This window comes from Lactuca sativa, unplaced genomic scaffold (genome assembly GCF_002870075.4).
Source record: "Lactuca sativa cultivar Salinas unplaced genomic scaffold, Lsat_Salinas_v11 Lsat_1_v11_unplaced_07, whole genome shotgun sequence".
In the NCBI taxonomy this organism is placed as follows: Eukaryota; Viridiplantae; Streptophyta; class Magnoliopsida; order Asterales; family Asteraceae; genus Lactuca; species Lactuca sativa.
The window spans coordinates 42,262-114,350 of record NW_026440199.1 but is presented as its reverse complement, the minus strand read 5'-3'; the positions used below and the strand labels follow the sequence as shown (position 1 = coordinate 114,350).

The 72,089-nt window shown below is 35.0% G+C and overlaps 1 protein-coding gene and 4 long non-coding RNA genes across 23 annotated transcripts in view; 4 read left to right on the top strand and 1 right to left on the bottom strand.

Annotated features, from left to right (window-relative positions):
- The window catches only part of LOC111901970 (putative ribosomal RNA-processing protein 12), a 7,114-nt gene extending 6,261 nt beyond the window's left edge, over positions 1 to 853 (bottom strand). Inside the window, exon 1 of one of the 3 annotated variants that reach the window (XM_052767981.1) lies at positions 654 to 853. The gene's annotated coding sequence lies outside the window, so the exon portion shown is untranslated. The remainder of the gene's footprint in view (positions 1 to 653) is intronic. The other 2 variants (XM_052767979.1, XM_052767980.1) reach the window with 2 other exon arrangements.
- Positions 854 to 26,494: 25,641 nt separating this feature from the next.
- LOC128129504 (uncharacterized) lies at positions 26,495 to 30,460 on the top strand. 15 transcript variants are annotated; one of them, XR_008227387.1, is made up of 11 exons: positions 26,495 to 26,683; positions 26,757 to 26,975; positions 27,061 to 27,191; positions 27,402 to 27,470; positions 27,572 to 27,635; positions 27,721 to 27,763; positions 27,935 to 28,028; positions 28,555 to 28,787; positions 28,879 to 29,076; positions 29,162 to 29,322; positions 29,865 to 30,460. It is a non-coding gene; the product is annotated as an uncharacterized LOC128129504 (long non-coding RNA). The 15 variants fall into 15 exon arrangements; XR_008227401.1 differs by lacking the exon at positions 27,721 to 27,763 and having other exon boundaries at positions 26,757 to 27,191; positions 28,672 to 28,787; XR_008227397.1 differs by lacking the exon at positions 27,721 to 27,763 and having other exon boundaries at positions 26,757 to 27,191.
- A 1,630-nt stretch (positions 30,461 to 32,090) lies between these two features.
- LOC111880085 (uncharacterized) lies at positions 32,091 to 34,054 on the top strand. Its single transcript, XR_002846337.3, has 3 exons — positions 32,091 to 32,369; positions 33,472 to 33,708; positions 33,798 to 34,054. It is a non-coding gene; the product is annotated as an uncharacterized LOC111880085 (long non-coding RNA).
- Positions 34,055 to 59,721: 25,667 nt separating this feature from the next.
- On the top strand, positions 59,722 to 63,677 carry LOC111880062 (uncharacterized). 3 transcript variants are annotated; one of them, XR_002846327.3, is made up of 6 exons: positions 59,722 to 61,024; positions 62,002 to 62,180; positions 62,297 to 62,358; positions 62,615 to 62,645; positions 62,933 to 63,023; positions 63,272 to 63,677. It is a non-coding gene; the product is annotated as an uncharacterized LOC111880062 (long non-coding RNA). The 3 variants fall into 3 exon arrangements; XR_006187465.2 differs by lacking the exon at positions 62,615 to 62,645; XR_006187463.2 differs by having other exon boundaries at positions 62,615 to 63,023.
- A 1,813-nt stretch (positions 63,678 to 65,490) lies between these two features.
- On the top strand, positions 65,491 to 69,378 carry LOC128129505 (uncharacterized). The gene is made up of 2 exons (XR_008227402.1): positions 65,491 to 66,180; positions 68,628 to 69,378. It is a non-coding gene; the product is annotated as an uncharacterized LOC128129505 (long non-coding RNA).
- The last annotated feature ends 2,711 nt before the right edge of the window (positions 69,379 to 72,089 follow it).

Here is a 72,089-nt window from a genome sequence, read left to right as displayed (position 1 = left end):
ATTCAAATACTTGTTTATATAAAAACCGAAACAATTTCTTAAATAATTATTAAAAAAACCTAAACATCATATAAAATCCAAATTGAACATACATCAAAATGAACACAAATCCAAATAAAACATAAATATTTTCAAATCCTAAAAATTATATTGAAATCCAAATAAACCCTACAAGCACATCAGCACATATGATATGAGCTGTGATTTTAGAAAAAAAAAATAAGCATCAGATCAGATTTTCGTGTCCATACATTACCAAATCAGATTTCAACATTAATACATCAAGAAAAGATATTTCAGGAAAAAAATGACCAAAACAGCCCTGATATTGCATTTGCCATCTCTACTCAAAGGATATGTAATCAAAATTCCTCAATTCCAAATTGAAATCATCAATCTTTATGTCAATTTAGTGTCACTTTAAATAAAAACATGCTTCCTGAAAACAATTTGAGTAAAACAGAACAGAGGAGCAATTTGTGTGAACGACACATTTGACAATGGAGATTTCAGCAAAAAAATAACCAAATGCCAGCAACAATTACAGATTCATTATCGATTTCAGCAAGAAAACATTGATTTCACCCGGAAATCGTCGATTTCATCGTATTTGGGGAGAGAGAAAAAAGGAAAAAATAAAAAACGATACATACGTGAAGCCGACCTCTGATGTGCGACAGTGGCGACGTATGCTTGGGAGAGTGGCGCCGGAGATCCGAAGGGCAGCGATGGCAGCGGCTGACGGAGGTGGAGCCTATGGCGGCAAAAGATTGCAGGTAATCGGAGTGTGTTGGGAGGGAAGAGGGGTCGGTCGTATGAAATAGAAAAGAGAAGAGGGTAGTCGCGTAGGGCAAAATTGGAAGACACGCCTCTTTTTCTTTTCAGATGGTAACAAACAGGGTCGGTCCTAGACAATTTGGGGCCCGGGGCCAAAGCAAAATTCGGGGCCCTCATAATGTTTTTTTTTAATAAAAAAAAGAAGGCGGCACCTCCAAAAATTTTATTAATTAAAAAAAATAATACAATTGAAGGCTGGGGACTCCCCACCTATGGAAAAAAAGACTTCGGGACAGGCCCCGTAAGCCAAACAACCTAACAACTATTAATACAAAACAATAAATAAAAAAAACCAAAACATGCTCTAAACCAAAATACATAAACATATCAAAGAAAAACTAAAGAAATTTACATTTACGAGCTTTTTTAGATGCAAAGTCATCAATTATAGAATCAAGTTCAATATTATCCAACAAATCTTTTTCAATGCATAACATAGCCAAACCATTTAATCTTTCTTGTGACATTGATGATCTCAAATAATTTTTTAATAATTTTAGTTTTGAAAAATTTCTTTCTGCTGATGCTACAGTAACTGGTACGGTTAATAAGATTCTATATGCAATACAAACATTTGGATAACAATCTTTACCTTTGACAAACTCTAAAATTTCAACCGATGACATAACAACATTTGGCAAAGTTTTTTGTAATACTTTAAGTTCCGTCAAAAATTCATTTAAATCCACATCACATAAGTTATTATGAGTAAACTTATTTACAAAAACAGCACAACTTTTTTTAAGTTCAATATCATCCAATGATTTTAACCTTTTTGAATCATATAAAAATCCAAAAATGTTTTCAAAGTTTGTTAATTGCTCAAATCTACTCTCTAATGATGCAATTGCCACATCAACAATATATATAAAATACTCGATTCTAAATGATTCTTCCGGTGATAGTAATTCATCTTCACAATTAATTTCATCAAATTGTTTTTTTCTAGTAACTTGGCGTTTTTTTGGGAATATAGGTTCAACTTCCATATCCAATGCAATGGCCTTAGCATTATCAATACTAATGGCATAACCTTCATTTCTATAATTTTTAAAAAATGTTATCATATTTTTTAATAGATCAATTGTGGCATCAATACATATAGTTTTGGTTTGCATTTTCTTACTAACTTTATTTATAGCAAATAAAATATCATACCAAATTACCATACCAAGTAAAAAGTCATAACTTTCAATAGCATTAACTAAACTTTCAGCTTCACTTTTAGACTTTGCATCATCACATGATGAACTTAATTCTATCAAGGCATCCCTTATATGAGGAGCTTGAAACCTAATGGCTTTTACACTTTTTATTCTACTCTCCCAACGTGTATTAGATAAAGATTTTACCGTTAAGTTAGGGACTTTATCAAGTAATATTGACCATCTTTTGGTTGAACTAGAAAATAATACAAAAATGCGTTGCAAAACTCCAAAAAAAGAAATCGCTTTGGCACAAGAATGAGCCATATCACTAACCGTGAGGGTAAGACTATGACAAGCACATGGCATAAACAATGCTTTTGGATTAATTTCAAGTAATCGTTTTTGAACACCTTGGTGTTTTCCTTTCATGTTAGAACCATTATCATAACCTTGTCCTCTTACATCATCAATATTAAGACCATAAGATTTAATTGCATTTAATAACTCATTAAATAGTCCTAAACCCGATGTATTTTCTACCTTTAAAAATTCTAAAAAAAATTCTTCAACTTTTATTTTATTATTAGACATGTTCACACATCGAATAACAAGAGTCATTTGTTCTTGATGGCTAACATCGGGGGTGCAATCAAGAATAACAGAAAAATATTTTGATTCTTTTATAATAGTAATTATAGAATTTCTAACATCATTAGCTAAAATAGAAATGATTTCATTTTGAATTTTGTGTCCTAAATAATGAAGATGAGTTTGATGATTTTCTATGTGTCTAACATGTTCTTGCATTATAACATCAAATTCTGCCATCATTTGAATTGCTCCCAAAAAATTACCATTAGATTCTTGAAAAAGTTTTTCGTTACAACCTCGAAAAGCCAAATTATATTTTGCCAAATATTTAATGACAGCAATTATTCTTTTTAAAACTTGTCTCCAACGTTCTTTTTCAGTTAAAACTATTTTGCAAATCTTTATCAATTGTTTTATTCTTATCAAATCTTGCTATTAGTTCATCCCAAGAATCCATACAAAAAAGATGTTGGGAACTATTTTCATGTTCTTTAAGTCTATCAAAAAGATGTTTCCAATCATTAAATCCATCATTTGCTAAAGAAATTTTATTAACATAATTATTAGGTTTAAACAATTTACAACAAAAACAAAACACTTTATCAACTTTTTTTGAGTAAATTAACCATTTTCGATCTATTGTGTCACCATTACTTAACTTTCTAGTATAAGAAGCATAAGAAAAATGTAGATAGATTATCTTTAGGATACACAAAATTTGATTCTCTTATTGGCCCTTTTTCAATCAAAATATCTCTTAAGTTATTATCAAGATTATCCCAATTACTAGGATCATATATATCTAAAGGTGGAATAAATTGTTCATTGTTATCATTCATGACATTTTCATTCTCATTCTCATTTGAAATGTTAACATTTTCATTATTGACATTAACATCTTCATTATTAATCTTTTCATCATCAAAATCAACATTTTCATTTGAAACTTTTTCTTGAGAAAAATTTTCATTCATAACATTATCTTGCTCATTAAAAATAGTTTCATGTGTGAGATTATCTTGTTCATTTACTTGTACATCAGCAGAACTATTTTTTTTTTAAAACCTGTGCATAGACCCATTTTGAGTTTTATTATCTTGTTCAATTTTTTGTTTTTTCTTTCTTTTTTCACTTCCAGACATATACTTTCTAGGATGCATATTCAATAGAGTGATAAGAGGCAATGATGCAAACAAACAACAAGCACACAATGACACAGATAACAAATAATAGAAGATTAGAGTTCGTGTTGTTTGTACCTACTGTTGACTGCTAATGTTGGTAAACTGTTGATGCTGTGAGCTTTTAAATAACCTCTAAGCAGCAACTGGAAGTGGTAAGCTGCTGATTCTCAATCCTCAGATTCTACATAGCATAAAATTATGAATATTAGATTCATAAAAAATTAGAAAATCATAGATAAATAAGAAATTTGAATGCTAGAAATTAGAACAATAGAACTTACAGATAAAATTGGACTTCAAAATCGAAAAATGAACTTCAAAATCGAACTTCAAAATCGAAAAATGAACTTCGTCTGTGAGGACTGAGGACTCACGACTCAGTCAATGGTCACAAGTCCGTGAATCTGTCACAGACTCACAGTCTCACAATTGAACTTCAAAATCGAAAAATGATCGGTAGAAATCGTGATTCGTGATTACCGAGAAAGAAGCGAAGGAGAAGAAGCACTGAATCGCCAAATTGGAAATTAGAAAAGTGAGAATTGGGGAATAAATAACAGATCGATCATCGATTCTAATCATTCAATTGAAATCGAAGAAGAAATATAAGAACCTGATTATTATTACGACCGTTGCAGCGATTGATTAACTTAGAATCCGGAGAAACGTTTCGATTCCATAGCCGATCTTAATTGCGCCTTGGAAGTCGGCATCTGTAGCAGTCTCGCTCTCAGCACAGTCGTTCCCCATTCCGCTTTCCTCTGATTCCTCCCGCTGTCGCGCTTTCAGCTTTCTTTTTGGACTTTTGTTGGCGCTGATAAGAATTAAGAAACATTGGGCTTCAACAATCAGAGTCCATTAAGCTTAAACCTAATGGGCTAATACTATACAATTAATATAAAACATATAAAATGGGGGCCCTATAGCATTTGGGGGCCCGGGGCGGTCGCCCAGCTAGCCCAGGCCCATGGGCCGGCCCTGATCCGGAGAAACGTTTCGATTCCATAGCCGATCTTAATTGCGCCTTGGAAGTCGGCATCTGTAGCAGTCTCGCTCTCAGCACAGTCGTTCCCCATTCCGCTTTCCTCTGATTCCTCCCGCTGTCGCGCTTTCAGCTTTCTTTTTGGACTTTTGTTGGCGCTGATAAGAATTAAGAAACATTGGGCTTCAACAATCAGAGTCCATTAAGCTTAAACCTAATGGGCTAATACTATACAATTAATATAAAACGTATAAAATGGGGGCCCTATAGCATTTGGGGGCCCGGGGCGGTCGCCCAGCTAGCCCAGGCCCATGGGCCGGCCCTGGTAACAAAACGGTCTCAATCTTACGGATCTACCAAAGTGGTATTAAAATGCAAACAAACCCAAGTTTGAATCCATACTGGAATATTATCTAGACTAATGGCCATGTTTATTATGAGATGAATGATCTTAACTATGACTACATCTCATGTTGAATCCACGCATCTAACTTTACATTTAGGACTTCGCAATCTAGCATTGCACTTACAATTCCCAAAGTCCCAACAAAGAGTCTTACATCATCTAACAAAATTAGTTAAGGTAACTAACTAAGGGGTTGTTTGATAGTTGCTAACTGGATTAGAGCTGACTGGGTTAGAAGTTCTGATTAAGTTAACTTCTGATTGAAACTTATTGTTTGATTCTACATCTTACTGACCGTGCTAAATGACTGTATTACCCTCAAACAATATTTTTATAATAATTCCTTTATAATTTACCATTTAATTAATAACATTACATTTTTTCTATAAAACATTCAACATGAGTAAAAAAAATAAAAAAATTAAAGATATATAATTTTTGTATGGACTATTGGCTTGATATACACATGCAATTTTATAATTGATCGAATGATTTCACCACAACAATTTTGCAGATCTGTACATAAATGATAATTTCATCCATTTTAGAATAACAAAAACACAACTATTCTATCACATATATATACAATGAGAATACGTATGTAATTGTGCAAATATGTAATTTAGAAAAAGTAAAAGTATAATGACGATAAAGTATTCAAACCACTAAAATATATATTAGACGGTTGAAAACCTTAGTGGACCAATAATTAATACCACATTCTAAAAAAGTCTTTGCTTTGATGCACAAGAGAATTACATGGACAAAAATAACAAAAAGTAAATAAATCAAAAGCAAAAAACATGAAGGGAATCACTCCTTGTCTGGGATCAACACAACCGAACCCGTTGGTTTTCAACTCTCAAGAGCAATGTGAGATTGGGTTGCTTGAGACAAAGGATACTTGTGATTAACATGAACCTTTAATACTCCCTTTTTAGCATTAGAATACAAGGCTTCAACAACTATAAGCAGATCTCGACTCAATTACCTGCGATGTATCCGACTCTAAAGCATGACATGCCTGAATGCAAAAATCAAAATGGTTTCAGATTTTACTAAGGATTACATAGCCTAAATATGACATAAAGAGGCAGTAATGATCCCATAGTACATGAATATCAAAATTGGCCATAAGTTATGCAAAGACTCAATTGGAAATTATCTGTACAATGCACTCAACTAACCAATTGGAATATATTTGCACAATACCGACTTTGAAATTATCTATACAATTCATCCAACTCATCAATACATCAATACTCTTGAGTATTCTTTGTTCAACTAGTCTTTTACTTCACAATAGGCAAGAAGTCAAAATCTTATACAAATTTCATGAATCTCGAATAATGCAAAGTTTATGAAACCATTTACTAAAATATGTGATGTTAATAGAAAAGAAGCATACCAAGAAGAATGTATATGAGAAATAACTAAAAAGGAAAGCAACCCTCTTGATATTCGACCTCCATTGATAGTACTTGTTCATGGATATATGTCATATTTCAGAAAATAATAATAATAATAATAATAATAATAAGATAAATTGATTTCATGTCCGATTTCAGATCATACAAGTGCAGCAAGATGCTAATTTCATATATGATTTCTTGTCAGATTTCATAGTCATATAATTTAAAAAAAAAAAAAAAAAAAAAAAAAAACTAAAAAAAAGAACGCAACTTACTATCGAGATGTAGAGGCTGGAAATCTGGCGATGATGAAGAGCATATAGAGCAAGCTGAAAAAAGAGGACGATGGAGGGTAGAGGCTTGGCAATTTTCCCTTTGAGCAATGAGAGACAGAGCAAGAGGATGGAGCAAAATGGAGGCGCGTTTTTTTCTAAGGGTTAGAAGCCGGATAAAGCATTAAATCTTCCGGTCAGCCTCTTCCTGACCGAATCAATATATTTGACCAGGTCAGATATAATTTTCCCTTTATCAAACAGGCTGACTGGACTGAGTCGGTCAAAAGAACTGACCAGACCCAGTCAGTTGTATATCAAAAACGCCCATAATTTCCCCTTTATCAAACAGGCTGACTGGACTGAGTCGGTCAAAAGAACTGACCAGACCTAGTCAGTTGTATATCAAACAGGCCCTAACTAATCACTTAACCAAACCATGGTTCTCACCAAACAAATATCTTAAATATGGTAACTAATAAACAAGAGACTAACGGAAACAGACGACACTAACGACTATTACATCAGGATCATGGAACACAATCTGCTTCTATACAACAAAAGACCCACGATACTTTCCACCAGAAATACATATGAAATATGGATTACAATGATACGTTTTTTGTAAATAAAAAATTCTAACATGATGTGGTAATGTACATAGGATTACGAGGCAACATGAAATACCCCTGTAAGAAGTGATACTGATGTCCCAAGTAAAACGAGCATAGAATCCCTTTGAGCAATGCCAATGGAGAGCTTAATGGAAGAATTCAGGGAAAATCATTCATTTGAAGGAAAGGATTCCAAGATTTTTCCTGCTACTACTACACGCCCACCATTGGCACAAATCAATTGAAAATTCCTATTTTTTCATGTACAAAATCTTGTTGTTTCTGTATATGATCAAAATATATCCCTGCTTGGGATTTAATGGGTTTTATATTAAAATCAAAGGTGGTAAGAAAATCCAGGAAAACTATGATGTAATTTAGGGATTTTTGTTGATTTGGGGAGAATATGTACTTTATTTTTTCTTATATTGTAATGTTATGGGGAAGAGTGTGGTAATGTTTACTATTGGATACATTTCTTATATCACGATTAATGTTTATGTTTGGTGTTTTAAAGATATGTACTATGTATGTATCTATACACTCATTGTTCCAAAATCATGTTTTGAGTGACAAGCAAATAGCCAAATAGATGATTTTTGGAAATGTTAAGATGTAATTGTAATTTAATTTTTACAATAAAAATTTCATTTTTAAACCAGGATAAACATCCAAAATCCAATTTGAAAACATAATATGTAAACCATTGTTTCAAAATGATCATAAGGTTAAAAGATGTTAATTAGAAAAAGCAACGCAAGTAAATAACAATAAAACATCGATGAGAATGTATAGCCACGCTGCACCCTTTCTTCAAACAATCTGAAAAATATTAAACTTAATAATGCAAGCATAAAGCATAGTGAGTTCTCTAGTATACAACATATTTCACCATACATACAATGCATACAAGCAAAAACTCTCGATTCAAAAGCCGATCCACCATCATCCCCATCCAAAATACAATTAACATACATAACAAAGATTGGCACCTTGCCATCAAATCATGCTGACTCTCAAACATCAATTATCACTGACTCTCAGCCGTCATACCTTCATCGACTCTTAGCCGACATACAACCATCGGCTCTCAATCAAGCCATAAATATACCGAGCCTATTACTAATACTGACGATTGCCTTGAAAATTCGTACTCATACGTAGTCGAGAAATAAGATAGACAATCGAACTAATAATCCTACCTGAGAACAACAAACAAGAACCATGCATAAATCCATATTAACAGTTCTCAACTATGAATTTTAAACTACATATCACCCTTATGGCATTCGCTCAACGATCGACCAATACTACTAATAACTCAACCAAACATGACACAAGTAGGAATGGAAAAAAAATCCCCATATCCGATGGGGAACCCGAAACCCTCACTCGCACCCGCTTTGACCGGGGAATCCCCAAGTTGACCTGGGGAGGATGGGAATGGGTAATCCCTAAATTAAAAAGCGGGGATGAGGATACCCCTAGTCCCCGACCCTATAGCCGTCCCCGGTAGATATTAATATATAAAAGTAATACAAAACATATATATTTGTAGTCAAATTTCAATATCTAATTTTTGATCCAACTAACCAAACTCATTAGTAATTACTTGGTTGAAATTATATTTTTCCTTACATGTTTATCTATTTTAACCTTGTGTGCGTGCGTGCGTGTGTGTGTGTGTGTGTGTGTGTATATATATATATATATATATAGGGTTAGGTTATATTGTTTCTAGTAACTATTGTGTGCCAGAATGCACAGATCTGGACCATCGGATGAAATATAATCAAAGGTCATGATCTGAGGGTCTATGATAGTAGAATAGGATAACATATACCATATAATCACACAAATTTCAACATAAGGGCATTTTAGTCAATTAACCTATATTAAAAAAGGAAATTTTCGGATTTTTAGGGATAATTAATTCCTTTATTTTTAAAAATCTGAATATTTTAAATTAATTCAAAATTAAAAATTCGATTTTATTCTGTCAGAATGTTAGAATGTTAACCATAAACTAGTAAATATATTTTTCGATTTTATTCTGTCAGAATGACATAATGCCAACTATAAACTAGTAAATACATTCTAAAAAGAATACACAAAATCAATTCTTGAACTAATAATATACCAAATAATTACATTGTATGATTGTGATTCATTGAATAATAACAACATTCTGAAAGAAAAAAGAAAAAAAAAACATCACAATCTAACAAAAACACTAATCTATTCTGATAGAATATTATTTTTTAGCAACATTTTATACATTGTAGCATAACACATTCTGGTATAATACACTCTCATTCTCTATGTTTTCTTCCTTCTCCACATTAATGTTAGCCTCTTCAAAACCTAAATCCACAAAGAAAACATAATCAAGATTCAAAAATTAAAAAATTCAATGCATTCTAAGAGAATAAAAACTATAAATTCTGATAGAATGTACTTGTTGTTGACAATTATTCTCAAACATTCTAACAGAATACATTTATATAAAATAAATTCTAATAGAATACATTACATAATTCAAGAATTGTGATTGTATACAGAATTCAATAGCTGTGATTGAGTCATCAACACACATATGCATTCATTCCCAGTCATGAATTCAAGAAACAAACACACATTTACATTATCGATTTAGAAATATGAACACCAATTTTGAGTTTTTCGAAACAAAATCCAACTTATGACTGTGAAGTGCAAGTTGTATCAGAATATTTCTTCAATCGAACAGAAATAAACCATTGAAGAAATCGAATTTAATAAGATGATGAACACAATCTCGATCTTGAAAAAAAATCGAGATAAAATCAATCTCGATTGAGGTAAATAATTTCCAGTTATATCCCCTAGTTGTTGGATTACCGGACCAAAGAAAGAAGAACAGGAGGATGCCGAAGGATACCTCCATCCAAGTACCTGCAATCGTCGGGATTTCCTGACCGTTTGCTCCTCGCTTCTCATTCGTGTTCATAGACCCCACAACAGCGCCACCGCTCCTCCGCATCCCCTTCTTCAGCCTCATCGACCCCAGAATCCATCATCGATTGCGAGACGAGAGTATGTGCTCCCTTTTGGATCTGTCGATTGTAGAAGAAGAAGTAAAATCGGTGATGGTGATGGTGTTGATGTCGATGATGAAGTGTTCGGCCGCAAACATATCTAGGTCAAATATATTTAGTTTAATTCCTTAATTGAATGACTAGTTTATTTCCTTAATTGAATGACTAGTTTATTTCCTTAATTGAATGCTTTCAATTAAATAATTTCCTTAAATAAAAGTACAAGAGATCCAAAATACCCTTTAATGATTTATTTAATTATTTATTATTTCTTGAATTCTCATTGGTGCATTTAGGCACACAATAGTTATTAAAAACATTTGAACCTAGCTATATATATATATATATATATATATATATATATATATATATATATATATATATATATATATATAAAACAAATTACTGAAATTGTCCTGTGATTTGATAAAAATTACGTGTTTGGTTCCTAACTTTCTTTTGCATTCGGACCGTCCCTATTATTTTGATTTGTTACGTTTTTCGTCTCTTACAGACATAAAAAGATTATATTACCCTTGATCATTTCTTCTTTGTAATTTATTTAATTTTAACCTATTAAAAAATATTATTAAAATTAAAAAACATGGGTCCCTCGCCCCATTATCTCTTCCCCCTAATCTACCAACACCCTCGTATGTCTCACATTAATCTCTCCATCCCATCTTCTCTCTTCTCACCGGAAAACACTTCTGCCTTTGGACCGTCGGTGAAGGCCACAATGACGACACCGGTAGCAAGTGAGTTTGATGAAGAAAATGAAGTATCCAAGAGCAAGCCTTCAATTTCCTGCCACAGCAAAGCTTAGATCTGGGTTTTCTCTAGAAACCATCCAGATTCCGACTGCCCTCCATCTAGAAACCTACAACACCCTCCATTGAAACTGATGACACCATCCCTCTGTAACCACAAATGTAAACTTGAATTTGAGCCACCACCACCATCCAGAAATTAGTGTAATTCTGAAATCGGTTCACCTCTTTACTCCACCCTCTCTCTAAAAGTGAATTGTTGCAAAAAAAATGGAGCTTGGGGGCTTTCTACGCTAAAGAAAGAGGTTGACAATAAACAAAGTTAGGGCTCGTTGTTGGATGGAAATCAAAAGAAAATTGTTGATTGTGGTCGTCAATGGCAGAAGTGGGTGGTGGTGGCTTTCAGGTTCCAGTAAGATTATTTGGAGTTAATTTGAGGTTTTAGGTGGTGTCTGGTGGTGGTTGTCAGCCACTGGAGGTGTCTGGTTGTGTTGATTTCAGGTTTCCGGTGGATGGTGGTGATTACTAGTTCTTTTTGTAGGGAAGGTGGTGGTGCTCGTCAACGATCTACTTGAGGAAGGTGTTGAGACCTAGTATAAGGAAAAGGAAGAGGAGGGTTTAGGATTGGTGGTGGGACCCAATGATTTTTAATTATAATTAAATATTTATTTTAATTATAAAAATATGAAAAAAAAATTACATGACAAGGGTAAAATGGTCTTTTTATATATGTTAGGGACCAAAAACGAAACAAAAATAAACCGTAGGAATGGTCCGAATGCAAAAAAATATTAGGGACTAAACACGTAATTTTAACCAAACCACAGGGACGGTTTTAGTAATTTGTTATATATATATATATATATATATATATATATATATATATATATATATATATATATATATATATATATATGTTCACATGAGACTTTTAGGTACAAAGTTCTTCATAGGGATGACTTTGTGAAGATTTGAGAAGACCTACTTGCACATGTGGGTTTGAAGCCTTATTACTTGTATGAGAGAGAGAGAGAGAGAGAGAGAGTGAGATCATTTGTAGAGTGTTCTTAAAGATGTAGTAGTTGAGATATTTATGTAGAGCTTGATAAGTTCATTTTTGTAACTCAACTAGTATCTTTTAGCACCCAAATACTCGAGTAAATTGTGTTCTGTACAATTCCACATGTCAAATGAAATGATTATAATTGTATCGAAGTTGGTCTTTGAAGATCGAAGTGATTTTTGAAGAAATTGTTTTCGATTTGACAACGTTCAACACAACATGATCGATTTATGGTGAGTTTCTCTTATCTCTCGGAATCTTTTAAAATCGTATTTTCATTATTGATTTTTGATCATTTTGACTCATTGGATCAAATTTGTTGCAAACCTAATTTTTATGATCCAATCATATTTTCTTTCAATGATGCATAAAATTTCAGCCAAATTCAAAACAGTTTTTAGCCCAAAATTCGTAATCGTATATTGTTCATCAAATAGACCAAATCCATTTTATTGTTACTGTTCATTAACTGCAATCCAAACACATAATCTGTTAATGTTCATGATCAATATTCATATGTATGAGCCCAATCTTCAATCTAAAATCACAATTTGTTACTGTTTTATATTTCTTTGGCCCAATATCAAATCGATTATCAGTATTCGTTCATTCCCTTTCTTTGCTAAAATGGATTATCGAATTCTGAATATTTCACGGTTTCTTGTCCTTGCGAATACTAATTTTACTGGATGTCATCACGTTTGTCCTTGTGAGTCTAAAAACCGTCTCCTTCATTACAGTCGTTCAAACTCCCCCATTTCAATCACAACCGTAATAACTCAACTTTACGGTTAATCCGAAGTTACTTCCTCACCATTCCTCCCCACGACTCCTCCTTCGGCTCCCCACGTACACGGCCGACGGTTGTCTCCTTCCAAAACCGTTCCATCAGCTTCTGAGCCTCCTTTCAATAGTGTTTTATGGCGATTCTCCTTCAACCAACCACGTGGTTTTTTGCAGTTTCAAACTGTTCTTTGCTTGAGGGATGTAATATTGAGAGTGTTAGTGTGTGTTAATTATGTAGATTTAGATTTAGATCTTTTTTTGTAAACACCTTTCATAATCGAATGTATCTCTTAAACACCTAAATCACTGTGTTCTTTGTGTGTTCTTTAATTCCGCATTCCAAACCAATGGTCATAATTCACATCGGTGAGAATGATTCATTTTTTTTTTGTAAAACCAAAATCAGATTGGAAATTTTGATTTTTTATTTTGGAAAATACCAAACTATTGGTTTTTTATTTCGGTTTCGGTTTTTCATAGATTTCTTCATCAACAAATGTTGCTAGAATTTAACAAAAATAAATAATTTGTTAAAACATAATAAAACAGAAAGTTTGTTCACATTTAGTCATTAAACTTTTTTAGAGGGAAACAGACTTTCGATTTTGTTCATATTTAGTCACTAAAGTTTTTTCATTATCTATTTGCCACTGAACTATTGATACTATTCACATTTTACCCTTATGACCGGTAACAACCGGTCATAAGGGTAAAATGTGAACAGTTTCAATAGTTCAATGACAAATAGATAACGGAAAAAAATTTAGTGACTAAATGTGAACAAAATCGAAAGTTCCTTACCCTTACAAGTCATTTCCCCTTATCCTCTCACATGAAAATATAGTCGGTGTATTTACACTGTGTACTTGTGTATATCTATAGGACAAAAGTGCAAGAATGGTCCATTTGACAAAACTAACAAGTTTGAAATGTCAAAACTAACAAGTTTAGTCCAAATCGCAGCGTGGTCCAAAAATTTGATTTTGTTGCGTGTTTGGTCCAAAAATTTAAACTTTTTAAAACGATGGATTTGCCCCTTATTATTTTATTTATTATTTTCTGTTATTACGATAATTAAAAAACAATTAAAAATAAAACAAAAACAAAATATCTCTCTTCAGGAACACATACAATCATATTCAAAACAACATGCCTGCTGCCACCAAAACCACCATCAGCCGCCACCGACACCACCGTACGCCACCACTACCACCGTCTGCCCACCTACATTTGAAACCATCGGCGACCACCTGATTTTTTCACTGAAAAAAACACCGCCACTACCACCACCTGCCAGCAACCATTGTTTTTGTCTAACCGCCGCCAGAGAAACCACCGTCGATGCCGACACAAATCTGAACTTCCCGTGATTATTTCCTCTTCGTCTCTATCTTTTTCGATCTGAGGTGGTTTACATTTTGAAAACCCTAACTCCCAAACGACTCTACAGATCTCCGTCTTCCCATTCTCACTGCCTTCTCCGGAGCCGTTGAACCACCACCTTCGCAGCCCTCCCTGCCTCTTTCCGGTCGTGTAACACCACCAACCACCAATCCCTTCACCCTCCCAGGCGTCTCCCCCTCGACATTCCTCCTCCCGCACCGACTTAACCTCTAAATCAACCACCATTCCACCCCTTGTAACAGCCCGGATCTCCAGGTATTTTATTGTTTTAATATTTTTGAGTTTTGAGAAGGGACTCGGCGAGTTGGAGCTCAGACTCGCCGAGTAGGGTCGCGATTCTGGACGCGGGATTCGTTCGGACTCGGCGAGTCCAGGATATGGACTCGGCGAGTCCACGCTGTTTAATGAAACCCTAATTTCTCGGGTTTGGGACCTATTTAAATGGCCTTATGGCCGTCATTTGCATCCATCAGTCCATAGAGAGAAACCCTAAAAGTGCTTTAGCGATTTGAGAGTGAAAGGAGGCATTTCTTGACATTTGTGTGTTGTTTAGCAAAGAAGAAGGAGGCTCTAGCCAAGAGGAGGCAAAGGGGACTGCTATTTGGTGGATTGGAAGCTTGACCCTTCAATCTAAAGGTATAATTTCGACTCATCTCCTGTTTTGTGAAATATAACCGATTTTAGGGTTTCTTGTGGCCTTGTTGAGTTGATTTGATGGCCAAATAGTCCCATGCTAGTGATGAGACTGTTGGGTTTTGAGAAATCTAACACTTCCTAAGTGTGCATGCAACCCTAATAAACCTTGGATCTATGTTTGTCTAAATACATGCAAAATAATAATTTTCCAAGGTTTATAACCTATCTAACATGGCATGGGGAACATTTCAACATAAAAGAGTTAGAAGAGATTACATACCTTTTGTTGTGTTGGGTTCTTAGGAGTTTGAGGGCCAAGCACCAATAGTGTGAATGCCTCAAATGGAATCACAAACACCACAAACTCTTGGAAAACTTTGAGAGAGTATACACACTCTTGTATTTTCGGCCACACACATGCACACACACACTAGAACACTAGCTTTCTCTTAGGCTATCTTAGGCTCTTTTTCATGCTCCATAAGCATGCTTATATAGTATGCATGGTTAGGGTGAAACCCTAATAACCCATGTCTTTTCCTATTCAAAGGATCCATGGGTTAAAAGCTCCATGGATCATCCATGGACTTCCACATAAGCCTAGCCCATTAACAAATGAGTATTAGCCCACACTATATAAAACAAATAGCCCATAATTTAATTAGTATTCCTTTTAATCTCTAAATTAATCCATAATTAATTTAAGACTAAAACTAATTAAATAACGTAACTTCATATTAATATATTATAACTCATAATATATTAATAAACATATGTGTATAACTCTCATAAAATTATCCATAATAGTTTGGATGAGATGCAACCCAAATGGACCATGCCGGTCGGGTCAAGTATATACCAAATAAGTTATGGACTTAGACACCTTATCCAACAGAGACTTCGGATCTGGATCCATAGAGGTCCAGAGAGTCTCATTCTTCAAGCTTTATAGAGAACAATGGAGGTCATGACCTTGTGTAGTGAGATTTGTTGAAGATTCTTCATAATTAGTCATATAGAGGTTGTTAATGCATCAAGACTAGGACTTTACGTGATGAATCAGTCTAGGAGGGCCAGATCTATGAATTGTTGGAGTAGATCTGACCTTAGAAGCAAGTTTGAGTGATTGCATGGAATGGACTCGCCGAGTCCGATGAGCAGACTCGGCGAGTAGCTTGAAGATTGCCTTGGACCGGCCAGAGAGTGGTCCAGACGAGTCAGGAGTTGACCCAGTGAGTCAGGGCGAGTTAGAGAGGATTGTCATGTGGTCTGAGTCGAGCTGGGACTCACCGAGTCGTTCTTGAGACTCGGCGAGTTGAGTCGGGGTGGTCCCGCGATTCTTCCAGGTGGAACTCGTCGAGTCAGGGGGAGTACTCGACGTGTAGAAAGGGAATCCTAGAGAGTTGGTGAGAACGTCTAGACTCGCCGAGTTGCCGCGTGCACTCGCCGAGTCCGGTCAAAGTTGACCGTTGACCTGTGTTGACTTCTTAGGGATAGTCAACCTTAGAGATAAAAGTGTTAATTAGAGTCTTGTGATGTTATAGGAGGATTAGAGCTCGGAGGATCGAGTACGAGGGATTTCCAGGGATCGTGAGATACCGAGACACGCGAGGTGAGTCTTCTCACTATACTTTACCTTGAGTAGGTAATCAGAGTCATGTGATAGAGTATGTGTATGTTATGTGTATGCTATGTGCTGTACTGCATGATGTCTATGTGATTTATGTTGTGCATGCTTATAGAGTTGGAACCGGAAGGTTCCCAGAGTTAGAACCTGAGGGTTCACAGAGTTGGGTGCACGGACCCATAGAGTTATGGCCTCGAGTGGCTAATATGTGTTTTATGTGTGGTATTTTGGGGAACTCACTAAGCTTTGTGCTTACAGTGTTAGTGTTGTTGTTTCAGGTACTAGCGATGACCGTGGGAAGGCGCCGGCTTGATCTGTACACACGTAGAGGAATTCGATATAATTATGTGATCTTGGGATTTGTATGATACATATTGGAATTTGAAATTTGATGTTTTATGAAATTAAGAGAGAAATGCTTTTATAAATTGTGAAAAATAAATTTTAAAATTTTCAGTGTTACAAGTTGGTATCAGAGCCTTGGTTTGAGGGATTCGAGTACACCTTCGGGCGTATTTGAACTCAAACTGAGGATTTGAGATGTATTTTCAAAAAGAGTAAAAGATTTTCGAAAAACGCAGAGCAAGAGATGTGTGTACGATCGGTCAGCGCCCGAACGGTGATTTCCCAAAATACCTTTATATATTATGTGATATTGATATTGATATGATGTATCCGCATGCTAGAGTAGGCTAGGTATTGCTATTAGGACTAGAGTGGCCTGATGTGTGATGCTTTAGCCTAGAGAGAGGTGAGCTGCTATGAGATGCTTGAGAGTGAGTAGGTAGCAGCACGGGACTTATGAGAAATCTATTAGAGAGTAGTCTATGCATGATAAAGTACTTGAGACCTGGGATCCAAAGAGAAGGACTTGGAGTGTATTCTGGTGCGGTGCGGACAGTAGTATTGGGCCCGTACTACTGGAAGCATCGGAGCAGTGTGCAGCCTAAGTCAGAATCTTTGGAATGCCAAGAATCAAGGAGAAAAGAGTTGTCGAGTGTGAGCGTACTCGTGTGGATTCTAATTTATCGTATGTTGTATTTCAGAGGTAGATCATGGTGAGGACACGTTTGATGCCCGAGAGCAGTGGTACCAGTGAGGAGGAGATCCGCCGGATCATTCAGGAGGAGGTGGCTGCGGCCATCAGGGCAGAGATACCGGAGATGTTTGGGTCTATAAAGACCACCTTGATTGAGACGTTTGATGAGCGTTATGCCGCTCTTTCTGAGGCTGCTGCTGCAGCGGCTACCGCAGCGATTGCTGCTGCGAGGCCGCAGGGTGGGGATGCGTTGCTGTTCCGTGAGTTCAGCAACACAAAACCACCAGAGTTTGATGGTACTCAGGATCCGGTGGCAGCTATGAGGTGGATATCTGATATTGAGGGGTGTTTCTTCACTTGCTCGTCTCCTGAGCATTTGAAGGTACGGTTCGCGCTGAACCAGCTTCGCTTGGGAGCGAAGGACTGGTGGAAGTTTGTGACAGCGCATTATTCGCCTGCTGAGCTTTCTGCGGTGACCTGGGAGAGGTTCACCACTATGTTTCGGGATGAGTACGTTCCCCAGGTGGAGAGGGAGCGTTTAGCACAGGAGTTTCTGACCCTCAAGCAGGGTACTGAGTCTGTTACAGCGATCACGAGGATGTTCCACAAGAGGGCGATGTTCTGCCCTGAGCACGTGTCCACTGAGCAGGCACGTATGAGCCGCTACTTGAGCATCTTGAGGAGGGATATTCGGGAGTTCGCTGCGAACTCCTCGTACCGGACATTTGCCGAGCTTCAGGCAAATGCCCGGAAGAGGGAGATTGAGCTTGAGACCCAGGCCAGGGAGGAGGCAGAGTCTCAGGGGAGGGATCGGCGACCGGCGTCGTCGCAGCCGGCCGCCAAGCGGGCCAAGCCTGCTGATCCCAGACCAGGGAGCCAGAAGGGCCGCACTTGCGGAAAGTGCGGCAAGGGTCATGACGGAGTCTGCCGAGCAGGGTCTTGCTACAAATGTGGTAAGGAGGGGCACATGGCCAAGGACTGCCCCAAGGGGTTTGCAGTGTGCTTTCACTGCAACCAGACCGGACACCGGAAGGCCGAGTGTCCGCAGTTGCGCGGAGCATCTCAGGGGTCTGCTCCTGCCGCCATCAGAGTTACAGAGAGTCGGCCTGTGAAGGCCGAGACGCCGAGAGCTCGAGGGAGAGCCTTCCAGCTGACTGCGGAGGAGGTCCGCGCTGCGCCCGATGTTGTGGCTGGTACGTTTCCTTTCGTGTATTTATTTTGACATATGATGTTATGCTTATATTATGTTATGTGTAGGTACTTTTCTTGTGAATTCCGTACCTGCTTTAGTGTTATTTGACTCGGGTGCGAGTCGGTCTTTTGTATCTTTGGCCTTTAGCCAGCATATCAGTGCTAGTCGTGAGGCACTAAGTCGGCCTCTGAGAGTCTCCATAGCTGATGATAGAGTGATTTGTGCCGCAGAGGTTTTCCGAGGATGTGTGTTAGAGATCTTCGGGATTGAGTTTCCGATTGATCTGATTCCTATTGCGATGGGTGATGTTTGTGTCATTGTGGGCATGGACTGGTTGAGCCGATTCGGCACGATTATCGACTGTGAGCGTCAGCTGGTGACTATACGAGACCCTAGTGGGGGAGTTCTTTCGGTGTACGGTGAGGGTACACGTTCGGGATCAGCCTTTTGTTCGGCCGCCAGGGCGAGGCAGTGTCTACAGCAGGGCTGTAAGGGTTTTGTGGCGTATGTGATGGATACGCGAGCGACTTCCGAGAGACCGAGTTCAGTTGGGGAGGTACCGGTGGTATGTGAGTTTCCAGATGTCTTTCCCGAGGAGCTGCCGGGAGTACCTCCTGTGAGGCAAGTAGAGTTTGGTATTGATTTGGTTCCGGGGGCTGCGCCTATAGCTAAGGTGCCTTATCGTCTTGCACCTCCAGAGATGCAAGAGTTATCCTCGCAGCTTCAGGAGTTGCTGGGGAAGGGATTTATTCGGCCGAGCAGCTCGCCGTGGGGAGCACCTATTCTGTTTGTCAAGAAGAAGGATGGTTCACACCGGATGTGTATTGATTACCGGGAGTTGAACAAGCTGACGGTCAAGAACCGTTACCCGTTGCCGAGGATCGACGATTTATTTGATCAGTTGCAGGGAGCATCTTGGTTTTCCAAGATCGATTTGAGGTCGGGATATCATCAGGTGAGGGTGCGAGATGGGGACGTCCAGAAGACAGCTTTCAGGACGCGTTATGGGCATTATGAGTTTGTGGTGATGCCTTTTGGGCTCACCAATGCCCCGGCGGTGTTCATGGATCTCATGAACAGGGTATGTAGGCCGATGTTGGATCGGTCGGTGATTGTATTTATCGATGATATTCTGGTGTATTCGAGATCTAGGGAGCAGCATGAGGAACATTTGAGGGAGGTCCTTGGGGTACTGAGATCGGAGAAGCTTTATGCAAAGTTCTCCAAGTGTGATTTCTGGTTACGGGAGGTCCAGTTCCTAGGACATCTCGTTAACCAGGAAGGGATTCTGTTCGATCCGGCCAAGGTTGAGGCGGTGATGGGTTGGGAGGTGCCAAAGTCACCCTCTGAGATCAGGAGCTTCCTTGGATTAGCAGGGTATTATCGGAGATTTATCAAGGATTTCTCCAAGATCGCAGTGCCGCTCACCAGGTTGACCCGGAAGGGTGTTGCATTCTCATGGGGTCCCGAGCAGCAGACCTCCTTTGAGACACTTCGCCAGAGGTTGTGCGAAGCCCCGGTATTAGCTCTCCCGGAAGGGATGGAGGATTTTGTAGTATATTGTGATGCATCGATTTTGGGGTTGGGTGCGGTGTTGATGCAGAGGGGTCATGTGATAGCATATGCATCGAGGCAGCTGAAGCCTCATGAGACAAGATATCCCACGCATGATCTAGAGTTGGGGGCAGTAGTGTTCGCCCTCAAGGTTTGGCGCCACTACTTATATGGGGTTCGATGTACGATATACACGGACCATAAGAGCTTGAAGTACTTGATGGATCAGCCCAATCTAAACATGCGTCAGAGGAGGTGGTTAGATGTGGTCAAGGATTATGATTGTGAGATCCTGTACCACCCGGGCAAGGCCAACGTGGTGGCCGATGCGTTGAGCCGTAGGGCGGAGAGCACTCCATTGCGAGATGTATGTTTGAGATTGACCATGATAGCTCCGGTAATGGATGCCATTCATGGGGCACAGGCCGAGGCTGTGCAGCCGGAGATGCAGAAGAGGGAACGGGTCGTTGGTTTGGTTTCAGAATTCGTTACGGATGGGCGAGGGCTTATGACTTTTCAGGGTCGGATTTGGGTACCGTTCGTGGGTGGTACGCGCACTTCCTTGATGGAGGAGGCTCATCGGTCGAAATTTTCGATCCATCCGGGGGCTACGAAGATGTATTTGGATTTGAGGAGAGAATATTGGTGGCCCTGTATGAAGAGGGATGTCGCGTGGTTCGTTGAGAGGTGCTTGACCTGCCGTAGGGTTAAGGCCGAGCACCAGAGACCGCATGGCAAGTTGCAGCCATTGGAGGTTCCCGAATGGAAATGGGAACAGATCACTATGGATTTCATCACCAAATTGCCGAGAACTGCCAGGGGAGTTGATGCAATTTGGGTGATTGTGGATAGGTTGACGAAGAGCGCTCACTTCCTTGCCATCAGTGAGAGTTCTTCAGCAGAGAAGTTGGCAGAGTTATATATGAGAGAAGTGGTATCTCGGCATGGGGTGCCGATCTCGATTGTTTCAGACCGTGATGTGCGCTTTACTTCCAGATTCTGGAAGAAATTTCATGAGGAGTTGGGTACTAGATTGCATTTTAGTACCGCATATCATCCCCAGACAGACGGTCAGAGTGAGCGGACGATTCAGACGCTTGAGGACATGCTTCGAGCATGTGTGTTGGATTTTGGGGGTAGCTGGGATGCGTATCTACCCTTGGCAGAGTTTTCCTACAACAACAGCCATCATTCGAGCATTGGTATGCCACCCTTTGAGCTGTTGTATGGTAGGAGGTGTCGGACCCCCATTTGCTGGGGAGAGGTCGGGCAGAGAGTGATGGGCAGTACCGAGATCGTGCTTCAGACGACAGAGCAGATTCAGCAGGTCAGACAGAGGTTGTTGACCGCCCAGAGTCGACAGAAGAGTTATGCAGACAGACGCCGGTCCGAGCTTGAGTTTCAGGTCGGTGACTTCGTTCTCCTGAAGGTCTCTCCTTGGAAAGGGGTGATTCGATTCAGGAAGAGGGGCAAGTTGGGGCCCCGGTATATTGGGCCATTTCGCGTGATTGCGAGGGTAGGCCGGGTAGCCTATCGTTTGGAATTGCCAGCAGAGTTGGGGCAAATCCACGACACTTTTCATGTGTCGCAATTGAGGAAATGTATTGCCGATGAGTCGGCAGTAGTTCCATTAGAGGATATTCAGGTAGATGCGAGCCTGAATTACGCCGAGAGACCAGTAGCCATCAGAGATCGGAAGATCAAGGTTCTGAGGAACAAGGAGGTACCTTTGGTGTTGGTTCAGTGGCAACACCGGAAGGGATCAGAGATGACCTGGGAGCCGGAGCGCGAGATGCGGGCTCAGCATCCGGAGCTATTTTAGAGCGAGACTTCGAGGGCGAAGTCTAATCCTAGTGGGGGAGAATTGTAACAGCCCGGATCTCCAGGTATTTTATTGTTTTAATATTTTTGAGTTTTGAGAAGGGACTCGGCGAGTTGGAGCTCAGACTCGCCGAGTAGGGTCGCGATTCTGGACGCGGGATTCGTTCGGACTCGGCGAGTCCAGGATATGGACTCGGCGAGTCCACGCTGTTTAATGAAACCCTAATTTCTCGGGTTTGGGACCTATTTAAATGGCCTTATGGCCGTCATTTGCATCCATCAGTCCATAGAGAGAAACCCTAAAAGTGCTTTAGCGATTTGAGAGTGAAAGGAGGCATTTCTTGACATTTGTGTGTTGTTTAGCAAAGAAGAAGGAGGCTCTAGCCAAGAGGAGGCAAAGGGGACTGCTATTTGGTGGATTGGAAGCTTGACCCTTCAATCTAAAGGTATAATTTCGACTCATCTCCTGTTTTGTGAAATATAACCGATTTTAGGGTTTCTTGTGGCCTTGTTGAGTTGATTTGATGGCCAAATAGTCCCATGCTAGTGATGAGACTTCGGATCTGGATCCATAGAGGTCCAGAGAGTCTCATTCTTCAAGCTTTATAGAGAACAATGGAGGTCATGACCTTGTGTAGTGAGATTTGTTGAAGATTCTTCATAATTAGTCATATAGAGGTTGTTAATGCATCAAGACTAGGACTTTACGTGATGAATCAGTCTAGGAGGGCCAGATCTATGAATTGTTGGAGTAGATCTGACCTTAGAAGCAAGTTTGAGTGATTGCATGGAATGGACTCGCCGAGTCCGATGAGCAGACTCGGCGAGTAGCTTGAAGATTGCCTTGGACCGGCCAGAGAGTGGTCCAGACGAGTCAGGAGTTGACCCAGTGAGTCAGGGCGAGTTAGAGAGGATTGTCATGTGGTCTGAGTCGAGCTGGGACTCGCCGAGTCGTTCTTGAGACTCGGCGAGTTGAGTCGGGGTGGTCCCGCGATTCTTCCAGGTGGAACTCGTCGAGTCAGGGGGAGTACTCGACGTGTAGAAAGGGAATCCTAGAGAGTTGGTGAGAACGTCTAGACTCGCCGAGTTGCCGCGTGCACTCGCCGAGTCCGGTCAAAGTTGACCGTTGACCTATGTTGACTTCTTAGGGATAGTCAACCTTAGAGATAAAAGTGTTAATTAGAGTCTTGTGATGTTATAGGAGGATTAGAGCTCGGAGGATCGAGTACGAGGGATTTCCAGGGATCGTGAGATACCGAGACACGCGAGGTGAGTCTTCTCACTATACTTTACCTTGAGTAGGTAATCAGAGTCATGTGATAGAGTATGTGTATGTTATGTGTATGCTATGTGCTGTACTGCATGATGTCTATGTGATTTATGTTGTGCATGCTTATAGAGTTGGAACCGGAAGGTTCCCAGAGTTAGAACCTGAGGGTTCACAGAGTTGGGTGCACGGACCCATAGAGTTATGGCCTCGAGTGGCTAATATGTGTTTTATGTGTGGTATTTTGGGGAACTCACTAAGCTTTGTGCTTACAGTGTTAGTGTTGTTGTTTCAGGTACTAGCGATGACCGTGGGAAGGCGCCGGCTTGATCTGTACACACGTAGAGGAATTCGATATAATTATGTGATCTTGGGATTTGTATGATACATATTGGAATTTGAAATTTGATGTTTTATGAAATTAAGAGAGAAATGCTTTTATAAATTGTGAAAAATAAATTTTAAAATTTTCAGTGTTACACCCCTAGTCTTCATTTCTCCATCACATATCCACCTGCAACTTGAGAACCAGAAGGAGAAAGAGGGAAAAACGCCTCTTGATTCGATCACACTCTCCCTCTCTAAAAATAGATTGTGGATATGGTTTTGTCATATTAACACATCAGAGGGTTGGTTTTGGTCAAAAAAATAAATAAAAGAAGGGTTAGGACGTTGGTTCTCGTCTGAGCGGGAAGGAACAACAGAATCAAAAATCGGTCAAGCATTGGGAAGCACCTCCAGTGCTTGACCGATTCGAAGAAGGAGAATGACAGAAACATTGGTGGTGGAGTGTGGTTTGGTGGTGGCAGAACCGTCAAGAGAGGAACCAGCTGTCGAGACCGACGATCTTCGTTACCCTTCTTGACTTCGTCACCGACAGTAAACTGAGGGAAAGGTTTCGAATTCTTGACTGATCGCGGAAAAGGAAGACGAAGGCAACAAATTATTGTCGACGTCAGTTAAGGCAGTGAGGGGCTGCTCCGGTAGCCTCTTGGTTGTTTCTTTTATGATCCGGTAGTAAAGCACGCAAGAGAGGGAGGAACGAAAGCAATACAACATCAGGTGGGGTGTTTGGCTTACTAGGAAATCGAGGAGAATGAAGGAAAACGAGAGAGGGCTGTTGTCCTCTTGGCTGTCGGCAAACCGAAGAAGAAGAATAGGAAGGAAGGAACAGATAAGCACACCAATTTCAGAGGGTGTTTGGGGCATGTTTATCTCATGAGAGAGAGAGAGAGAGAGAGAGAGAGAGTATTTTTGTTTAATTTTTAGTTTTTATAAATGCTCGTAATAAAAACAAAAACGGAAAATTAAATAATAAGAGCAAAATCGTCTTTAAAAAAAAGTTCAAACTAAAATGGACCAAACTCACGAAAAAATGAAACTTTTAGACCATCGGTGTTAGTCCAAACTCTTTTTGCCCAGACATGACCATACTTGAATTTTATCTAATTATAACCGTATTATATTATGGGACCGGATACCAAAACTATCAAAAGATTGAAAAATTACACATTAGACCCCTTTATCTTGTTTAAAATACATGTTTGGTACTAAATTTTGTTTCATCTAATAATAATCTTTCGTTTCCGCATAGATGATGTTTCTATAGAAACTAGATGATGATCTTCTGTACTTAAATCATTATCTATTTTATGTTTATAAACCGTACTATTATTTATTATTGTTTTTGTTTATTTATTTATTTTAACTGCCACTTTCCACTTGTATATTTTGCACTCCTATCTTTCTTCCACATAATCGACCCTCTTTCATTCATTTATTTATTTATATTTATTGTTTTTGGTTTATTTACTGTTAACAAAACAATATTCTTTTCTAATAAAGAAAACTGTTTTATATTTTATTTAATGTAATCAACTATAGAAACATACCGAAAATTATCATATTGTCATATTTATAGAAAATTACTAAAATTAATGTTTTATACTAAGTAATCGAAGGACGTATATACGATATAGGTGATAGGTAATTGAAGGACGCATATATCATGAATATCTACCATGATAAATAAAGATTTTTTTGATACATGTTATATTTTCATTCATTTTGCCACATGTCATTTATTCATTTTGTGGTTATTTTGAATTAGTTTTTATTCCACATGTCATTTTATGATTTTTTTTTTCAATTTTATTAAATTTCATATAATATTTAAATGTAATAATTCCAATAAATGTAATAATAAATTCATATCAATTTCATTGATGAACTTTCCTTCTAATTTCAAAATTCATAAATTAAAGCTTCATTAATTTCATTTGTTAATTTATCTAAATTATTTATTCAAATTTAAAACAGAAAAATACTTTAATTTTAATAATTCAATATTTTTATTAATTTTCTTATAAATTTAAACTTCTTAAATATTTAGTTTTTCATATTTAGTTTTTCTTTTAAATAAACTCATGTAAACATGAATCTTACACCTAGTTAGTTAATAATTAAATAACATGTTTATTTGATCATTAAGAAATCTTAAAAACTATTTATGTTTACCAAATAAAATAGCTTTAACGGTGTATGTTTGTCTATGGAAGAGTTTGTAAAGTGGAAATATTAGTTATTTAAAAAACTAATAATTACTATTTTTATATATTAAAAGACATAATAAAACGTTAATATATATATATATATATATATATATATATATATATATATATATATATATATATATATATATATATATATATATAAAATTCTCTCGTGTTAACTACAGTAAAATAACTGTCTTTTTGGCAGAAAAAGTCCTTCTTTTATGGGGGCATGGTTTCTTTTGCCATTTGTTCAGTTTATGCCATTTGAACGATTTTTGATGCTACTGTGTTTTTCGCCTGTTCTCTTCACCGCTTTTCCACCCAATCACTTTTCGATTGCTGGCATTTTTTTTAATCTTTATTTCGACGAATTTGCTTTTCTTGCTCTGTTTCGATCTATCGTTACGTTCCTTTTCTTCCTTCTCCGTTTCCTCTTCTAATTGCAGGTGAGAATTTTCCACTATCTTTTCATGAGCCCTAGATGCATGTTGATGTTTCTACTCTAAATTGATGGTGCAGGTTCATGATTGGCGTGGTTGTCGGGTTCGGTGGTGTCACCGCCATTAGCTCCAGCATCCTCTACCTTCTGCTTCTTCATTTTATCCCTTCTTAATCGCCGGTGTGAGGTCTGATTTTTGCCTCTTCGATTTTACCCCAACCGATTCATCGATCTTCAACATCAGACGAACCCATCCCTACCTCCAATTGCTTCGCTTTTCTGTACCGACATCGACTTAGGTGCAGAGGAAGACCGACAAACGGAGTCGTTTGACGATGCGATGTATCACTCCGCCATCGCTTACGTGTGTTTCTTGTGCGACAGGTAGGTGAGCAAGGCGGAGAGTTGGGTGGCTCCTTGACTTAGACGACAACTGAAACACTCAGACACACATATATGTATTGCTTCAAAATCCACCAGTGTCGCTTCGCAACCCACGACCATCATCACATCAGGTTTAATTTTGGATTGATTAAAGTCCAAAATCCCTACTTCCGAACTTCTGCTTCAAATCTTACAGTCTAATAATCCATGTTTCGTTCCATTTTACTATTAGGGCTAATAAATTTCTCCATGTGATTACTCTTTCACTTTCTGAATTAATTTGGTCCTAAATTTCTAATCGATGGGTCTGAAATCAGTTTATGTTTCTTTTGCGTTCATAGATCGATTTTAGGTTCCAGACGTCTCCCTTATCAATCCAAACTTCACAAATTGAACGTTTCGGGATTCAGGTAGAGTTGAGCACTCAAATTTTATGATTCCATGCTTTGTCGATTTCAATTTTTGGGTTAATCACTTAATTGGTTATTGACCTGCCCTCTTTACTGTGTAGTACGATGCTGGATACAGACCCGATGAGGATGAAAGGAAAGTAAACAACGACTCCTACTGATTACGTGAGTTTCTTACCAATTTTAATTAGGTATATTAGATTAGATTATTTCCCCAAGTTTGTTTGTTCATAGGCGAGCTCTCTAACAGGCGCTAAATCAATAATACGTGAAGTTGCATATGTTCCATGAAGGTGATTCAAATATCTAATAAATTTTATATCTACTTCCTGAGTTTTGCCTCTATATACATTGTTGTGCTATTGTTTCTTATACATTAAGCAAATTTATCCATTTTAGATTTTCTTCTCAATTTTGAACTAAGTTAGGTTTTGGGTTGAACTGAATGGCCTTTGGTTGTGCAGATGACTGATGATGCCAAATTGAATCCCATAAATCTCACCAACGACATCGTCCCACGTGTCATGCCATATCTTTATAACTCTGCTAAGACGTATGGTATGTAATGTATACACACGAGCAGTGATAGTAGATCTTATTTTGTTGAGTTTTTCAAAGAAAATTTTTTACAAACGTTTTTAACAAAAAATTATTTTTTTTTTGTCAAAAATTCCATTCATGTTTATAGAAGTTTTAAAAATGTTCAGATTTTATAATTAGTTTGCAGAATAGTAAATCTTGACCAATGAAATCCATTAGCATGTCTTTCCAAATTTTATATGCTGATCATATCTATGTGTCACATACATGATGTTATCTCAAAGACCAAAGTACAATCAGCATAACTATAGATTTTATGTGGTACCTTTGCATTTAAATTTTCCATATGAGTTTAGAATACACATATTATATGCAAAGTGAAAAGCATCATATAGGCATAGTTAAAAAGGCTGTTCGTTTGACCTGAAACTCAAACAGTAAGATCCCGAATATAAAGGCTACGATCTATATTAGTTTTGTTCAAGAATGCGTAATCTGATCTTTCAAACAATGTATATTAAGTCCTTTGGATATTTGTATTCAGGTAAAGGTAAAGGAAAGAATTTATATACATGGATGGGCCCATGACCTTTTGTGCACGTAACAGAACCTGCACTAATACGACTGATTTTGGCAAATTATTCTCAATTTCAAAAACTAGATGTAGGAAATTCGTTGACAGAGTTGCTACTAAGTGGGCTAGCAGATGTTGAAGCTGATCAATGGGCAAAACATAGAAAGATTATGAATCATGCATTCCATGTGGAAAAGCTTAAGGTTCATCTTCTTTATGGATTACCAGAGCAAAAGTGTCAATATGTAACTAAAATTAATAAACCACTGATTCCATTAATGCTCCTTTTTGTAGCATATGGTACCGGCCTTTTACATTAGTTGCAGTAATATGATCAACAAATGGGAAGTATTAACAAAAGAAAGATCATGTGCAGTGGATGTACAACATTTGGTAGTAGCTATGAAGAAGGAAGAAAGATATTTGAACTTCAAAAAGAACAAACATAGTTAGTTATGAAGGGTTTACAATCGTTGTATATTCCAGGATCCCGTAAGTGCACTAATTTCCATTAATAATTTTGGTTTTTAGCATCTTAATCATTCCAAAAAAAATCATGCAAAACTGTTTGCTTAAGGAAGAGGAGGAGCGAAAACGCCATTTTTGTTTCCGTGATGATGATTCCGTGGGGTGTCAGCCAGGATCACATGTGGCAATATTGCGTCCCTCGAGGTTAACTGCATCTATTTATCCCAGGGCATGGAATGTTTCATTCACGCGCCAAAGAGGGAGCCTCTGGTAAGTTAATGTGACTTTATACTATATTTAATTTTAATTTTTTGTTGGAGAATACCAACATGCTTTACTATTGCTACCAAATGAGCAATATATTTTACTTTTTATCAATAACATAAATGTTTTCACATACATGAATAAAGTCTTTCTTTTTCAAATTTTCCAAAGTTGAGGGGATGACCATTTTACCCTTATGTCTATGAATTTAACGCTCCATCATTACAACAATTTGCAATGAGACTATGAGTCAATCTCTCATCAGTTGTACATTTGAGAGATATTGAAATATTTTTCAGCAAATATATTCAGATAAAAGAAATAAGATTGATTTTTATTTGTAGAGTTCTTATATAAGGAATTAATAATTGTATTTAAGTAATTTTACTCTAAAACTTTGTAGTTTTAAATTTGGTTATTTAAAATTGGTTAAATGATAGCTTAAAATTTTTTAATTTCAGTTGAGAAAGTAGTTTTTAGGACCATATTGGCCATGCACATTTTTATTACATTAATAAACTTCAATTCTTCATAAAATCCAACTACAGTTTTAGGGTCCTGTGGCTATACGGATGGCTAAAAGAGTGATTAGCCATGGTTCAGAAATGGAGACCAGGTCTGATTTGGAATTGGAAGACGAATGCTATGAAGAGATATTGGTCACAGGTGATAGGTTAGAAGGGTTGAATGCATTTTCTGAGAAGCGAAAACCATTGTACAAAGGCGGATGAAATTAACGTATTTTGGTTTATTGATATTGGCAACGTACTTTAGTTTTTTTTTTCTTTGATAAGGTGTATAAGATTTTTGACAGGTACTATGGGCAGATGGTTGTCTTACTTTAACATGGAGTTGTAGGGAGAGAACTTGGTCATTTCAATAACTAGGAGGGGAAGTGATGATGGCAGGAAAGGATATAGGGGTAAATTAGTCATTTGAGGATAGGAAGGGTTTTTTGTAACTAGGATGGGAGGTGATGATGGCAGGGAGGAAATAGAGGTAAATTGGTCGTTTCAGGATCACCGATTGTATTATTGCTTTTGTAACTTAGGATTAGACTTTTAATTCTTATACAATTGATTAAAATTCAATTTTTTTTAACTATCTTTGTCACCCATAATAGCAACATACTTACATTTCGATACCAATATCAGCAATGGTCATCAAATCACCAACAATATACTAAGCATCCTGTCGGTTTTTTTGACTTTAGTGGCGAATCCAACCCCCGCGAAACGGAGTTTCCTATCTAGTTAATAATTATGTTTACCAACACAAGAGACATAAATAAAAATAAAAATATTATTATGCAACCAAATATCCAAAAAAATCTATAGGTTAAAGACAAAGTATATCTATTTATAATTATTAAATAATATAAAGGGAAACATGTATTAATTAATACTTTTAACTTAAAATTAAAGTAATTTTTTTTAAATAAATGTTAAATTTAAAAATTTATATTAGGTATTATTTAATTAATATTTTTATGATTACTTTTTATCAAGAATAATTAGTTTTGATTAGGATGGTATTAGAGTCCGCCTCATTCAAAATGGTATCCAACTTATAATTACCGTGGAGAGAGAGAGAGAGAGAGAGAGAGAGAGAGCAACACTACCCGTACATAAGGACCGGCAGTGGCGAACGTAGACTGTTTTAGTAGGGGTGTTCCTCGTACTTCAAGCGGGTGCACCTAATAGAAAAAATATTATAAAAAATAAAAAATTACACTGCGTGCCGGAAATTGAGCAGTGGCCCGGGACCCCAAATGCCCCACTAAGGTCCGCCACTGTGGACCGGTGTTTGTCATAGCCACCATGACATACAATGTTGCATATACCACGACGACTCTCATCGGTCTTAAAGATGTATTTTTATTAAAATAAGATGTGAGTCCCTTAAAGATGTCTTTTAGTAAAACTAGAAGGTTATCCGTACTTTGTGGCGTTTAGAATATATATATTTTTTATGTTTATGTGTTTTTTTTTTTTTTTTTTTTTTTAATGAGAATATTGAAGACGGGCTACCAAAAGTGCCAACTCCACAAAGTAATATGACAAAAACTTGAGGGGTCATATTTGGTAAATTCAAGGGACCAAAAATAGCAAACTTTTGAACAAAGGCTAGTCACATTTATATATAAATGTTAAGGGAATAAAAATGACAAACTCTTGAAAGTGGCTAAATTATGAATCATCTTAAAGTTACTAAGTGACATGTCTTTTAATATATATATATATATATATATATATATATATATATATATATATATATATATATATATATATATATATATACCATAATAAATGAAAATGACTTTGACACATGTCATTCTCTCATAAAATTAGCCACATGTAATTTTGTCATAATTTTGAGATATATATTTATTTTCCACTTGTCATTGTTTCAATTTATTATTAATTTAGTTTCTATAAATTAAACCTACCATAATGACTATTAATTTTAAATTTTAAATTTTAAATTTTAAATTCAATTTCAAATAAATTTACAATTTAAACCTTTATGTTTAACATTTTGTTATAATTAACTCGTTTAGTACACTTAATACATAATTTTAATTAGTTTATTTTTTGCATGTTTTTTTCTCATAATTTTCACTTATTTCAATTTCAAATTCAAATAAAATTTCTATTTAATCGTTCGAACTTAACATTTTGTTTTAATCAACCCGTATAATATACGGGTTTCACAACTAGTATATAATAAAAACCTTTTTAAGGCCACGTGTCATTTTTATAAACCATTCCTGCGACACGTGGCATTTTATGAGACTTTCTAATTTTTTTTTTCCCGCTTATGGATTTTCCTCCTCAATCGGGTGTTTCTTCGATCCAAAAAATCAGGAATACATCTTCAGAATCTTCAATCAAATCTTGCCCAAATTTCGATCAATTGAATCGCTCTACAATTTAACTTCAAAATCCTATAGAACCTACTTTTTCTCCATCTCCATCTCAACATTCGAGGCAAACCAGTTGCCTGTGGCTAGCCCTTCCCTCCCCTTCACATTCACCGTAACCTCGATTCAGGTATGCTTCATGGTCAATGGCCCTAAGTTACCATCTACAAACCTTGCTTCATCCTCATTGTTTCTTTGAAATGTATCTGACATTGAAATTCAAATTTTGATAACACTTTCATCTCTTCTCTCTCTCTCTCTCTCTCTCTCTCTCTCTCTAATCCTATACAGATTTTGATTCTTTCTTATATCCATTGATACCTGTTAACTTTTCATTCGTAATATCAACAGAGGACGATTTTTGAAAGAAAAAAAATATGTTCTATTTCCTCTATAAATTAACAGATCTTCTGTAAAGAGAGGTAAAATCATATCGTTTAGGGTTCGAGGTTTCAGATCTTCTTTACCAAGTGTGACTAATATGTTGATTTTTTTTTATTTAGCTTAGAGGTAACGCTCACCAACACAAACTGCCGATACCTTCTCATCATGAACCCCTTTTGTCATCGTTTTTTTCTTCTTACATGGATTTTTTCTTGGATCCGGTTCTAGACCATGGTTTCACCATCGGGTCTCTATCTCTCTTTATAAAAAATTTCTAACAGGGTTCTTTCTCTTGAAATATCTCTATTTTAGTAACCAGGTTTGTGTATATGTATGGTGTTCAATTCCCTTTTCATGACGTTTAGTGAATTACTGAAAATCCTTGGTAGAGTTGTTGAACATTTCATGAACATTCTTTTACTTACTGTTGTTGTATGATTGATTGTTGTACGTTTGATTTTTGGCTGTACTAGAAGCAAAAAATATTAGTCAAGGGTCGTGCAATTAAGTTATCATTTACCATTTGATTCTAATGATCTTCATTTTTGTATGAATTCAACTAATATATGGTCAATCAAAACTAGGAGAATGCAGCAAAAGGGAAGTGAATTTGTTTTAAGTATAGGGTTTCTTGGTAGATTTTGGGCGAAACTGCTGTTTTTTTGTAGATGACCAAAATGTTCTAATTGGATCTATTTGAACTAAAATTTTTTGTTTTTAGTATTTGGTTTTGGTTGTAACTTCTAATTAATTTTTATGCCGCCTATGAAGTGCTTCAAATGGTCATCTCATCGAGTTGTCACCTATTGTTCTTTACTTATTACAATTTTACTTTATACACATTATAGGTTCTGGTCAACAGAAGTTTTTAGAAGCTTCAGTTGTAGCTTATGTATCTGATAACCCCATAACGATATAGAAAGAGTTACCAATTGAAGATGCAATTAAAGGTTTTATTCCTTCTACTTCATATAAGATGAAGCTTTCTACCGTTATGGGATACACTAACAGGGGCAAAATATTATACATTCTAGATCATGAAGCAACTATTTATTTTATGTCTAATATTCAAGGAAAATATCCAGGTATAATAATTATTTGATTTTTTTATGCATTAAATTTATAGCCAATAAACGATTTTGGACTTTTCTTGGTTGGATCTTGAATATTACAGGTGTATCAACAGTTGATTGGTGCAGCATGTAATTTGAAGCGTCCAAAATCCAAGATTTTTATATCATTTATTGATAAATCAGAGCATATATGTTATTGCTTAATACAGTCAAACAGTTTCTGATCGAGTCCCTTATTATCACATTCCATTCCTCGAAAAGCTTAACCAAAATTCCCAACTTTTCAAATTTATTATACCAAGTATGCCCCTCTTTTATACCTTCATGCCAATCTTTAAAATAGTATAGATTAACCGAACTCTCAATCCCTTATTATCACATTCCAATCCTTAAAAAAAAGACCAAAATGCACTTTAATTAACTAAGCATATGTTTTTATACAGGGACAATTCTGTTCATTTATTCAAACATGGACTATACATTTGATCTATTATTACTTTATAAAGCTAAATAATAACATGATTGTCTCTTTGTTTAAGGCATGTTTTTACAATATATGTATTTTTAATATATACTCCCATAATAGTTTGGTAGACATGAAACCAAAAAATGTTTTCTAATATTTGTCCAGTACATTAATAATTATTAAGAAAATTATTATGAAAGTAACTTATAATCACTTACTTAGCCAACAATCTAACATTATCTTCCACCATTATAATTTATTAATTGAATATTAATAACAGACTTATTCTTTTGTTGATATAAGAGATTTCTATCAATTCATTCTCCAAGTTTTACATAATTAAAAAAAGATTAGCTAGCTAGGTGTTATATTACTCATTCAACAAACTGCTGCACTTTCTCCCATTTGATTGACAAAAAAGACTATTTTACCCTTTGTTGTTTGTTATTTTCCTAATATCAGTAAATGGTTGCTATCAGCCTTACTAAAAATATTAACATTATACATGTATTTACAAAAACATACACAATTTGAAGAGGCCTCGTGCATCAAAAATTATACCAGAAGCTCCCCGTCTTTTTTCCTTTAAAAGATTCATTTCTAATTTGGTCATTTGACCATTTTTTTTACATTTTTCGTCATTTCAACCGCATATTTGGTTTAATTTGGTCAATTAGGCCATTTAGACAAATTATGCGTTTTTTTAAGCACAAACCATTTATGATAATTTTGTTAAACACGGACCAGTTATGCATTATTTTTTTATATAAGGACCATTTTTGTACATTTATTAAATTAGGGACCATTCGTACAACTATTTTGTTTAGCAGAAGGACTATTCCTATAATTTTTACACAGGGACAATTAACTTTTATTTAGCAATGTATTTATATAATAAAAAGTATAATGTTATATTAGACATAAAAATGAAAGTATGTTGCTATTTAGTACATTTAGCCCATGATTCAGCTAAATCCACTAAATATCAATTTACTTTCATATTTATGTCCAATTTAGCATCATACTTATTATTATACAAAGTACATTTCTAATTAAAGGTTCTAATGTTTTGGTCATTTGTAGCACTTATTACGAAACACAAAAGTACTTTGTAATTATATGAAAAATTGATAACAAAAAGTAGAAGTTTTTCGGTGAAAATGATCATTTTTATGTTTTTGGTCAATTTGGTTTTTTCACCATTTTTATTTATTTTAATCATTTCTCGATGAATTAAAACTGAATAAAGAACGTTATAATGATATGAAACTCTTAAAGCAATAAGTATACTTTTTTTAGAAATGACAATTTTAACCTTTTTGGTCAATTTGTTTATTTTGTTCTTTTTGGTTATTTGGACCACTTAAAAATGAAAAAAATATACCGTACACGGTTACGAAACACTTAAAGCAGAAAAGTAAAATTTTTTAGTCAAAATAATCTTTTTGGTCATTCTTACTATTTTTTTCTTTTTCTTAATTCTACCCACTTAAAATGAAAAATAATGTATTTTGATTACCTTATGTTTTGGATTGTTAGTACAACATTAGGGTATTTTGTGTACGGTTGTGGTTGTTGTCATGTCTACCAAAATTTTATGGTTATTACTTGGTTCCATCATAAAATGTCGATTTACAAACAATAAAATTGGTTGACAGTCGGTTATTTTTAAAATTAGGTTGCAATAAAATGAGGGGTTATTTATTTTTTAAAAATTAATATCATATTGGTTGATGGGTTGTTTCTTTTAAAATTAGGTTTCTATTTAATCAAACCATATTAGGGGTTGTTTGTTAAAAGTAGGTTGCTATTTTATGCACTTAATTTTTTTTGTGCTTTAAAGTATGTTGCTATAAAGTGGAAAAGGTAAAGCAAAAAAATGTAGGTTGCTCTTTTATGCATTTAACTTGCTGATCGTGCTTTATAGTTTATTCAAAGTTGTTTTGTTACAAAATTATATTTTCAATCATTTTACAATTCTTCGAAGTCTGAAAGGTAAATATTATTATTCCTTTGTCATGAAAATGTCAATGTTTTTTCTTTTTTTAAAATTCAATGTGTTAAATTTTAGTATTTTACTCAACTCATATTCTTAGGTAAAAATGTTTAATTGTCTGTTGAATTTCTTTTTTATTTTCTAAACATTCAAAAAGTTATTCTTTCATTTATACAGAACAAGATATATGATGAGTTTATGTTCGGTTCACTCAATTGTTAGACTTCTTAATGCTCAGTGTGAGCCAATAACTTTTTATACATTTATGATTATTAATTACGATTTTTAAAGTTTTTATGTTATTTTAACTTGTCACCCGTGTGATACACGTGTTATAACCTAGTATATATATATATATATATATATATATATATATATATATATATATATATATATATATATATATATATATATATATATAGAGAGAGAGAGAGAGAGAGAGAGATAAGTTTATGTATTCTAACTGCCTAGATGTAGGGTTGATTGTGAACTAATTAAAATTTAAAAATAATCAATTAATTATTTATTTATTTAAGGGTGTAATAGTAATCTTTGTTATATTTAATTATGGTAGAAAATTAAAATATTAATTATCGACAAAAGTTCAAAAATGGACCCTGTGCTTTACAAAAAGTAGCGACTTAATGATATCTTTCATTAGGGTAACACCATTGGTCGCTAACGTTTCCAAATCCGACACAGATGGTCCCTCGGTTTAATGTCGTTAAGTTATCTTCGTTTGAGAGGGGGCATTTTCGTCCTTTTCGCTTGTTTCCAAACCATAAGGACCTTCTGAATGCTTCTTGGAACTTACTAATCCCTACACCCTCCTCCTCCACATCCGTTCATCTTTCCCTCTAAAAAGCTCCATGTTGTCGTCGCCGTTATCACAACCACCATGGTCGGACATTACGACAGCCACTTGCATTCCAACTACCACTCACCACTCCTGCATTCTCAACGATTCACTTCCCACTGATGTTGCATTCTCCGTTGTTATTATCTCACATCGGCCGAAACTACTTATGGTAGTAATGATTGTGAATGTTATTTTAATGAATTTTTGTGATGTTTTTTTTGTTAGATTATTATGTAAAAAAGTCCAAAATACCAATTAAATTTTCAATAATTTTTATAATATAACGATTTATGTAAGAAAAAACAAGTGACATCATGTTGTAGAAGTTAATCCCTTAACATAGCTTTTAATAATTTATTAAAACAAAAAAGACAAAAGGATCTTGCTCAACTAGCTTTATATGTGTTTTCCACTTTTAATCAAAGCACAAACCCTTCTAATTTTATTTTTTATTTATATTATATAAAATGTTAGATGAAGTTTTGAAGTGTTATATTTTGTTTAATCCAACTTTCAACATGTGTCATCTCCACACACTGTTGATGCATTGTCAGAAGGTATGATGAGATGCTTTTTGGAGAGGAACATTGACAACAAGTTGTCAGCATTAACACCTGATAATTGTTCAACAAATGATGTCATCGTTGAAAAGCTTTTAGGTACGCTTACTACTTCATCACTAATTTTGAAGGGGAGATTATTTCATATGTGATGTTGTACACACATAATTAATTTTATTGTGCAAGATGGATTTTCTGTGATTGGGAGTGCAATTGAGAATGTTAGGAATAGTATCTCATTTTGGACAAGTTCTCCTAAAAGAATACAAGATTTTAGACTTTTTTTGTAACATCCCGGAATATCAAGAGTAAAGTTGAAGGGCTAAAAGAGTAAATTGGAAAGGGCAACTCGGCGAGTCCACGAGTGGACTCGGCGAGTAGGGTCGCGATTTTGGTCGCGTGTTAAGTGGCCGACTCGGCGAGTCGGCGACTGGACTCGGCGAGTTGGCGCTGAGTGGAGAAAACCCTAATTTCGGAGGATGAGCCCTATATAAAGGACATTATATCCTCTCCCCAGCGTCCTTACCTTCCCTTGAAGTCCAGAAAACCCTAGAAACGCGATTGTGAAGGTTTTGAGTGCAATTGAGCCTTGGAGAAGAGAATTGGAGGAAGATTTTGGAGAGTTAGGAGGCTTGGAGCAAGGGGCTTTGCTTAGATTCGGATTTCATTGTTGTTGGGGCTTCCTTTTGAGGTATTATCTCATTCTTGGGCTGTTATTCTTCTAGATTCATTATTCTTGGAATGTATGGGAGGTTTAGCTTGTGGTATCTTGAGTTTGAAGAGTAGATCTGAGGTTGCTACCTCAGATCTGGAGTGGAGGAGGTCTAAAGTGCATTAAAGTCCCTGTTCTTGAGTGATTAGTGAAGCCATCATGTCTCAAACCCTATCCCTAAAGTGTAAAATGCCTATATCTCTTTGGATTCACGTAAAGTTTGCCACTTTACGTGAGGGATGGGTTGTAGGAGGCTAGATCTACGTTTTGGATCAATTGCATGGCCTAGAAGGTTCTGTTTGGGATGAGATCTAGAGGCACTCGGCGAGTCACAAAGGTGTACTCGGCGAGTTGCTTGAAGATGGTCTGGAACTCGGCAAGTAGGTTGAAGATAGCCTTAGACTCGACGAGTCTGTTCTTGGACTCGGCAAGTCTGGTCGTGAGGTCCAAGTTTCTTCTGGTTGAGCTGTGACTCGGTGAATCAAGGGATGACTCGGTGAGTCAAGGGATGACTCGGTGAGTCGAGTAAGAAAGGACTCAGAGTTGCTGGACTCGACGAGTCTTGGGGTGACTCGGCGAGTTAAGTCGCGGATGGGGGAGATTCTATGTGTGTAGACTCGGCGAGTCATTGGGATGACTCGGCGAGTAGAGTCAGTCAGGGGTTGACTTTGGCCAACAGTTGACCAGTTATTTTCCAGGGGCATTTTGGTAATTGTTGAATATTGTTTTGAGTTCAGTGTCTTGGTGTTGGCCAGTGTTGGAGATCGTATCAATGGTTGGAGTAGCTTGGGTTTATCTGTTCAGTCGGCAATTTCGAGGTGAGTTATCCTCACTATATCAACAGGGTCTAAGGCACTAAGGCCGACCCTTTATCGGATTGAGATCCGGGTATTTGTTGTTATGATATTGCTTTGATATGTTGCATCCTGGTAGCTAGGATGGTATATGCTAATGACCGGTTAGGTCGGTATCCTGGTTAGGATGATGATATGTTGTGTGATCTGTTTGATCAGTTTGTTGACTATGAATTGTTATATGATTGTATGTTTATGTGCACATTGATGTTTGGACTGGAGTTGGGTTGAGGCGGGTCTTGCTTTGTGCTATAGGTATGGGTGTTCGTTTGGATGGATCAGTTTGATCCGATCCAATCAAGTAAATCCAAATGGATTTCGGTTTTCAAAACATGGATCCGAATAGTCCAAACTACGTTCAAATCCGATCCGATCCAACTAAATTACAGTTCGGTTGGATCGGTTTTTTCAATTCGGTTTTTAAGAACCAAGACATTTTAAATAATTTATAATTTAAATATTAGCTAACTCTTTAAAAGTAACTAAATAAAACTTTTTAGCTATGAATTATAATTTATAAACAACTATTAAGAAAAATTAACTATAGTTTAATCTTTCATTGACAAAAAACTTTTCATAAGTATATATTAAAGTACTATCTTGGTTGAAAGATTCTAATAATTAAAAAAATAATTTAGTAAATTTATAAATGATTAAAGATATATATTAAAAAATAAATAATAAGTTGTTATTCGGTTTTTTTGGACTATTCGGTTCTTATTTTATAAACCAAAACCAATCCGAAATCCAAAAATAATAATTCGGTCTAGCTTAAAACCAATCCAAAAATCCAAATATCCGAACCAAATAGTCCAATCCAAATTGTCCGATTGGACATTTCGGTTTTAACCAAATAATGAACAGCCCTAGCTATAGGCCAAGATACCCAGGGCGGACCGGTTGTCCCGAAGGCCCAGCGAGCGGTCCGGATAGGCTGTAGGCCCCAAGAGGGCGGACCAGACGTGCCGAGGCTCGGAGAGTGGACCAGGTCGACTGAAGGCCCGGTGCGGGCGGACCAGTCACACTGTAGACTCAGAGAGTGGAGCAGGTGGATTGAAGGCCCGGTGCGGGCGGACCAATCACACTGCAGACTCGATGTATATGGCTAGACTCGGAGAGTGGACTAGGTGGATTGAAGGCCCGGTGCGGGCGGACCAATCACACTGCAGACTCGATGTATATGGTTAGACTCGGAGGGTGGACCAGGTGGACTGTTGGTCGGTGCGGCGGACCAGTCACACAGTAGACCCGAAGTGCATGGCTGTTCTGTGATCGGATATGATATGGCATGTTATGTGTGTATGGTATATGTGGTTGGTATTTTGGGGATATCTCACTAAGTTTTCGGGCTTACAGTTGTGGTTTTATGTTTTTCAGGTTCTTCAGGAGACCGTGGCAAGACGAAGGCGTGATCGTACCGCTCCTCATGTTTATGTTGTGATGTGATTCTGGGAATACTTTAATTTAATTGTATTGAAAACCTTTTTGTAATGATTTAATGAAATCGGGTTGTTTTTGAAAAGTTTAAATTGGTTGAAATTTTTCGGTCGTTACATTTTTCTAGACAAGCAGGTGTTAATTGCCAAAATGAGTTACTTCTTGATTGCAAAACAAGGTGGAATTCCATTTATATGATGTTAAGTGTTGCTTTGGAGTATAGAGAAGTTTTTAATCGTTTGAGCAAAAAGGAGAAACATTATGTTTGCTTGCCTAGTGAAGATGAATGGAATATGGCATCAGAGGTTTGTGAAAAGTTGAAATTGTTCTATCATGTGACAGAAAAATTTTCTAGTACAAAATATCCCACATTAAACATTTTCTTCCCTCTAATTTGTGAGATGAAACTATCTTTGTTGAGTTGGAAAGTATCTGATAATGAAGTTATTAAGTCAATGGCATCAACTATGTTAACCAAATTTGAGAAGTATCGGAATGTAATACATAATGTTATGAGTGTAGCAATTGTCTTGGATCCCAGGTATAAGTTAAATTTGATCAATTATTTCTTTCTCAAGTTATATGGGGAAGGAACAAGAAGTGAGATTATGCAAATACGTGACATAATTACTGAGTTGTTTGAAGAGTATAAAAAGAAACATGATGCCAAATGAGGAGCTTCTTGGAAACGACAAAGTGCAACTAACGTCTCGGAGGGAGGGGGTCCTACTTCTAGCAAATCAACATGGGAGTTAGATTTCGAGACTATGCTTTCTGAGGATGATGGATTTAAAAAAACTGAGTTGGATGATTATTTAGCTGAGAAGTTGTTACCAAATGAGGAGGGTTTTGACATATTGATGTGGTGGAAGTGTAATGGCTCCAAGTTTCCTATATTACAGAAGATTGCTAGAGATGTGTTAGCCATTCCAATTTCTACCGTTGCTTCAAAATCAACATTTAGCATGAGCGGGAATAAGGTGACAAAACAACGTAATCGTCTCAAATCGAAAACAGTCGGGACGTTAATGTGTAGCTAAAGTTGGTTACAGAAGGAAATTCAAGGTAAAATTTTAATAAATATATAAATTAGTATATTATACATGCTTATAAATATTACTTTTTCTAACTATAAGTTTTATGTGTTTCAGGTAAAAATCAAGACGAATCAAAGACGGTTGCATATGATGATGATGTTGAGTAATTTTTCAAATTAAACACAAGAAACAAAGAGAACCAAAGACTTGAAGTTTCTTTTGTATAAGTTTGTTTTCTTTTTGATGCTTATTAAACCTTATCATTGCCATTTTAATGCTTGTTAAACTTTATGAATGATGTAAACACAATCTAATTATGACCTTTGGTTTTGATATTTTATTAATCTTGAAATTGTTTTTTGCGTTAATTGATTCTAGTATGTTAGTAGATTGAGGATGGGTTGGGGATGGGTCGGGGATGGACCGGGGATAAGCCCAAAATCTAAAGGGTATGAGATTCAATTCCCCGCATTCGTTGGGTATGGGGATGGGGATGAGGTTACGAACTCGGGGATGGGGACAGGGATGGTAAAACCCGCCTCTTATCCGCCCCATTTCCATCCCTAATAAGTATTTGAAATCTGGCATTAACATCAAATTCACTATATGAGATCTTGCTTAGAAATCATATTCCTATAAACCAAAATTCTATAAAATATAAATAATAACATTAATTAGAGTGAATACCTCATAATTTGATTTTGTAACTTCCAATTGTCATCTATATAATGTGTCGTGATTGTCATATAACCTTTCTTTTGGTTACTTGCAGTCCACATATCAGACATGAGAGCAATCCTACTATTGTTTTTCTTCAAAACATTTCAAGATATAACATTTTTTATTCTCGTATATCTTCGTTATATCATCTTTGATTGTAGGACGACAAGGCACCTTAAATAAAGGTTGAAGACTTTCTGTATACTTTTGAAAACCGTAATGTTCAACAATGGAGAGTGGATAATCATGAATTATAATCATCTTTGCTAGTTCTTCTCTAGATACTTTAGCATCAAAGGAATATTTACTCATATAAGATAAACCATCTGCAGTTTTTTGCCCTTGAACTAATATATGTTGCCTAATGTCCCTTGTATTTTTCCTAGGGCATATTCTGTAATGATCTTTTAAATATGTTGTTCGATCATTTGATCTACCGGTTAGTTGTTTATTGCAGCCTTTGCACTTCGCCCATCTACGAACACCATCAACATAAATCGGATCAAAATGGTTCCACGCAATGGATTTCAACTTTTTTTTGGTATGCTCGGTGGCCGTATCATTTTCTACAAGCTTTGGTTCTTTATCGTCTTCATTTTCATCATCATGGCGGGTTGTTTATCATTTTCTAAATTAGCCATAAAAAACTACAACAAGAAATCGTAACACTTTGTAAGTTGTCACTAAGATCTATTAGAGACCCAAACAAAAAAAAACAATCTGAATAAATATTCTATAAACACATATACAATGAGAAGTATAAAAAAACATAGATAAACATGTCTTGTATAAACAAAAAAACAATCCCATACATCTAAGTATTTTGTAGGGTCTATATACAAAAAAAAACAAAACAAAAAAATCATGCATTTATCGGTAGGTCTACGAATTTATTCACTAACTTGTAAGAAACTAATATAATCGAACGACATACCTGAAGCGATACTGAGAAAGGAGTTGTGGGTATAAATCGCCAAGAAGACAATGCCGTCACATGTGCTCAGCGACTAAATATTGACGAATGAATTTCTTATGTTGTACGTATACGTGGAATGTGGTCTGCCAAATTGAAATTGGGTCAATTAATTGGGCCTACTTAAAATACTTAATATCCATAATAAACTAATACATGTAATCTTAAACGAATAACAGTAATTAAATTACTAATCAATGTATATATGTAGGGACGAGAATTTGGCCCGAAAACCCGAACCGAACCGAATTAGACCCGAATAAGCAATTCGATTCGGTTTTCGGGTATCTATATATAAGGCTTATTTGGTTTTCGGTTTATTCGGTCCGGGTTACCCGAATAAGGGCTTATTCGGTCCAAAAGGACCGAACCGAATATGAAAAGTCACATTTTTTTCCTAACACGATTGCTTATTCGGTCTTCTTTTCTATCGATCGTTACCCAACAAAACTCACGTAATACACCAAAAAAAATCAACGAAATCAAATTCGATCATCCGTATTACACCAAATCGACAGTATCGTATTAGTTATTGCACCAAATCGACGAGTCGACAGCATTACTCTTTGATCGATTGAGGTTTTTCTCATCCTTGCGACATTACTCTTTGATCGACGATTGCGGCTGCTGCCCCTGCGACTTGCAATAACCTGGACTCATTGATCGATCATCACTAGTTCAAAGTTCAAACTTCAAAGTCCATTCACGATAAAAAAAAGTCGGCCCTTGCGTCTGGAAAAAATAATCGTTTCCTCATCCTTGTTTTCTAGTTTCTAGTGTGATCAAACTTCATTCAAGTCATGGAAAATTGGGTTCCAAATCAAGAAACTCAAGTAAGAATTTATATCTTAATCTACTACTCAATCTTTCAATGTGGTATTATGTATGTTACTCATTGAAATTTGAATGTGTTAATCTACTACTCAATCTTTTAATTTGTTTCTTTAAAATATTTGTTATGAAATCATAAGCTACAAAAGTCATACAAAATACAATATTTATAATCACATTCTAAATGTTATTTGGGTTATTCGGCATCTTAATCATCTTGTACATGTTATTTGGGTTATTCGGGTCGGAACTGAACCGAACCGAATAATACCCAAGCCGAACCGAACCCGTATTGCTTATTTGATTCGGTTTTCGGTTCATACAATTACCCTTATTCGGTTTTCGGTTTATTCGGATCCGGGTCGGTTCGATTCGGTTCCAACCCGAATAACATCCCTATATATATGGGTATAATATAACCGGGGACGGAGCGGGTTGGGGAATAGGATACCCGGTCCCGTCCCCATCCCCAATTTTTTCTAAATGGGGATCCCCGGCCCCATGCCCGTTACTCAGTTTTGCGGGGAATACCCATCCCCGATCGGGGCGGGTCAACCGGGTTTCCCAATGGGTCGGGTCAAATTTCCATGCCTAACTCCCACAAATTGTTTGGGGCAGGCAATACACATGTTTCACGCTACTATTTGATCCTCTCTCTTCATGATAGACTACAGTGGCAGACGCTTATAGGGGCTAGAAGGGGCCATGGCCTCCTCGGTTTTCAGCCTCCTAATACCTGAAATATATATAGTTTTTTTATAAAATGAGTCCAATAATCATTATATTTTGCTATTTGCTCATTTGGCCCCTTATGAGATTATGTAACGTAAGTTACAAAATTTTGTTATTAACCCGTAAAATTATTCCGAAAATCACTGATTAAATCAAAAGAATCTTGATAAAATCAAAAGAAACCATATGATATTAGGAAACTAATTAAGCTAATAAACAATCTCTTAAACTCTATAAAACAAAAGAAAAAAAATCGAATCAGAGATATAAAATTCTTAACTCAAAGATTTGAGTTTAAGAAAACAATAAAGACCAAGAAATTTCGACGCCGGAAACGTCAAAATCTCACCGGAATAACACCGTCGCCCACCGCCCAACTGCATCTCCAACACCGGTCTCTCTCGCCGATCGTCGGACCGGTGCTTCTTCGTCGCCGGACGTGGCTTCTCCGCTTCGATCTCTTTTCTCCGTCGTGTGATGGTGCCGGAAAAATAGTGAATGCTCTTCTTCCGATACCCTCTTGACCTCTTCGATCTCCTCTCCACAATGGTAAACATGTATTTTTTCCCCTCTCATTTCTCTCTCTTTAACCCTCTTTGGCTTTTACTCTCTTTCTCTTTCTTTATGCTGAAAACATGAGAGATGATGGATGATGGTGGAGTGTAAAATTGGTGTATACTACATAGACTAGACTAAATGATAACATTAGTGTATAGTACATAGACTAGACTTAATGATAATATATATATATATATATATATATATATATATATATATATATATATATATATATATATATACTAGGTTATAACCCGTGGAAACCATGGTTGGTGATTTGTAAGATGTTGTAATAAAAATTTAAAAAAAGTAATTTCTATTTGTGTTATCCGGAAAAAGAAAAATAAAATTTAAGTACGATGTTATAGTAAACAATTAAAAGGAAGTATGTTGCTATTTTTTTTGTTATAGCATTTTGCTTTTTTTTAATGATTACTATACGTTGTACTTTTCAAATCAAAAGTATGATACTACTTCTTGCAATTAGGATATTATAACAAATAATGCCTAAATAAGAAAGCCCCTAAAAGTACAATGTTTAAATATGAAAAACAAAAAAACAAAATTAGGATGGTGCAACGTATAAATAAATGATAGACCGTTGCTATATATTTCTTGCCTTTTTTATTACAACATTCCACTTTTATTTCGTCATATTACAACATTGTATTTTAAAAATTTATCCAATGTAGAAACACCATCCAAAATACAGTAATTTTTATTGCGATAATGGGGTAGCTCTGTCAAATTACAAAAATTCTTTGAAGTAAAATAACACTAAAGTACAATGCTATAATTAACCATGCACAAGATCCATAGAGTTACCATTTCACACCATAAAGATTAACCTAATAAATACTCAACATGCTTACTTTGTAAGTTGTAATAATGGGTTAACCAATACAACTCAAATTTGATAATTGTTTTACCAATGAGAGATTGAATACCCATTAAACTTGATCACATAGTCTTAATGCTGAAACAATACGATGTTTTGTTAGTAATTTATGTTTTTTTTTCATAGAGAATGACATTGTAAGAAAAATTCCTAATGTGACATACCCTAACAAACACTTTCCCAAGATGCTTGCCAACCATTTGGCTCCTAACCATTTTGCTCCCAAGATGCTAGTACTCACGCTTTGTTTTCCTAGCAACTATCATGTCAACACGCTTTTTAATATTAGCTTGAGATTTATTTACGTATATGATTTTCTGCAATTTATAATAATTTTGTATATATGCATAAAAATTATAACCAATGCACTTTTCTCAAAATTGCACCATGTGCCCATATCGTAAATACTTATGGTACTATTTTTTTTTTTGTTTTGTTTTGGTCCAAAGGAAAATGGTTGTTTAAAAAAATGAATAGTTGAGCATTTAGCTTAAACAACCCAATGACCAAAATTCTGAAGATAATTCAATATAATGACCAAAATCGTATTGTGGGACTAAAACTAAATACATATTAACTTCGTGACTAAAACTATTATTCTCTTTTACCTTGATATTCCTCCCAAATGCATCTAGCTCATAGGATCTAAATTTATGATTTTCTTTAAGAACTGCCATGATTTTATTAGGTCGATGACTAATATTAGTTAAAGAAATCAATGGCTACCCTTAAAATTTTGAAGGGAGACATAGTCCTATACAATAAAATTTTTTTATGAAAATCGATACAATATCTTCCATCCATATATCAAATAATGATTGGTTGTAAAGAAAGACATTTTACATTGTAAAAATAGTAATAAAACACCCAAGTACCTTTTTGTGTTGTTGAGCAAATAAAACCGGCGTCTGCTTCTTTGCAACTATCAAGTTGTGAATATTACACGTCAGATTTTATTTTCTTACATCCTTGGCCATGAAGGTTGCTGCACTTTTAGTTGTGCAAGCCATAATAGTAAACAATGATTGGCATATATATAACCAAAGTATAAACAAACATAACATGAAGAAGATAAATTTTACCATAAAAATACATTAATGTAATGGAGATAATTGGCTTGCATGTGACAAAAGAAAAAAATGACACTACAAGAAATCAAAGCATTAGCGGCGACGCATAGCAATAGCGGCGACGTGTAAATGACGCGTTACATGTCGCCGCATTTGCTATGCGTCGCCGCTAATGCTTTGATTTAGCGATCCGCATCATTTTCACCCCATCCGTCCGATTTTATTTTGATCTAACGGCTGTAGAGGAAAGCGGAAACGCGCGTTCCCTTTTCCCTCCACATGTCGCCGCTAATGCCCTGCTGTCACCGCTATTACCCTTGCGTCGCCGCTAAAACCCGTCGCCGTTAATACTAAACGCAGATTACCCCTTCACAGGTTCCCTTTCTGCCATTTTCTTCCTTACCTTCCACCTTCTCTCGTTTTCCTCTCTTTCTTTCTTCAATATCACGATTTTTTGACAAGTTTGTGGAGTTGGAATTGCTTCTTGGACCGGTGCTTGCCCCTCCTTCCCCCAAGACAGCCATAAACCGGTGATATTTTTGCAAATTCTGAAATTGCCCCTCCTTCCCCCAAGGTCGAATTTCTCATCTTTTTCTATGATTTTTCTGTTTTTGTGTTAATTAAGATGATAAAATGTGAGCATTTTTCAATTATATTGAGTGATTATGTTTGTATTTTGAGATATGAAGTGGTTAATTATGCATTTTGTTGGATAATTTTGTTTGATTATATGTATTTTATTGGATTATTTTGTTGGTTTGTGTGTGTGTTTTTTTTTCCAGATTTGTGGGAATTTAATTATGCATTTTGTGTATATTTTGATAATTATGTTTAGATTACATTGATGTATAAAAAAAATGACATGAATATATACATTTGTTGGATTGAAATTTATGTTTATACCACATTGCCTTAAAATGAAATTTAGATGTTTATATTTGTATGAAATTGGATGAAATTGGATGAAATTGGAATATGCAAATTAGATGTATACATTTGGCTTAATTAGGTTATTAATAGCAACTTACTTCTAGTAATGTATTGTATATGGTTTCAAAGTGTTTAATTTTGTTAGTGACTTAATGTTTGGCCAGCTTAATAGCAACATACTTTTAGTGACTTAATGTTGGTCATTACAACTTTAGCTTTAATTAGGTTATTAATAGCAACGTACTTCTAGTACTATTAATTTAATTATAGAATAAATTTAAATTAATTTAAAAAAATAACAAATTAGTTGTAAAATCAAGTTAATGTTAAAATTAAAATAAAATAAAGTTAGTTTAATAAATTAAAATTAAAATAAAGTTAGTTTAATAAATTAAACTAATAACAAAAAAGAAAATATTAAATTAATTATAAAATCTAATTAATTTACCTTTAGAATCAAATTAAGTTACCTTTATAAAATCAAATTATTTGAAAATGGAATTTGAATTTGATGTATTGTATGAAATTGGATGTATTGTTTAATTGTATGAAATTAATTGGAATATGAAAGTTGTATTGTATGTCTAAAATAAAGTGAAAAAATGGAATTGAATCTATTGTATATATGTATGATTATGTGATATTTAGGTTTAATAGTTTGGTATACATATGATGAGTGATAAAGTTCTTAATTCATAAGTTATAGTTTTTGTAGTAATTTTAATTTGTGCATGGAAATGTATTTAGATGAATTTGTATGATTTTCTATTTAGAAGTATATTTTGGTATAATGAATTTGTGCATGGAAAAAATTGAACAAAAAAGTAGGATGCAATAATGGAAAAAAAGTATGATGTTATATTGTGTATGTATTTGTATGCAATTTGGAAACTACAATGTTATAATAGAAACCGTATTATTTTTGTATATGTAATATCTGTAAATTCTATTCATATTGTAATTCTGCAGGCTATATATGGGGTTTAGTTGAGCGATACTCTTCTACGTGATGGCGGATGTTATGGGCTTAGGACATGGAGGTGACGGAGCCGGGGATCCACCACCTCCCGGAGGCTTTGGTCGTGGTCAACACGAACAGGATGGTAAGTCTTATTATGATATAGTTGTTAGATATTTTTATCCATTTATTATAAGCTATCGTGACTAATATTTTTAATTATATTTTTCAGCCGAGCTCCCTAAGAAAAGAAGAGGCCTAGCAAAAAACATTCAACTATCAAAGATAATACGGGCAAACAAGGGAAAGCCTGTAGATTTGGATTTCGATAGGGAGCTGACATATTCCCCTGTCGGGAACCATGGTAATTGGTTTACCCGTGAGATTGGGAAGTATATATGGATGAACATCCCTTTGAACGTATCTGGTTGGGACAATGTTTCCCCCGCTTTAAGGAATGCCACAGTGGTTCATTTAAAGGTAACTTGGACAATATTTTAAATTTAGTTCTAATTGGTATTTAACTAACTAACTTTTTTGTATTTGTAGAATAAGTTTGATTTAGATAAGGTTAACTTGGATCCCGAGCGTGCTCAGTTGTTGCAGAGCATTGATGCGACTTTGCAAAGAATTTATAGAGGCCGGAAAAATAAAGCGCATACTTATTTTGAGAATGCCGGGGGGCTTACAGATATCCCAAGGGCATTAGCCAACCCCCCGATGGTATGTCACGTGAAAATTGGACACAAGCAGTCGAGCATTTTCAAACTCCTGAATTTCTAAAGCGTTCGGCGTCAAACAAAGGAGTCCGTGCACAACAACAAGTTGTAAACAGAGGGGGATCGTGCTCGTATAGCAATGCATGTTTCAAAGAAGTAAGCTATGATATGTTTAATTGTTTATTTAAATTATAATTAGTCTAATTTTGAATGTTAAATAGGACATTGCTCGAATCGAAGCATTTCGTAAGGCCAATACTGATCGCCATGGGGTGTTTAGTAGTCCTACAGTCGAGCAACAATACGTAAGTGGTTAATTTGTATTTTCATATAAGTACTTATATCGTCAAGGGGTAGTTAGTAATCTAATTTTTATTATATTTTTTTATTTTTTGAAAATACAGAATGTTTTACTCTTTGAGATCAGTCAACAAACTCAAGCTTCTTCTGAAGCCAGCGGTCTAACACCGAAGGATACACAAAATTGTTTTGAAAAAATATTGGGTGTTCGACGTGGCCATATCAGAGGCATCAGGCGTAAACCTTCCACGGTTGTGTCGATGTACGATCAGGAACAACCACTAACACAACCACCACCACAATCACAGGTGACAAGACTATTTAAATTTGGTAATTGTTTAAAATGTTGGTAATTGTGGGTTTAGTAATAGTTTCAAATTTTGGTAATTGTTAGTTTGATAGTAGTTTATATATTGGTAATTGTTAGTTATGTTATAGTTTGATATATTGGTATTTTATAGCTTGGTAATTGTTAGTTTGGTTATAGTTTGATATATGGAATGTATATTTTGTATATAGAATGTTATAATGCAAGTTTAACTTATAAGACTATGTTGTTTTATTTGTAGTTGTAAATGCTTCAAACAATGTTAAAAGATCCGGCATGTAGTGCTGCGCTTGAAGATTGGTTTCGTTCGTTGCCACAACGAAATGAAACTAGAGGAAACGAGGAGAGCGATGATGACGAGTAGATAGTTGTAGGATTTTTTTATGTTTAATCTGTGCAAGTATTTTAGACTAGTATTTTTGTTATTTTGTTATATGTTAAATCGGACGAGTATTTTAAACGGATACTGTATTAATATTTTGGAATTGAATGATGTAGGATTAGATTAATTAATATCATACCAGTTTTTTTCAATTTTATTGTGAAATATATATATATATATATATATATATATATATATATATATATATATAAACACCAATACCGGCGACGCCTTTAGTGGCGACGGTCGGTTATTACCGGCGACGGGTCTTTAGCGGCGACACGTCTTTAGCGACGACAGACAAGTATTAGCGGCGACAACTCGATCAATAGCGACGAGACATCAGCGTCGACGTTTTAGCGACGACACGTCGCCACTAATAGTATTAGCGGCGACAAGTCCCACTTTTAGCGACGACGCTTGTCGCCGGTAATACTCTAGTTTCTTGTAGTGTGATTAAAAATATCGGTTGCAACTTACAATTATTTAGAATAGCTCTCCACCATTGACATATTCCAAAACTGTAAATCTTGCTTTATGAGCTAAAATAGGCATCAGATAAAATAAATCAATGTGATAAGTTGTATGATGAATGGAGGTTCATATTTTCACATAGGCATAATGCTTAATCTCCATGTGTAATAAAACCACTTGCAAATAGAATTCCTAAGAAACTATTGTGGGTATCTTTTCTTTTCTGTATAATGAATCGTAGGTAATTAATTATTTAAATTGGGTGATTCATCAATAGGGTTCTCATGTGACTGAGAATCCATAATATTTTAGAAATTAAGTCTTAATAAGAGATACATGATAATTAGCTTTTACATGTAGAATTTCGATTATGTAAGTCGTGGAATATGTTCTTTTCTTGCTTTGTGATGCTATATTGTGTATGTTCCTAACAATAAATCAATTATTAATTTCTATTTATAATAAAACTAATAAATGACTCAATTTATGATACATATCATTAAAGTTTTTCTCAAGAATACTCCATTCCTTTCCAAACCAATAACCTGTGGTGACAATTTTTTTTTTTGATTTATATGAAAATTACACAACCAATAACTTCTTGTGATTAATCCAAAAACCAAAATCCAATTTTTTTTATTTATATGAAAAGTACACAACCAATAACTTATTGTGATTAATCCAAAAACCAAAATCCATCATCGACTATTGTCATTACAGAAAAAAAAAATCTCCAAAATTAAAACCTAGGCATCCAGTTTTGTTCCACAAAAAATAACGAAATTAGAACTACATACACATAAAAAAATCAAAACAAAACATAAATACCTTGCATGAGGAACCATTATGGGGAGCCTACTCGAATCATGGTCTTCGTAACCAATTTTACCTTAAAAACATTTATGAAAAAACCACAACCTAGAAGAAGATGGAATAACTCAATTTTGCATATCAAGAATGACAAATTCATATCAAACTGAAATAGAAAACAATAACTAATTAATTAATGAGAAACAATAAACTTTACATTATGTAGAACAATTATGCGGTCATTGCAGGCGAGGCTTCGAATATCTTCCCTGTCTAATATGTAGTTGAAGAGGAAGATAAATGATAACGATATTAGTGGCGAAGAATAAGAGCAGCAACGTCGTAGAAGTGGTGGTGACGAGGGAGATATTGATCTTGAATTTCAAAATCACGGATTATATTAGCAATTTGGTTTTCAAAAGAGATGGGCAAAATTTCGGGAGATATTGTCGTGATTAGGGATAACCGATGAATCAAATTAAAAGAGATAATCAAGGAATCTTTTAAAATGTAACTAAATTATCCGAAATCTTTTAATTTCAATTTCAATTATAAATATATTAATACGGAAATTAATTATTAATTAATTGCCAAATATATCTTTAAAATTGTTTTGGGCGGGAAAATAAAAAGAAGTTGGACGTAACCTGAATGTAAAAAATGGACATGTGGCATGGGAAAGATTCTTTTATTATATACTAGGTGTAAGACCCATGTATTACATGGGTTTATTTAAAAAAAAATTAAACATAAAATTTTAACAATTTGAATTTAAAAGAAAAATCTTTTAAATTATTAAAATTAATGAAACTTTAATGTATTAGATACATTACATATATAAACCCTTTTTAATAAATACCTTACATATATATTATCTTACATATTAAATGTGGAATTTTAATTTAATAAAATGAAAAATACAATAAAACGACAAGTGGAAAATAGAGAATTTAAAAATGTTAGAAAATGTCATGTGTTCAAATGAAGGAGAACAGGACATGTGGCCAAAAAAACTTTCATTTATTATAATAGACTAGTTTATAACCCGTGGGAACCACGGTTATAGAATTAATTAAACTTTTAAAATAAAAACGAAATTATTAATAAATTATTTTAAATAAATTATTAATTAAAAGATTTTTTTATCTATATAATTTTAATCATCGATTTAAATAAATATGTGATATTATATCACTTTATTATTTGTATTAAATTTATTTTAATTTTTATTCTAATGTTATTAATTTAATGTAATTAGAATGAGAAATTTAAAATTTGAAATGGAGAATCAATAGGTTCACAAATGACATGCATTAATTAATAAATATAATATGGTGAGACATGACAAAAGAAGAATAAAATATGCATTAATTAGGGGGCTAATAAGATGACACATGTCAAAAGGAGAATAAAACTATTCTTTTATTAGATAGGGAGACTAGTTTAAGTTTATAACCCGTGATAACCATGGTTATAAAATTAATTAAACTTTCGTATTAAAAAATCAAAGTTATTAATCAATTATTTTAAATAAATTATTACTTAAGAGATATTTTTTTAGTTATATAAAATTATAATCGTTGATTTAAATAAATACGTGAAGTTATATCATTTTATAATTATACAATATATTAAAGTTCTCAGACCTTAGCTACAGTATTGTGTAGTCTCTTTTGTCAAATTTAGTCCTTCTACTATGTTGTAGTTGTTGTTGGGGTTTGCCATCTTTTTAACTCCTTTCTTACTGTGGCTAAGGGATTTGCAGAATTGGTCCACAACTTTACATATTTTTATTGGTCAAGGATTTTGCCACAAGAGTTTGTCAAATTGTCAATTTAGTCCATGAACATTCATCTGCATTGTTCCGTTGATATGTCTCATTTTTTCCTTCCCTCTTCATTATTCGTCGGTGCTACGTGTCCTCCCTATGATACACCGTCTCTACGATACAATACCGGTACTCCACGTATTATCACCCAGTAACTCCATAGACATCCACATGTCCATCGCTACATATCAAAAGCTTCCATCAGCTCCAAAACCCACCGTCTCTCTCTAAAAGCATCGAAATAGAAGAAGAACTGTTCCACCTCCGCTTCTCCTCTTAGGTCTGCTTTCTCTCTCAACAGTACCTGACCAGGATACTGTAGCTTCGGTAACTTACTTCCACCGTGGTTAGCATTAGAAGATATCCCGATCCTTTCACCGTCTTCCTTTATCTCCCACCGCTTCTTCATCTCCATCCTCCCACAAGGTTTCTCTTAGCAGATCCTCTATTCGTACACCGATGAGGAGCACGAACGCAATAGATCAAGGAAGTGGGGAGGATGGTTTCATGGTGGCGAATCTGTTGAGTAGGGGAGTAGTTGACCTCCGGTCGCCCCTTTGTGGTGTACTCTTCGTCTGGTAGAGAGATGGAAAAAGAGAAACACGGAAATACATAAGGGCGCTCCGTTTCTTCTACATCGAACTCATACTCCTTATTGCTTGCTTCTCTGTCGCATGTTCCCCCGCTTCCCACCACCCCTATAGATCGATTTCACCATTTCTCTTTGTCTTCTCTATTTGTACCATATTCAATCCCTAAATCGATTGTCACTTGCAACTGTGGAAAGAAAAAAGAGAACGGATGGAGACGGTGCTGACCACCAAAGAGGGCGGCAGTGGCGTCCGGTCGGAGATGTCGAGGAATCGACATACAAGAAGAATCATCAAGGTAAACATAGCTTCAAAAATCCCCAATTAAAAACCCTATCGACTCCTGCATCTGGGTTCTTGAAAAATTCCATTTATCGGAGGCTCGGGGTTCACGTCGGACTTTCCAGAGCAGCGTAAGACTCCTTATCCGATATCGTGTTTTAGGTGGACAGCATCCCCGGGTAAAGCATATTTTCAATCCTTTATCAATTTGATTATTTTTCTTTTCTAAATTCCTACAATTGTCTGCATCAGTCTCGATTGTTAACCTAATAATATTTTGGGCTTTATTTTGTATTGGGTTTTATGATTGGGCCTTTTTGCTAGGAAACCCTAATTAGCTTGTCTATATATTATGTCTTTCCTTTTCATTGTATTTGTACTTCTCTTTGATAATAATATGAAACCCTAGCTGTTATATGTATTTCATTTGTTAGTTTACATGGTATCAGAGCTCGGTTGATTATCTGTAGTTTTTCGTTTTTTTTGGGGGGCGATTACTGTTCATCGACATTGTTCATCGGAGTTACTGTTCATCGGCACTGTTCATCGCGAGGTTACTGTTCATCGATTACTATTCATCGACACTGTTCATCACGCGGTTACTGTTCACGGTTACTATTCATCAGCACTATTCACGTGTACTGTTCATTGTCACCATTTGCAATTTTGGGGTATGCCTTTTTTGCTCGTTTCTGTATTTGGTTTGGTTTGATTTGTTCGTTTGTCGGTTTTGAGGGTTTCGTTTTCGTCTAGCTTTGTTGATTTCGAGATCTTGATCATTTTTTGCTACTACTCGTATTTACTATTTGACTGATATTGAAATATGGCCCCAAGAGATGATTCTCTTCAGTCCATTAGTATTCAACTTGATGGCAAAAACTATGCCTATTGGAGTTATGTTATGAAAAATTTCTTGCGGGGCAAGACTATGTGGGGGATTGTTACAGGTGACAAGAAGAAACCAACATACGAGAAGGTCGCTAATTATGAAACCTTACTGGATTCATGGGAGACTGATAACTCCAAGATCATTACTTGGATTAATAATTCTGTCATCCAGTCTATTGGTACTCAGTTGGCGAAGTATGACATGGCAAAGGAGGTTTGGGATCACTTGGCTAGGTTGTATACTCAGTCTAACTTTGCAAAGCAGTATCAGTTAGAGTTTGATATTCGAGCCCTCCAACAGAACAATCTTAGTGTTCAGGAATTTTATGCAGCTATGTCGGATTTGTGGGATCAGTTAGCTCTTACAGAACCTGATGTGTTGAAGGCTTTTAAGCCTTATATTGATAGAAGGGAAGAGCAACGTTTGGTTCAGTTCTTGATGGCATTACGTTCAGATTTTGAAGGTCTGCGTGGATCAATCTTGCATCGTACACCTCTTCCCACTGTTGATTCGGTTGTTCACGAGTTAATCGCTGAAGAAACTCGTATCAAGTCCCATGTTGACAAAGCTCCCAAGACAGCCACTCTTGCTGTCTTTGCTGTTTCACAACGACCCCAATCTTCAAACCAAAATCGTCCCAGAGTTGCATTTGATGAGTGTGCTTTCTGTAAGAAGAAAAACCATTGGAAGGCAAATTGTCCTTTACTGACAAGCAAGGGAAATCAACAGCAACAACAAACAAGATCACCAACATACTCTCAGTCTTCACAGCAGAACAAGTCTTATGGACAGTCACGTCCCTCTTTTTCATCTTTTAGGCCAACACAGTACGCTGCTGCTACACCTTCAGTTGAGAATGAAACAAATTTCACACCACCATCATCATTGGATCCACAAATTGTTGAGTGGTTCAGACAGTTCTTAGCTACCAATCCAACTGCCATGTCAGCTTCCATGTCTCATTCAGGTCTGTCTTCATCCAACACGTCAGGTATTCCTTCATCCTTGTGGATATTGGATTCTGGTGCATCTCATCACATGTCACCACATTTTTCATCTTTTGCTTCATTATCTTCTCGTACACCTGTCTCTGTTATGTCTGCTAGCGCTACACCCATGTCAGTAGAGGGTGTTGGTTCTATTGTCACTCCTTATATATCTTTAACAGATGTGTATTACATTCCTACACTTGCTTTGAATCTTGCATCGGTCAGTCAGTTGTGTAAATCTGGTTGTTAGGTCTTCTTTTCTGATTCATTCTGCTGTGTACAGGACATTCGGTCTCGGAGGGTGATTGGGATAGGCCGTAGACTTTGGGAGCTTTATGTCTTGGAGCAGCTACATGTTGCGGATGTTGCTGCATCTAGTGTCGATTTGTCGTCTTTTCGTTTAAACCCTTCATCGTCTCCTTTTTATCTTTGGCATTCTCGTTTGGGACATGTTTCAGCGTCTCGTTTACAGTTTTTGGTTTCCACTGGTGTGTTAGGCTCTTTGAAATTTTGATGATATTTCTGATTGTTGTGGTTGTAAACTAGGAAAATTTTCTGCTTTACCGTTTAATAAAAGTGTCACTCGTTCTGTTGCTCCCTTTGATATTGTGCATTCTGATGTGTGGGGTCCCTCTCCGATAACCTCCAAGTCAGGAGCTAACTATTATGTTTCATTCATTGATGATTACACTCGTTATACGTGGGTTTATTTTATGAAGCGCAGGTCTGACTTTTTCACTATATATAGTGAATTCAGAGCTATTGTCAAGACTCAACACTCTGCTGTCATAAAATGTTTTCGATGTGATCTGGGAGGAGAATTTACCTCCAATGATTTTAAACAATTATTGGCATCTGATGGCACTATACACCAATCATCTTGTACAGACACTCCTCAGCAAAATGGTGTTGCAGAAAGAAAACATCGACATCTCCTAGAAACTGCTAGATCCTTACTACTCTCTGCTCAAGTTCCCAATATGTTTTGGGGAGAAGCTGTTCATACCGCTACTTATGTTATTAATCGCATTCCTACTGCGTACACTTCAGGGAAGTCTCCTTATGAAATGTTGTTTGGACAACTCCCAGATTATTCTTCATTACGAGTGTTTAGGTGTACATGTTTTGTCTTGAAGCCTCATGTAAAGAGAGATAAGTTGTCTTCAAAATCAGCTCTTTGTGTTTTTCTGGGATATGGTATTGGTCAGAAAGGTTATCGGTGCTATGATCCTTCAAATCAGAAACTGTATGTATCTCGCAATGTCACCTTTTTGGAGCATATTCCATTTTATAGCATTCCTGTTCAGTCACATGATGCAACCCGAGAGGAGCTTTGTACTATTGATCCGTTTAGCATTGACATTGATGATCCACCACATGTCACTGATCCACCACTTGCTGCTGATCCACCACATGTGGCTGATCCAACACCTATCGTTGATCCTCTGCCTACAAATCATCAAGACCCCCTTCCATCGAGACCTTATCGTAATAAGAAGTCCACAAAGCTTCCTGACTTTGTCTATTCCTCTTACTCACCGGCTTTTGCCTCTTTTATTGCTAATGTACATCGTCTCTCTGAGCCAACATCCTATAAAGAGGCCATTTCTGATCCCCTTTGGCAAACCGCTATGGCTGAGGAACTTGCAGCTCTTTATCAGACTCATACATTGGATCTGGTTCCGCTTCCACCTGGAAAACACACGATTGGTTGTCGTTGGGTTTATAAAATCAAAACAAAGTCTGATGGATCCGTTGAGCGCTATAAAGCTAGACTTGTTGCGAAAGGGTACGCGCAAAAGTATGGTATGGATTATGAGGAGACGTTTGCTCCTGTTGCAAAAATGACGACTGTTCGCACCTTGATTGCAGTTTCTTCCATTCGTCAATGGAAGATTTATCAAATGGATGTCAAGAATGCTTTCTTGAATGGCGATCTTCATGAAGAAGTATACATGTCTCCTCCCCCTGGTATTGCTCACCGACCAGGTGAAGTTTGTCGACTTCGGAAGGCTCTATATGGCCTCAAACAAGCCCCTCGTGCTTGGTTTGAGAAATTTTCTACGGTGATTACTTCTCTTGGTTTTCAACCAAGTAACCATGATTCGGCTCTATTTATTCGATGTACGAATGCAGGGCGGATTATTCTTTCCTTGTATGTCGATGACATGATTATTACTGGTGATGATTATGATGGTATAGAGTCTTTAAAGCGTGATTTGGCTCACCGTTTTGCTATGAAATACTTGGGATTACTTCGTTATTTCTTGGGGATTGAAGTTGCTCAATCTCCAAAGGGTTATCTTTTATCTCAAACGAAGTATATTTCACATTTGTTTGAACGTGCACGACTCACGGATAATCGAACAGTTGATACGCCAATAGAGAGTAATGCAAAGTACTCTCCAACTGATGGTGTCCCATTATCAGATCCAAGTCTTTATCGTACCATTGTTGGGAGTTTGGTTTACCTGACTGTCACTAGACCGGATATTGCTCATGCAGTTCATGTGGTTAGCCAGTTTGTCACTGCTCCTACTACTGTTCATTGGGGAGTTGTTCTTCGTATTTTGAGATATTTACGTGGTACTCAGTTCCGCACTCTTATGTTTCCTTCTTCATCCTCTCTTGAGTTGCGTGCCTATAGTGATGCAAATTGGGATAGTGATATTTATGATCGTAAGTCCACTACTGGGTATTGTGTTTTTCTTGGAGATTCATTGATATCATGGAAAAGCAAGAAACAAGATGTTGTTTCTCGATCTTCTACAGAATCTGAGTATCGAGCCATGGCTATCGCCACTTGTGAGATTGTTTGGTTGAGATGACTTCTTGCAGATATGGGCGTTCACATCTCTCAGCCTACCCCTTTGTATTGTGATAACGAGAGTGCGATAATGATTGCCAAGAATTCAGTGTTTCATGAGCGCACAAAGCACATTGAGATTGACTGTCATTTCACACGTCATCATCTCCAGAAGGGCACTATCTCCCTTCCTTATGTTCCTTCCTCTTTGCAGATTGCTGATATTCTTACGAAGCCGTTGACTGCTCATCGATTCCATTTTCTGTCTGACAAACTCTCAATGCTTATTGCTGTTGCATTGTGAGTTTGAAGGGGGATGTTAACCTAATAATATTTTGGGCTTTATTTTGTATTGGGTTTTATGATTGGGCCTTTTCGCTAGGAAACCCTAATTAGCTTGTCTATATATTATGTCTTTCCTTTTCATTGTATTTGTACTTCTCTTTGATAATAATATGAAACCCTAGCCGTTATATGTATTTCATTTGTTAGTTTACATCAATCAATTACCTTATCTGTTTTTGATCAATAACTTCTTTTCTACACATACGTCTTCGACCGTACCTCCGACCTCTATGGCCTTCTTTCTAATCGAATCGGAGGAGAGGTCATGTAGGTCACCGTCGTTTACGATTGAATCAGGGATATTAAGACGTGCCGATGGGCTACGGAGGTAGAAAACGGCGGTGTCGTACTACTTCCTGTTCTGTTCCTTTTACTTTTCAATTTGAATTGACATGCTGAAGTTTGTAAAGTTTAGTTTTTGAAGTAATTGTCAGTTTTGTTCTTCATCTACCTATTTCTTCAATTTCTTTTTGTTCTTTTGTCTCAGAAACCTTACTCTTGCTGTTTGAATGGTCTTTTTTTTCCAGTGTATGTGTGTATGGGTGGAATACAAGAGGTTCAGTTGACAGTCCTGTTATGTTGGTAATGTACCATATAGTTCCACCTACTCTATCTATAATTTCATTTGAATCTTTTATCTTATTGCTTTACTGGCTCTATCTTTCTATATTTCCATTTTTACCCTTTAACACCAGTTAATATATCTAACCAGGAACCCTATAATAGAGAGTCAAAATATATTGACGTTAGGAAAGATACACATAGTAGAGTTAGTAAAACATGTAAATTCATTAGGTAGACCATCATATACGTATATACCTGCTTATTGTTAGCTTCATTAGGTGGACCAGCATATACCTCTTATGGGTTTATGGAAAGCTAGCAGTATTGTACATTTATGGATTTACCCTTGGGTTCAGTTTTAGACAATTGAGGCACTTTAATATGTTTCGGCACCTGAATTGGCGTTGAGGTTGTACTTACATTGTGCAAAGGTAAACTTATTACATGTATCTGTAGTTAATACCCAACATCAATTTATTTTAGCGTACTCTTTTGCATCTGTTGTTATTTTTTCACTTAACAGCTAATACAGAAGTCGAAATATGAAGAATTGAAAACTTTCAACTACTTTTTCCCAAATCAGAGTATGGTACATTCTTCATGGGTGATTCATACGATGTGTTTCTGGTTTGTTCATAAGCTTTCATGTCTCAAATCAATGGTTTCAGTTAAAAAAATACCAAATTATCATTGGGGATTAGGTTCTTTTCCTAAGAATGGTTTAACGTTTACAACTAATGGGTGATATGTTCGTTGTTAGGTGAACATAGAATTGTATATGGTAAATACCGATGAGTATATAACCAAGTGTAGGTTTATTAGCCACAGTTTCATATATGATAAGGACAATGATTTGGCTAATATTGATAAATATTATTTTGCTTTATTAAACATATTAATCTAAATTAAATATAATATGTTGACTGTTTTTATGTGATAAGTGATAGCTTGAACTCCCTTTGGTGGATATCATCTTGGTTCATCCATATGTAATGAAGAATTGGGTTGCATATTAGGGCATAAAGGTTCTCTTAGAAGAGTTAAATTGTAAATTTCACACATAATTAGTCGTTTCTTATTTAGCATCACTTTTAAACATAAGGGTAAAACAGTCATTTACTCTAAACGAAAGAGCGAAATGGTCGCTCCTTCACATAAATAGTAAATTTTTATTCAGTAGACAGCTTTCTTCTATCCAACTCAACTTATGACTATTTTGCCCTTGGTGTAACTTTGGTGAAATTCAACATTTGTGGATATTACTTTGCAAAATCTATTATATTATAGCAATATGATCCAATTACAAAGCAAATTTTGTTTTTGTTTGGCTTTATACACTTCCAATATATTATACTTTTTTGTTAGTGATTTCTTGGCTTATTATTCGTTGTTTTTTTTTTATATGTAGCGGCTCAAGATATAAACCTCCTTCCAACGTTTGTTTTCTACCTTTACTCCCACTACACATATGTCCAAAGAAGGTTAAAATTGGGGTTGTAAAGCTAAAACCTTGACTACTTTCAACAAACAGAGAAAAAAGAAATCAATATAAACGCGAAGCAGAAGGGCCAAAATCAATATATTGAGGTCTGGAACGGTACTCTTGAAAGGCTATATTTCTTTTGATGATTGATTGAATGAGAACATACCTGTGATTGTTGGTCATCACATGATGCTGATTACTTTCCCTTTTTACCCCTCAGGTGAAAATAGTAAAAACTTGCAGGGAGCTAGGTATAGGGGATGGAGGATTCTACAAACCTGGGTACCATAATCGAGCAAAACTACATTTTAAAATGATGTGTACTTTCACCCAAGAGTTAAAACGTGTACAACTTTTTTCCAAATCATTTTTGGGATTTGTTTCTTAGTTTATAAATCAAATTTCAGTTCTATTCACACCGATTGCTATTATTTTTGAAATTTTGGTAGTTTTTATTTTCTAATCTATACTTTTTGTGTTGTTCTGGTATGATGAAGATACACATATAATTAACTTATATTGGTTTTTTTCCACTCAGATTCCCTATCATGTTTTTGAAGTGCACCAAGGTTCTCCTCTTTTCACCTTTACAGATAAATAATATAGATAATCCTGTAAGCCTTTACACCCGACAATGCCATTGTGTTATTATAAATAAATAATACCATTTGATATAATATGTAGATATGTATGATTTTAAAGTCCAACCCGCACTTTGAAGAGAATAGGTGTAAACGCAATACCAACAATTGAGGAAGTTAACATTTTTAAGGATGAAACAGTTATCCAGTTCTTAAATCCCAAGGGTACTAAATTTATCAATAAAATCAGTTTTTTTTTTCTTTTTTTTTCTCAGGTATCTTCACATTTTGAGCTTCTAATATTTTCCATTTGTGGACCCCGATGGGAATCTATGGGTTAGGGAATCCGGACATGAAGATGATGAGGTAAAATGTGTAATTTTGACCTCTTTACCAAAAAGTGAGTTGATTTTGGGTTATGTTAATTTGTTAAAAATAAAAACAATGAAAAATTAAAAGTCGGCAAAAAATGAAACAATTTGAGACTTGAAAGTTGCCCAACGTCTATTTAAATCTTACAACCTCCTAAATTGTTTTATTTAAGAAAAAAAAATTTAAGTTAAAAGGGATAATCATTAAAATGACAAAATTACCTATTTGTAATTTGATTGTAGGGTCAAGATGTAATTGCTTTGCTGCTGATGTTCCCAAATGATGCCTTTGAAAATGAATTGTAGGCTTTTCTTGCTGTACGGAAGCAAAAAGACATTAAAGGGTAACTTCGCTCAGGTGCTCATTTATGTAATATTTCTCATTGAATTGTTTATATTGTTGCTAGCTTTATAAACTTTTTTTAATTGGTGTTTATTAAAATTTAAAATTAATCAAGTGTTTGCTGGTAGGAGGGGTTCTTCCTTATAGTGCAGTCTAACCACCGCAATTTCTTAACTCCTTTGAAGTCAAAATCGAAAGGATTTCTCTTTTGTTCCTTATAATTCGCATGATGTATGGATTTTTAAGCTATAATGTGCTTTTGAATTGTTGGTAATCCTAATTCCTAGGATATGGGGTATAAATTTTCATATGAATTGTTTTGTTGCGCATTGTGATTTATATAATAAGAAGCTCAAGGTTTAACACAGAAACCAGTCTTTACAATTGGTCAAAAAGATATAATGGTACTTCCAATAATAGTATTTACATGTAAATTTTCGGATTAATTTGTTTTTGTTGAATTTTCTTGAAATATGTAAAATGTAGGATCAATAATATGTTTTACAAATGGGTCACAAGATCCATGGAAAGAGGTATATGCGACATTGCTTCAGGGGCGGATTTGGAAGAATTAATTAAGTTTTGGAAGAAAAATGGCACCAAAATTCCACTAATGTTTACAGGTTTTGTGACATGCCTCTGCTAACTGAACAAATTGCATACCTTTACTTAGAAGATCTCTAACGAATTATAGTAATGACTTTTTTCTTCCTATGTATAACATTCATATAATTGGGTATATTTTTCAAAATAAAGTAGGATGTTATACTAAATAGATTTCCATTTGACTCTATATTCACATTTAATAAAATCAGGTTTTGTTGTGTTGTTTAGAAATGGCAACGAACTTTGAGAGGGCGCCCGCAAATACTGTTGGCCATTCGATCCCCGCAACGCGGGGATACCTTTCTAGTTTATATTAATTTTATTATATTTTTTAATCTAATGTTATTAATTTAATATAATTAAAGAAAGAAATTTTAAATTTTGAAATTTAAAATGAAGAATCAATTATTAATTAATTTAATAAAATTAGAGTGGAAAATTTAAAATTTGAAATTTGAAATGAATAATTAATAGGTTGACAAGTGGCATGATAAATGATATATAACATTAATGAGGGGTTTTAATTGCATGACACTTGTCAATATAAGATTAAACTTATTCTTTTATTAGAATAGGGACTAGTTTATAACCCGTGGGAACTACGGTTATAAAATTAATCAAATTTTTGTAGTAAAAACTAAAAATTATTAATAAGTTATTTTAAATAAATTATTAATTTAAGAGAAATTTCTTATTAGTTATGTGAAATTATAATCATTGATTCAAATAAATATATAAAATTAATTTCTAATATATATTAGATATTTTTTATTTGTGAATTAATGAAAACAATAATTTAAAATTTAAAATTTAAAATAGAATCATATTAATGAGGAGGTCTAATAAATTTAAAATGGAAAACTAATAGATTGACAAGTGGCAACATATTAATTAAAATGTCTAATATGGTGACATATGACAAAAGAGCTACTATTATATATATATATATATATATATATATATATATATATATATATATATATATATATATATATATATATATATATATATATATGGGAAAAGTGAATATACCCTTAAGGGTATATAAGCTTAGGTACCCAAACTCACTATAATACGTCGTTTTGTTTGATATATTCATTATAATGTTCTTAAAATTCAATCCTTAACTTGATTTATTTTCAAAATTTTCAAATTTTCAATATTATTTTCCTCTTACATCACATTTTTGACGAACACCTACTAAGTTATATATATTGTAGTTGAAAATGAAAATTATATAAAAGGAAGATAAATGCGAAATCTATAAAAATCTTTGAAATAAATCAAGTTAAAAGTTGAATTATAAGAACATTAGACAATTACAATGTATATAAATGATACAAAACGACATAGTATGGTGAGTTTGAGTACCTAAGCTTATATACCCTTAAAGGTATATTCACTTTTCCATATATATATATATATATATATATATATATATATATATATATATATATATATATATATATATAATAAATGCTTCTTCAAAATGTTTCTAACCTTAAAGTTAAATTACCAAGTTACCCCCAAGTCACCTCTTCCCGTCTGATTTGAACCCCTCCATTTCTTCTACTATAACCTTACTCTCTCTTTAAACCATATTGTATTTCTATGCCCTATTTTACTTCATCATCTCTATCAAGATCAGAAAAAAATTAGAAACCCGGGGATTTAAAATTTTAGCGGAAATGGAGGATGTGGTGCTAACAAGTTCATCAAGAAGCTTTTAAAATGTTAAGGTTGGATCCATTCCAAAGCAGTTTCCGTTCTCGGAATCGGAGATCCGAAAGCCTTGTTTTGCTTCCAAAGAGGTTTTCCTTAACCATCCTACTTTTCTCGAACTTAAGTCCCCGATTAAGATCTGTGGTAACCAATTTGTTACTAAGTATTGTAATCTCTATTCCATGGTTTATGTGTTTCAGCATTCAGAGTGATTTTGTTTTATTTTTTATCGCTATTTAGGTTACATACTTACATGTATGCCAAGTGTTTGTGAAAATGCTTAAATGAGATAATCTATTTAAGATTACGTGCTATTTACATGTGTATGAATCAAATCACATATGCATGTACAAGAACCATGACTAGATATTTTACCTAACCAAAAAAAATCTATTTCCCATATTTTGTTGGATCCAATTTCATGTGTAGCAGGGAAGTCATGGATTTTTGTCACTAAATCTGATGCCACACTTGACAAAAGGTAATCTTATTGTGATTGAAGCACCATGTGAAGTTTATGTTAACTTATATACCTATTATGCATTCGTAATAAAAATCAATTTAAAATATTCTTATTAAGTAGAAAGTGATTGGTTCACAACATTCATGTCTGTTTTTAAATTGAAATAAATGACAACATTGTTATGTGTTTGTTGGATTGAGTAAGAGGAAAACATCCAATAAGGTTTTATATTCATATCTTTAATTTTCTTCCAAGTTCCATTCTCTGTCTACATTGTTCCCCATTTAGGTTCATATAATTATATCTTTAATTTCCATGCAGTCAGTTCTTTTATTTAATTCTTTATTCCTTGAAGTTATTTATTTACTAATGGGATGACTCATGGGTGTGCTAACAATGTTAGAAGATTGTGATAATTTTCTGTAAAGAAGTATAGGCATATCCCAACCATTAAAATCTATAATTATGATCATACTTACTGATTTTGGGGTTAAAAGTGGTTAAAATCATTTACTAAGGCTACACTATGTGTTACTTTTATTATTGAATAGACCTTCTAGGTTTATGACCTTAATTTTTTAAAAGATGTGTCTCTTTTTTTATTGTAAGGTACAAATATCACTATCCATATTTTGTGCTACTAATGATAGGTTACATTTTGAAGAATCAGTGTGCATAAGTTTGTTAACAATTTCAAATTTTGATATAATACTTTGCAGCTGATACCACAAATTTTCAAGGGATCAAACTAATTTTGTTTCCTTTCTAACCCCTTTGTGTTTTTATGAAAACCAAATGAATGACATTTTTCTGCAAGTTGGTCGACTAGCTAAATGTGTTTCTTGCGTTTGACTCAAATTTAATTACTTTTAAATATATATGTGGTTTGAAATTATTTTTACAGATAACAATTAAAAACTGGTTAAAAAATGTTTATAGAAACACCCACAAATTGTTGAATTTGATAACAATATGGATTGGTAAATAATAATTTTTTAGATCAAAATCGTGTCTCAAGAGTCGATAATAATAAGACAAAATTAACATACATAATCATATGAAAATTAATAATTATTTTATTATTATTGTTATAATTAAACACTACCAACCATTAAAAACGGCACCCTTTTCATGATTCATTTTCTTACATTCAATCGTTTTAAAAAGTTTTACTTATATTCGATTGGAAAATAAGTTTTTAGTTTGTTATCCTACAATAAGGATCGTCTGTTCAATAATCGACAATAGATGAAACTAACGTTTATTCAATAATTTAACTATCAGATTATCTTTATATTTTTTATAATGATACGTAACCACTTGTGATCACATCTCATCATTCATTTACGATGAATTGTTTTTACCACAATTTACTTTTTTGAGAAATTTACTACATATATATTTGTAACTATAAAATCATGATAACAAAATTTACCTAAATTAGCTATGTTTAATCTTATTCAACAAAAAGGGTCCAAACAACTAAAGGGTTTAGTTTTCGTCATAGATTTAAAGTTTAACTAAATAATATATTTTTGTTATTTATATTATCTTTTATATATTATTCACAATACATATTTATACTCTATTTAAATTTATATTCTTTTTATAAATCATATTTATATTAAATGTCTTCACATATATAACGTATATCAAATATTAATTTTAAACAATTAATACAAAAGCTTTAAAAAACTTTAATCTTATTAATTTAATAAAATTATAAATATATTTTACCCGTGGTTCCCACGGGTTGTAACCTAGTATATATATATATATATATATATATATATATATATATATATATATATATATACAGAGAGAGAGAGAGAGAGAGAGAGAGAGAGAGAGAGAATTATAGTATGCAAAATCCATATGTAAACACTAAAAGTCTAAAACGAATATACTTATATATTTTATATATTGGTATATAATGGAATTAATAAAAATCACAACCATATTATCTAGTTTAGGCTTTCATATAGTTATAAAAGAAAATTCAATAACATCTATTTATTAAATTCTAGTTGTTATTTTATTTTAGTATTAGTATTATACTTTGTTATTTATTAATTGCTAGTTAATTAATTTATATAATACATATCAACATAAAAAACCAATCGATTATTGTCCGGTTATTTAAAAGAAAACATATTCATTTTATTCAAGAATCTATAAAACCATTAGAGATTGTTTTGGATGAAAATACCCCAACGTCTAGCATTTCTGTTGCGGAGAACCCAACGTTTAGTATTCCTGCTGCAACAAGACTTTAAAAATGCAAAAGATTGACAAGTTCCACTTTCAAGTGCAATATAACAATATTTGTTACTATTTTTCTTCTTTCAAATTTTGATATGTGATCATTCTGAACAATTTTTTTTGCCTATATAGTTTTGTTTTGAAATTTTAATTTCGGCCCCCTTAGTTATAAACTTATAATGCTTGTGTTCTGCCCCTGATAGATAGACTACCAAGCACCAAATTTTGGATTTTTTGTGGATCCAATAGATGTTGATCACTGTCAAGAAACAAGAATGTTACAATAGCTTAAAAGGTAGGGATATCGGCTGCAGGTCAGGGCATCTAATGGCATCTTCTACTCTAAACATTGTATCTCTATGTTGCCTCCTATGCCTTTTATTTTTGTGAAAACATTTCAAGTGTGTTGCAGCATTGGCATGCCTTTTAGAATTTCCGAGTTCATACTTGGAAACAATAAATGGAATCACAAGTGGTTGAGAGCTTAATTTCTTGACAGATATAGAATTCATATTTAATTGCATCCAAATTGAAGAGGTTGTGGAGAGGAATTGGTTTGAAGTTGAATTTTATGCTAATTATTGGAGACTTTTTTTTATCAGAAGAGGTTCGGTGTTATTTCTCGCTACATATGTGAAGATCCAAGATAGAATTTTGTTGTTTTAAGGAATAACTTTGGTTTTTTATTTTAGCTTCTTTTTTCATTGAATATACAGCAGTATATTTCATTCTAATTTCAAGTTCATTGCCTACCTTTTGGTCGAGGATAATGAAGATATTTTTAGGTGTTTGATTTTCAATGTAACACTCTACTGTCCTGCCATAATCCATTGCCTTTATGGTGGATCCTCTATATTTTGGTTCGAGTGATGTGAAGGATAAAATACACTCCATGAATGGTGCGCTCAAGGATTAAATACACTATATTATTGTTTTGTTTTCTTATTATACTTCTATCTTCTTGTTTTACTTTTGTTCTTTATCTTGTATTGCCAACTTCATGTTGTTTTTAATTTCAATAAAATTTTGATATGGAAAAAAAAGTAGATTTAAATTTTCGTATGGAAAAAAGTAGAAAATCGATATAAATCCTCCCCATTCCAGAAAATCGTCAAAACTAAACGTGGATGATGAAGATGATTTAGATTGAAGATGAAACCCAAACTATTAAATATTGAATTAAAAATAATAAACAAAAACATAAATTATATATTAATAACAATACTTATCTAAAACAATCGGAAACAATAAAACAAAATCAAAATAAGATACAATTGTAGTATTGGTCCTTGTAGTATTTTTATATTTCAAATTTGGTCCAAAGGGTAAATCAGTCATTTTAGAAAAACTAACCACTTAAAAGTTAGTTTTAACGACAAAAGGGATCATCCGTGTTATCCTAATAAAAGATATCCTTAACTTGCTATTTTTTACAAACCACAGTGACCATTTTTGAAATTTTCATTAATTATCCCTTTAAACAAGGCAAATCAAAATCAAAGCCCTATAATAAGGAAAAAAAAACTTCACCAGGTTATCATTATCGCTGCACACCTCCACCACACAAATCAAAAGAGGTCGTCGGGGCGTCTTGCTGTCACCTCCACAAACAGCCACCCTTCACCACCACTCCTTCCATATAGCAGTGCCTTCGGATGCATTTCCTTTAATCCACAATATCACCTCCTTCTTGTATACATCAGCCCCTTCATATGCATCTCACCCTGGGTTTTTTATTAGTTTGATTTCATATATGTGTGTCGTTGAGAACTAATTTGAATGGGCTACTGGAACTTTGTCGGCAACCGGATGGAATCATGAATCTTGTTCTTAATCTAAGGTAACATCTTTTTTTTTAAACCTAATTGACGCCTAGTAAATTTAATGGACTAATTAAATGTTAGCGGTATATATTATGTATAATTGTTAATGGACTAACTGTGTTCATGAATCGTTTTCTTAATATGAGGTAACATCTATTTTGTTCATGGATTTTTGAACAATTACTCTATCTTATGTATTCCTTATATTCTAACTTTGTATTTTCTGTTTTCTACTTGAAGTGAATCCGATCGACCAAATATAAACCTTCAATTGGTATCAGAGCAGGTTTGTCGATTCACTCAAGCAATCATGTCATATGCCAACAATGTGAAGTCTTTTGGCATCAATAAGATCCCTCCATTCGACGAACATAACTTCGCCATGTGGAAGACCAAGACCATGGTTGTTCTGGAAACCATGGATTATGAGATGGTCAAGATTATCAAGACCGGACCTCATATTCCCATCTTCCAACCAATTGTCAACAATGCTCCTATCGGTCCAATGAAGCAAAAACCAGAATCTAGCTACGACAATGATGACAAGAGGCTAGTAAATTTGGATGTAAGGGCAAGAGCAGCAATTGGAAATTCACTTCCTTATTATATATATCACCTTTGTGACAACCCATAATTTATATCGTGTGTCGACATTCTTTTCAATCAAAGTTAGACTCGTTTTCGCTATCTTTTAGCCTTGTTTAGAGTCTATTCGGGTGTTCTAAGCCTAATGAAATCAAGATATGGGTCTTGGGATGAGTGTATATGAGTTCTACACCTTGCAATTGAGCCAAACACTCCAACATATGGAGTGTGTGGCCGCACACTGAAGAGAATTGTTATCGAGATTCAGAAAGCAATCATGATTATTTGAATGAAAAGTAAGAACACATAGAGTAAATATTACTCAGATCTTATATTAATGAAGAACTGGTTACAGAGTTTAAGCAGAATGAATACACGAGTTTTTCTCTACTTCTAACCTCAGTCCCTATTTATAGGCAACCTGAGTGTACAAAAAATATACTAAGTCCTGAACTCTACGCTTCGCACAAATGAAGACTTAGTAAAATCACTAACATGCGAAACTAAAGAAACAAAAACTTTGACTTTTACAACATCTAGTCTCTACATTCTCCCCCTTTGTAAACAGTCGAAACTATTCAGTTTATGAGACTCTAAACAGCTAAGTGTATTGTCTTTCGAATTTCAGCATACCAAGTAATAATCTTTTTAAGCTCCTTCTTGTCTCCTTCGTTGTTCTTCTTGCAATCTTTCATACGAACAATGAAATTCGTATATTGCGAAGAAGTATATCTTTCTATCTCTGAGACTTTAAACAAAAACTTCTTTGGCTTCCCCTTTGTATCTTTCCCTGCAAACACCATGCCGAAGGGTTTAAGGCAAATTTCTCCATCAGCATACTTCGTTAATGCCGATTGGGTCAAAGTAGACTCCCAAGGAACAGTCACTTTCCTTCCTAGACCTGATGCAAGTTCTTCATCAGTTAACGCCAAGCAATCATAGTAGTTGTCTATGAATATCTTGATATGTGTGAAACCAAGTCTGAATAAATCAGTCTCATATCCTTTCATCTTGTTATCTTGCATGTGTTTCAGAATCAGGGCCACTTGAATGAGATCATTACAATTCATCAAGGGAAAATCGGCTATGGTGAAATCATAATGCTTGTCATCAGCTCGAATAACAAAATATCGAAAATTTTGAAGCATGTTCTCGAACATCACATCCTTCTTGATTGTTAACACCTTTTTAATCTTCATTAAGGACCAAACTTCATCTTGATTTTTCGCCAGTACAGCATGAAATCTGATTTTCATG